Genomic DNA, 72,089 nt, shown 5'->3' on the forward strand with positions numbered 1-72,089 from the left:
TGTAGTGCCCGGTCGTAGCGTTCGGATTGCGATGGTGATGATGACGATATGAGCTTCAAAATCTAATTAAACCTTATCCGCAAAGTCCAGCTCCAGCAGGGCCCCCGGGTTCAAGGGAACAACAACCCAAAGAATAACAACCGCCCTCCCCCCCCCAGAGCTCCGACCTTTCTCTCCACCGTTTGGAGAAGAGAACGTACTGGAGATTCTTAATTGTGTCTGCCACTTTGCCCCTTAATGCAGACCGTTGCAGACGCATCAGCCGGGTAGCCCGGAGGTGGCAGTTGGTACCTATCAAGGTACATGATTAAGATGCCCCGAGATTGTTGGGCGAAGAAAGCAGGAACTCGAAAGGCACATCGGTAGCACCGGAGCGTCTTACTGGCTTGATACCTCAAAAATACGTGATATGATGTAATTAATTTTCACATCAAAGTTTGCCCCTTTACCATTCGGCCCAATGCCGCCGTCAGCACGCTTCTGCAAAAGGTGCAAAGTTGCTTCGTTATCGTCCCGTCCCGAGCTGTCTTCGGCGATGGGAGCTACGGAGCAGTATCCAGTACCCGGCTGTAGGATAACTGCTTGCTCAGCGTTAACGGTGTCACCGGTAATGGAATTCACGCTTCCAAAGGGAGTTGTGTACGAGTGCTTGGGAAATGGTACACGGCGCAAATGACCAACCACAACACTGAGCTTTTTTATGCTCCCTCTTTCTATTTTACCATCAGTAGAACATTTTTCTAGAACCAAATGAGCCTCCATGTCGGAACACATTGTTGTAAATACATAAATCATGGAGGTTCCACATTCACTCTTAACGGTTGTACATTGTGCACGTGCATAAAACAAGGTTAATCATTCCAAAAGACACGATCTTCTAGTAATGAATTTAAAACCCCACCAATAATACCAATTGACTTACTGCTGTGACAAACTGTAAACCTTGCAATTATATAAAGAATACACTTAGGGCGAAATCGATTCAAAATATCAACATGAAAGGCTTATGCAGTGCTTCCTGAACTCTTCAAATCGCAAAAAAAACGTTTAAAAGTGCTTTAAAAGTGCTCAGCTCTATGAAGTGTATTTTTTATGAAGCATCGCACTACATCATCTGGCTATTTTTTTTTTTGCATTTTCATGCTCAATTGCTTCGACTACCGAACCGCACCGGATGTCATCCCGCAATCAACAGTTTCCAGCAAACAAATGACAATCAACCGAACAAACCGACCAAACAACGTCCAAAATCGGCGCCCCGTCACGCTCGCAGGTCTGGGCGGTGTGTATCGGTTGTAATGAATTATTTTAATCTATGACACTATTAAATTAAACACCAATCCACCTATCCGTTGCTGTTTGCTGTATTTCGTTTCGCTGAACATTTGCACGCATGATGGTTGTGGCGTGGTCGTGTCTCTCCAGCCCTTCCACGCCTTGGTTGCCTAATTTCATTTTAAAGCATGTTTTCCCGGCAAACTAGCTGCAATCAAGAGCATCACTGAAATTGTACTAACTTTGATAACAGCAGTGCCGGTGCCGTTAGCTTTCCGCGTCCGTGCGCCGTAAATCAATAAAACTTAATTAGAAACTTCATTACAATCATCGATATAATAAAATGTCACACACATGCCCCATCAAAATCGGATGTCAAACCGCAGGATGTGGGGCCACACACGCCATCACGCGGGGGTGTGAAAGAAAGCAAGGCAGCAAAGGGTGTGCGGCGGGGGCGAACAGGGTATGCGAGCACAATTAAATGAAATATTACGCCAGCAAAGGATGGCGTAAGCGCCCCAACGAAAGCACCCTACAAAACTCTTCACAATAGACACTTTGCGCAAGTTGCAAACAGTTCGAAGGTTCGTGCACAAAACACCTCCCCTCCTTGTGCTGCTGTTGCGGCAGAATGCGCAGGGCGGTTTGAGTGCCTTTTGTAAACAGTTTTGAATAATTTAATTAAATTTACGCTAAATCACACCGTCGAATAGGAATCGAGCTTTCCAAAGGGACTTGCGAGCAGCAGGTTGTTTGGGGACCCACTCACCACCGGCCCTGGTATGCCTATTTGCGATCTGCGAGTCTGCCTCCTAATAGAGCGCACACAAGCCACCCAAAAGTGCACAGTCGCCGTGCCGATAAAACCGCAATGAACTTGTGCGCGGGACATGGACGAGTTGATAAAAGTACATCGGTCGAGCGTACTTGCGGCTCGTAAACATGACGCACATAGCGCAGATTGATGGGGCCACGGGTTCGGGACCCGGTGGACCGAGCACTGGAGATGACGAGCTGGATCAAAGTTCCGGGCCCGGTTTGTGCTGTACTGATTACGATCAATTAAATTATTCCAAAACCGTAACCAGACCGTAGTTCGTTGCAAAACCTGTCAGTCACTGTGGTTTGGCAGGAATTGGAAATACTTGCGATTGGTAGACATTCAGCTAGGACTGCACGCCATAGTATCATATGATTGATGAACGTTTATGCATCATTAGTAGACGCATATGCCGCGGTTAAAAGGGCACAATGTGGAATATAATGTGACGTTTATGCTTTCAAAAAAAACACAATAAACTGTAGTGCGATAGACTTAAAACTGTTTAATGGGGATTGAAACTAAAATTAATCTCTAAAATCATGCATCCGTCAGAAAGACCCAACCATATAAACATGTAGATTCAGTAGTTTGAATGGTTTCGTTATAGATTCAACTAAGCATAAGCGATTTTGACAGGTGAGTGCAGCCAACTTGGATCGGAAAATTAAATTCGGTAAGTTTGACCTGTATTCGATGGCATCAGGACCTTCAAGTGGCTCGCATCAAGTTCCTAGTAATTCCTTGTAGACAAATAATAACTTTATTATAAATGATTATATTTAGGTTTAAACAATTTGACCAATTTTTTTTTTTCATTCGGAAAAGACGGTCAGGCCGTCATGTTATTGCGCTTACTCATACAATGTACTTCTAATATCGTGTGTATGCAACAGAAGCGCTTAAGAATTCTAAATTCATGACAGAGAACTCATTATCTACAACTTATTGAGCTCGCTTAGATACGGAGGCTACAAAATCCTTCTGCTCCACAGATTTTCCCTCGAACGCTATGAAGAGGGTTTCGTTCTGGTCAAAGTCCACGTCTCAAACAATTATTTGCTTGACGTGCTATTAAAATATTTAAAGATCATCAACTATTTTAAATCCATCAATCATCAACCTAATGCGTATCTCAAGTGTAAATATCTAAGATGTGTAAACGACGACTTTATAGCAACTTATAGATGCGATTATAGACTTATAGGTGCGATGCGTTTAGCGACTTTATAGATACGATTCTCAATCTATACTGCCAGCAAAAAATCTGCACTCCTAATAAGCAAAAACGGCCTTCCTATTACAAAATTTGAGTTATGCAGCAAAATATCTGGAGTCGCGTGTGTGGAAGACCGACGTGAGCGTTTGGAAATTTCCACGGAAATTTACCGCGATCTAATGATGGCTGACACAATCCCGTCACGAGTTGCATTAATTTATGAGAGTAGCCACCCCATCAGTCCAATGGCCAACACCCTCCCCAAAACCATGCCACACCACAATCAGTTTCAGCAAATCGATCCCTTCTGTCGCGGAACGCTTTCATTTCCGACTGATCGTGTGCGTTTGCACCACTGTTTTGTGTGGGCCTGTGGGAGCGTCACATTGTTTGTCTTTCCAATGTAGCGCATAAACCGAAACAGCTGAATCAGTCTTTTGGCCGGTTCGGTACGCAACGAAAGAAAAACGGAGCATTCGCATCAAAATACAAACTGCCGGCCGGAAGCGGTGTCGAAATTTCCTAACACACGAAGGGAACCATTCGTTCCGAAGCATTGTGTTTCCGCATTTTCTGAAAATTCTGGCAGCAAAACGATAGCAATCGTTATTGAGTGGTCGATTTGCTTCATGCAAAGCGGGATCAAGCTGCACGACGTGCGGGGTAGAAGGTGGACAAAAGTTTAATTTAATGAACAGCATAAATTATCTATTTTAAATACACCGTGGGTAAACATTCAGTGGATTCGTGGGGCAACAGCTGCGCTCCAGCGCTACCATACGCTGCATCAAATCATGTGGGACCATGCGATGCATCTAATCAATGAGTGCGATCGATGAATAGAGTTCGCTAATAAGTGGATGCATTTACATACGTAAAACTGTGCCAACTGTTCGACAAAACAACAGGCCGGCTGGATACGGTTCAAACGAGTCATTCCAACAGAAGCGACTGTGTACCGATAGCAAAGCGTATGCTCATGTTGTTTTACCGACTGCTCACGCACAGTCGATCCCGAGTGCAATATGAACCCTGAGGGCTGTTTGCAAATCGGACTGTATCGAAAATAAACACAAATCGATGCTAATGAAGGCATCTGACCGCCCGTTCAATGCCTCCATCCATTTCCCACTTCGATGCAACCATGCTAATTGCTTCTACAGCACGCACAATGTAAAGAACGCCGCGTTAGACGAGCGCTACTCATATTAATTGGTAGCCAGCCCACTAAAGCAACTCAACACTCGACCCACGAGCAGGTGAAGACGAGAATGACGCAAGTTTTTAAAACTGTTTGACAACACTAAGTACCCTGTTTTCGGTTGCTTGTTGCTAGTCACTAGCTTCTCACGGGGGTTCAGAGTTTTTCGCGCGACCGTTCGTGGAGAAGACACCCGCAAGTATGACACGGTGTGGCACTTTATAGTGGTACTAGTGCCCGTGGTCCTTACACCTCGTCGCCAGTCTTGCACGATCAACTTTTACCGATGAAGTGACGATGGAGGACTAGAGGACGCTTCAGGTGCAGCTGTATTTATCTTAATTACTTTTCACAAGTAATTAAAGCACATCATGCTCGTACGCGCTTCGGTCCGTGGCACTGTTCTCGCGTTAAGTTTTTCGCAAATGTCAAACCGAACCGAAAGGTAAGTAAGGGTGAATAACTTTCACTACAGCACCCCGTTTTGCTAGTAGTGTGCTTACACTGTCAAACCGTTGAGTGCTTGAAAATCATGTTTAGTGTGGTGGTAACAAACAACATCTTCAAGTGGGATGAAGTGCATCGGTCAATAATTGTTGTGGTCAGATTGAAATCCATCTATTGATTCATTTTGTGTTTTGGCTTACCTTTCGTGAACATTCAATTCAATCACAATACAAGCTATTTTGTCATACTAAAGTTTTATTTGGGCACGCAGTTTGGTTTTCAATTTTCAACAAGTTGGAATGGTTAACTGTAAAACGCTAGACTTTAGGACACTTTTTAATATTCAATTATATTTTTTTTATCTAATTTTATAACTCGAACTCCGTGATACAAGTCATCTAAGATTTAGGATACACATAAAATTCCGAATATTTTCGATACAAGATTGAGTCCAAAAAATAGTACGATAAAATCACGTTAAGAACCCGATAATAGTTTGATAAGCAAAAGCATCTCGATTATAACTCAAAAAGAGCAAGATGTGATAGAATAAGGCTACACTTGCAGCTCGGAAATAACTCAAGCCTATTCTGTAAAGAGTTTCATAAGTGCAATTTAAATAGATTTTTTTTATAAAAAGAGAATTTATTGTAAACTAGAACTTAAAAAAATATTCTATGAAACACCGATGACGTACTAACATTCACAAACAAACAGTTAGCAGCTTTTCTTATTTGCATACTGGAAATCAGGCTGAAATATGCTCAGTACAGTTCGGAACAATCGTATACCACATTAATTATGCTAAAGGCTACGCTACCAGGGAAATCCACACTTTTGTTTTTATTCAACCTTCAGCAGGAAAATGACTCCAGCTTGCAGCCCAATCGTGCTTAAATCTCAGTAGTCTAGAGACATCAAAAAATAGTTGGAAAATACCCGCACGGTTGGATGCCGGTTGGATGCGATCGAAAGACGAACGGTTCCGAAAACATCAAAGGGATTGGCAGTGGTTCGATTGTTGGTGTCGAAATAAATCTTCCCGATTTTCGATTAAATTGAAATTCACACATTGCACATCTACAGAATTCGTAACGAGCAGTTAGCACACAATGGAGAGCAAAAAAATAAAGGAATATGCGACTTGTCTAGTTGAGCAACATTTCCCGGTGCGAATGTTGCAAAACTTGGCAAGAGCGCTAAACGAACGAATCGAGGGAGAAAAAAACACATTATCTTCTGACCGTAAATCAGCCCCAAGCGATGCCTGCCGGGTTTTGGTGGTGTGTGAAGTGATCGTTAGCAGAAAAATCCACCACCAGTGCCAAGCGGAAGACGAGACCCGCCAAAATGGATGGAGATTACGCTAAGATCCTGCTCATTCGTTCCGATTCGTAGCGATTTCCTTTCGGTCGCAATCGAACCCGGAACCCAGAACCAGAAACCGTCTGTGCTATTCATCCATCAAACGCCCGAATGTCAATAATACTCGTAAAAGCCAGTAATAATGCATCGGTTAGTGGTGCATCCTGCATCCACCTGCCCTCCCGGATCCGTCAGTCCGTGGACGAGATCCCATGGCAACGAGTTCGATTTCTTCAGAACCAATATCCTTCTCCATTTGCCGGCATCCGAATGCTAATGTGTGTCTTTACCGATCACACCACTAGCATGCTCCGTGCACAAGTGGAAAAATGGGAAAACTTTCCTACCCCAGAGTTCCGTGCAACTTGAGCCACTCGCCAGTGTCGTAAATCAGGCGAAAAATTTAAATTTAAATCCCAACCCATCGTATTTCTCGCGCCCGCACTCGAAGTAGCCACTCGACTTTCCCATCCACCCATTGCGGGGCTCTGTCGTCGGGATGTGTCCCATCCCGGTACAACGATTCTACGGCGTGTACGTGTGCGGGATTTGATCCTTCAGCACCATTTCACCCGAAGTGGATTTAAAGTCGGTAAGGTGAAAAATTGCGCTGGTTGCTTCTTCCCGTCCAACGTGGAATACATCCGGCTACAGCCGGGTCCGAAAAGGGCGACGTATATCAAAGGTGCGTAATATCTTCTAAACGGTTCGCCTGTACCAAGACGTAGGATGAATACCTGCGGCGGGAATTGCTCCATTTCGATCCAGCCAGCTATTTGACCGACCGAGTCGAGACGACGCACGTCCTTGCCATGCAGATCCTTACACCATCAAAAGTCTTCAACTAATCTCGTGCTATTTACATAAATTATGCTCGGTTTGAACTTCGCTCTCCCATTTCCCACCTTCCCGCCGCGTGACGATGGAGTGGGCGTTTTCAATGCATTTGAATTTCGCTCTCCTTACAAACACATCCCTCACACATCGAGCCCGTTGAGTGGTTCGGGGTCACTCCGTGCCCGAATCTTACAAATACACCCATTTCAACCACACGCTCACACGCCCCGGCACAGGAAAGGTAACACTAGCGCGGGCAGGGCCGTTTTTAGGGCACCGTTCGAGCTTAATGACATGGAGATTCAGTTACGTGGTGTTGCTTCACAGTCGTAGCGGCTTGATCTTGCCGTGTTGGTTTGGGCTTTATGTTGACGAGGATTATGCCGAAATCTCGTCGGTATGCTGATTAATACTGGGTCATGTTTGGACAGATCGGGGGCGTGCCATCGGGGATTAGCTAAAGGTGAAATGACTTGTAACGCTAGGTATGCAAACAAGATTTCTATTCCGCCGGAAAGCACGGGCCATAGATACGTTTGAGGTTTTGTGCCATGTTTTCTTTTCCTTTTTTTGCAATAGCATGAGCAGGATGATGTTTTGTTTAAACAAGGTGTCACACACAGACAAATTGGCAGTCGGTGCTTATTTTCTTTAATTGCATTGCAAAAGTTCATCTTTCATTTTTATTCCTTTTTCTCATAAATCCCATTTTAAATACGAAACCATTTGGTACAGCATTTAGCTTCGTTTCGTCGTAGCAGCAACATGCAAATGATTTGTGCTGTACTGTTCAAGTGGCAGCCTAACAAAACAATAACAGTAACGAGGCCCGAACTACACACTTCTTCATTTGTTCCGAACGGGTTTTTGGAATGTTTCAACAACTTTCAGCACCAGCGTACAGTGAGTGGTTGTTATATGCACTTCATTCCTTCCAGTGTTGCTGAAACAACCCCGTGGAAAGAAACAAAGCAAAAAGTTCGAAAGCATACGTACACCAACTTTCCCGTGGAGGTCCATGCGTTCGGCAATAACTTCATCGGGGTAGGAAGAAAATTAGGTGCAAGCAGAAGGTGGTGGGATCGAAGCTGCGGTCGTACGAAGCTTGGCTTCAACTTCAATTTTTTCGAGGCTTTTGAGGTGACTTTCTACAGGGCACGACTCTGCCAAACGACTTTTGGCGTTCGGAGGCTGAGTTGTAAGAAAATAACTGAAGAAAAAAACATCCTCGCCTTTCTGTCGTTCGTTCGTTCGCGCTCTCTTTCACTGTGCTTTTCAACTCGGTGCGGTGAGTTCGCGCAGGGCCGGGAATGAAACTTTATTTCATTTTAAATTACATACTTATAATGCCATTTATTTTCCGCAGAAACGAGACCAAACTGACGACGACTCCATCATGCCGGGTCAAACCAGGGGAGCGCGGGACGCACAGAACGACACCGGGAAGACGTGTGCGAAGGATGTAAGCGAATAATGGCGGGTAATAAGGGAAAACGAATGAGCTTTGCTTTCTGAACCATGCGAAAAGCGCGTACGCGCGTATATGTAGCGGCGAACGCATGCTTTCTTGCGTGTGTTTCATGCGGTGCTTTTCAGGTGGGCTGATCGAAGCGGCCCGTACGCCGAGCGCAAAGTAGGCGACGCCTCAGATGGAAACCACATGCCCAATAATGAACTGGCGAACCGGTTCTAGCTTTTCATCACCTTTTTTTTCTGTGGTCCGATTTGCCACTAGTACGACCAGTGCAAAGACATATGCTAGCGAGGAGACATGTTGGCCAAAAAGGAAACTCGCTAACAGAATGTGCCGACCGAAAGGGATGCTGATGCGACATACGGTCCAGACCACACGTGTGCATTTTGGTGCTGGTATCATGGCTGGTGCCCGTGTTCCATCTCCGAGACTGATGAGCGAGTGCTGATGGTATTCTGATGCGTTAAAACATAAACGAATGAAATGGTTCCTATAACGTGGTCATTTTGTGTCATCTACGCCGCAATCTGTACGACTAACTAGGGCGTTGTGATTGGCATGTAATTTACGTGTGATTTATGGTACTCGATTAACATATTATATTTCATTTTAGCAAAATGCCTTATAATTTTTCGTGATTTATTATCTGACACGATGAAACTGTCACTACTTTTTTTAAACTCTTGCCGTCGCTAATTCAATTTAATTCACATTTTGACTATATTTATTATCAATTTGCAGTACTTTTCAACGCTTTAAAAAATTGTGAACCAAAACATCACAACATTCCACAAAACATTGTTCTCGGATTTTGACGACATTATAATTTGACCGGTTGGTCATTTGCATGAACAATGAAAACCGTGCAAAATCCATTTCATCATCAAAAGCCTCTACACAGAATGCTTGCCTGCGCGAAAAACACCACCCGAACATATCCTTGCTCCATTAGAACTCAATCAAAATGCCATTGTTTTCATTTTTACTAAATTAAATTGATGCCAAAGAGCGTTAGAAAATTCACAATCCCCAATCACACCGCCTCCGCTTCGTTCTTCAACAAACCTTCAGCTTTGGTCGTTGCTTTGCTTCCCTTTGGCTTTCCTTCTATTCATGCCTGCTTTCATCGAAAGACATTAACATTGCAGAATGACCCGAGCACAAACTCATCCAACCCCGGGACCCGAGATTTTGGCTTTTCGCTGGATACGAAATTCTAGCAAACATAACACCAAATTAAAGCACTTCCAGCCGGGATTGGAATTTGCCGTAGCATTTTAGCTGATTGTGTTTTTTTCCGCCTCCCATTTCGGCCAGCTTTGGGCCAGTTTTGTTTTATGTGTTTCTTTCGCTTATGCCCCTTTAACTTTTTTTCGCATTCTTTTCCCCGCCTTGGCAATGAGTGTTCCGCTGGACTTCCTGCTCCAACTCGCCCTGACGTTCGCCTGTTCCGGTGTGTTGCTAACGTACTCCTCACGCACCGCATCGTGTACGGGATTTGGTTTTTACCGAACCGCTCGAAGGCTTTTGGGCGAAAAACTGCGAAAACTGATCCCATCCTTAGCCTGCTTCCCGTTTTCGGACAGCGAAAATTGACGCGCAACCGGAAACTCGCTCCTTCTGCACCCTGTGTAGAGGGTTGCAACTTCAAGGGCCGAAAGTATGTGTGCAAAAAACAAAAAGGTTAAAACAATCGTAGCAGCTTAGACCGACCCATTCCTTTCGGGCGAACCACTTAATTGAATCCAACAAGATGATGCCTTTTTATCCTTCCCATATCCTTGTGAATTTCTTGAGTTTCATCCATTATTTTTAGAGCATTTTTTTGAACCTTTTGTTTTTCCTCTATAAGCAAAAATCTGTGTAAAATCAAGCTCAAGTGACTATCGCTTATCATTTGCGGATAAAATGCCAAGCAATGGCTGGTGAAGAGCCTGTCAATCTGTTATGTTTCGTCAGAACATGTCTCAAACAATACCTCTTGGAAGGGACGAGTGGTGTTGCAAAGCATGTGGTTTGAAGTTTACTCATGTAATTAAATTTTGACCCTTCGTGCCACGTGCCAAGCCAACTAGAGTAAACATCTTGCCCAAGGGTTTCTATTCTAATTACCCTTACATGAATCAAGAACCAAGAAAACGAATAACATCTATGACTTTTAATAGCGATGAAGTTTTCACTCCGCCTCTTATTACTTTAAGACAAATCAAATGTATCTTCAACTGAAGGGCTAAACTAACATTACTTAAATATACAATCCCGTGTTCCTTAGAAAATTACTACCCCCTAATAAAAATTAAAGGTGATGTAGAACGTGAATTACTGAAGAAATTTCAAGAAAATATCAAATTTTAGTACCATGAATAACGTTACGTTACGAATGTTACCTATATTAATCAGACGTGATTTCTGTCAATTCATACTTCACATTGGATGGTAATGAATTTCACTTCTAAAACATTGGTAGATTTGATCGGCAATTTCTTAATTCCTCGGAAATTGCTTCAAGAGAAAGTGTACAAGATATACGAGCGAAAAAATGCATGAAAATGTTTAGAAAAATGATCAAACTTTGTTCACAATAAATCTCATTTTGCTTAGCGTAACAGAAATTGAGTTTCATCTTCATAATTATGTACTTGTACCGGAAAACCCCCGTAATTTCTAGATAATTATGGATAATCTACCACAGCTTGCGGCAATGTAATGCGGCCATTTTGATTGATTAAAACTGATTTTATTTCCATACAAAGCATCGGCCATCCAATCTGCGCCTTCAGTTGCTTTTCAGAATACAAACCAACATGTCGAGCAGTTTCCCCATTTATAGATTGATTATATCCATTGTTCTCTTGAACAAAGTTGTTGCCGACCGACAAGAAGATGTAGTTCGGTACGTGAATCGTCTTGCGCAAGACGATCAGAAAAAGCTTCACGTTAGTGTCTATATCTGCTGGTTGCTCCAACTATCTGATCACCCAAAGTTTACAACAATACAAAGTGCATTGGCTTTCAACATCAATGCAAACTACACTAGCCTGGTGCAAATGGATCATCGAGTCAAATATGTGCCCAGCTTGCACGATCCCAGCATGGTTGTTATTCTGCTAGGAAATAATACCTTTGTCTACAACGAATACAACTTACACCAATGGCTGGCACACATTCCCTTCGAATGTAAGACGATTGTGCTTTTCGAGCGAGACAGCGATGCAAAGCAACCTATGGAAATGGGACACTATCTCGCGTCGGTGGTTTTGTGGAATGTGATACTGATCGCCACCAACATAGATGCGGTATATGCCTTTCACTATGGACCTTTGCGTATTTTAAACTACACGGGATATCCGGATTCTGATGTGCTGTACTTCGATCGGTTGAAAACGTTGCAGACCCAACAATTATATGCAGCGTACAGGAAGGACGCCTATACTGAAACAGGGTGCGAAAATATACCTGGAGAAGATTTAACACTGTTCCAAACATTTGCAGACACCCTCAACCTGAAGCTTCATGTAGAAGCAGTTCAATGTATCAAAAACGAAGCGCCGATCGTGTGTTTCTCAAGGTACAAAGATAAGGATTTTTTAATCAACCGTTTCTTTTTCAATGACTATCTTAAATTCACCGTTGCCTGTATGCAGATGGAGCAAATTGCTATTGCTACTCCCAAAGGGCGGCTACTAACGATATGGGAGATTCTGTTGCAGCCTTTACAACAGCCCGTCTGGTGGCTGCTGATAGCAATCTGCATAGGTTTCAACCTTCTGGAGATCGTTATGCCAGGATGGTTCAGCAACAGCCTTGTCAGTCTGGCGCTGTTTGGGTTTGAAAAACGACAGTTGCGATTCACAGGAAGTACCGAAAAAATGATAGCCACTGCATTGATCGTGTTGTTTTTCCTATTGAAATGTGCATATGAAGCGAAGCTCATTTCATACATCACCGAAACTCCTCGAGATTCGGGAGCACAATCTATTGAAGCGTTGCATAATCGCAACATTACCGTGTATCAAAAACATTTCAATACTACGCACTTTAACAAACTGGAGGGATTGCTAGCGACCTACGATGGTGATATTATATCGTTTGATGGAACAACTATTTCTGACAATAGAATGACCTTAAGCATAGAAATGATTGTAAACGAAATTGGAAATATTCCTTATAGCATACTGGAAGAAAACGTGTATGAAATGTTACCTTTTTATTTGTTTCACCCAAAACTATTCGTCCGACAGTCATTTCTAAAATATCAGCACGCGGTGTTTGAGGCTGGATTGCCCCTGCATTGGCGAAATCAAATTGTTAGCTGTTATGTTTCTCGTGTAAAGGTATTAAAATTAAAAACTCATGCTTCACAAACAGGAAATGTTGTACAAGGAACCAATTTGAAGCCCATGGTATTTTTTTTCGCCGTGCAATGGACAATCGCGATAGTAGTTTTTGCGGTTGAGGTGATCGTGGGAAGACGGCTCAAAGGAAAACGTTAATGCCATCGGATTAAAATCTATTCAAATTACACATTAAGATAAATTGGGAAGGAGAAGTAATTTATTTTGCACACATATTTATCAAATGATATATTCATACATTTACATTCATAACAATTGGATCGATTTATTTATTTTCCTTACCAGCTTTTGCTAATTAACGTTGAATGAAAATATTATGGTAACATAAGAAACAAAGTAAAACACTTTATTTACCAAGGAGTCCTAGCTAAATCATCGCTTCTGACACAATTTGCAATTTGCACAAAAAATTTGCTAAATGTTGTTAATTAACCTTGGATAAACGTAGATCTATGTGTTCTCACAATCGAATTCATATTGTTGCAAACAACAGTAACAATATATATTACCTGCTTCAATAAAATCTTCAATTGCATCTGTTGCGACAAGCAACAGCATTCTTTCAATAACGTAAAACACTAATGCACAAACATAATAAAAACGCACAAACAGGACTTCTTTTAGCACACTTTATTTGTGGAGCTAAAAAATCCTTGTTCTCGTTCGTCGAGTTAGCTTTATAGATTCCTCTACTTCTGGTCGTTGATCTTTTTACTTCGGGCGTGCTCGGCTCGATCGGTTGCTTCGCTCGAAGTGGCGCCCTCTACAACCAAACGGTCGATACCAGTTGTCACATTTCAATCGACCGTTAAATAATATTCAACAGCATCAATGTTTACGCTTTTGTGCAGCTCTCCAACATGGAACCATTAATTATTGTTAACCACAATGTTTTTTCCGTTTTTTTATAAGTTTTGTATCGTATGTAAATGAGGTTCCAGGATTTGAGGAACCAATGTGCATGTGAATGAATGATCCGTAATAGTTTTGTGTGCTTCGTCTACAGTGTACAATAATGTCATATTAAAAGCAATGGTACGTGTGTTCTCACTTTGATAATTGCCACAGAATGTGACTAAATATAAGCAGTCATTTATTTGCTGGGAACAGGACTATCGCGCGAGTATTGAACGAATTTGCCTTAAGAAGCCAGAATAAAAAATTAAAAACAGAGCAAAATGCAAGCGACAGGATGAAGAGTTAGGAAATTTCATTACTGTTCTATGTACTTATCACAATGTAAAAATAAATTAAATGTATTGCATAATTTGATGAGTGGCCTCAACAATTGTCAGGTGTTACGTTCATAGTTGTTTTAAACACTAGTCACCTGTACTATAATGTGTACTAATAGCTTTTCATTAAAACTAAAATACGAGAAAGTTTACAAGATATACGAGCGAAAAAAAATGTGCGAGAATTTTTAAAATAATGATTACTCTTTGTTCACAATAAATCTCATTTTGCTTAGCGTTACAGAAATTGAGAAGGATTCCACGTTCGTTTCCATCTTCACAATGATTTACTTGTACCGGAAAACCCCCATAATTTATAGATAATTACTGATAATCTACCATAGCTTACGGCAATGTGATGCGGCCATTTTGATTGATTAAAACTGATTTTATTTCCATACAAAGCATCGGTCATCGAATCTGCGCCTTCAGTCGCTTTTCAGAATACAAACCAACATGTCGAGCAGTTTCCCCATTTATAGATTGATTATATCCATTGTTCTCTTGAACAAAGTTGTTGCCGACCGACAAGAAGATGTAGTTCGGTACGTGAATCGTCTTGCGCAAGACGATCAGAAAAAGCTTCACGTTAGTGTCTATATCTGCTGGTTGCTCCAACTATCTGATCACCCAAAGTTTACAACAATACAAAGTGCATTGGCTTTCAACATCAATGCAAACTACACTAGCCTGGTGCAAATGGATCATCGAGTCAAATATGTGCCCAGCTTGCACGATCCCAGCATGGTTGTTATTCTGCTAGGAAATAATACCTTTGTCTACAACGAATACAACTTACACCAATGGCTGGCACACATTCCCTTCGAATGTAAGACGATTGTGCTTTTCGAGCGAGACAGCGATGCAAAGCAACCTATGGAAATGGGACACTATCTCGCGTCGGTGGTTTTGTGGAATGTGATACTGATCGCCACCAACATAGATGCGGTATATGCCTTTCACTATGGACCTTTGCGCATTTTAAACTACACGGGATATCCGGATTCTGATGTGCTGTTCTTCGATCGGTTGAAAACGTTGCAGACCCGACAATTAAAATCAGCGTACATAAAGGACGTCCGTACGGAAACAGGGTGTGAAGATATACCTGGAGAAGATTTAACACTGTTCCAAACGTTTGCAGATACCCTCAACCTAAAGCTTCATGCAGAAAACATCCAATGTACGAAAAATGAAACTCGGAGCATGTGTATTTCGAGATTTAGCGATAGGGATCTTTTAATCAACCGATTCTTTTTTGAGGACTACAACAAATACACCGTTGCCTGTATGCAGATGGAGCAAATTGCTATAGCCACTCCCAAAGGGCGGCTACTAACGATATGGGAGATTCTGTTGCAGCCTTTACAACAGCCCGTCTGGTGGCTGCTGATAGCAATCTGCATAGGTTTCAACCTTCTGGAGATCGTTATGCCAGGATGGTTCAGCAACAGCCTTGTCAGTCTGGCGCTGTTTGGGTTTGAAAAACGACAGTTGCGATTCACAGGAAGTACCGAAAAAATGATAGCCACTGCATTGATCGTGTTGTTTTTCCTATTGAAATGTGCATATGAAGCGAAGCTCATTTCATACATCACCGAAACTCCTCGAGATTCGGGAGCACAATCTATTGAAGCGTTGCATAATCGCAACATTACCGTGTATCAAAAACATTTCAATACTACGCACTTTAACAAACTGGAGGGATTGCTAGCGACCTACGATGGTGATTTTATAGCGTTTGATGGATCAACTATTGCTGACAATAGAATTGTTCTAAACTTTGAAATGATGATAAAAGATATGGAAGGCATTCCATACAACATACTGGAAGAAAACGTGTTTGAAATGTTACCATTTTACACATTTCAGCCAAAGTTACCCGTTCGACAGTCATTTTTAAAATATCAGCACGCGGTGTTTGAGGCTGGATTGTCACTGCACTGGCGACAAGACATGTTTAGCTGTTACGTTTCCCGTGCAAACGTTTTAAAATTACAAACGCAGGCAAAGCAATCCAAAAACGTTATAGATGCGGACAACCTAAAACCCTTGGTAATGTTTTTCTCTGTACAATGGATTCTCGCGATAGTAGTGTTTGTAGCAGAGGTGATCGTGTGGAGACGGCTTAGAGGACATCACTAAAACACCGAAATTAAGCTCAATCCAAAAGACACCTTGATGTAGATATAAGTAAGAACGGTAGCAAATGTTGCTAGTTTTGCACTAATCCTTTCTATGTTTATGTAATGTATGCGTGAAAATAAGGAACCTCCGTATTATCAAACACACGACCAATAAAAAATTCAATCCGGAAAGTTCCTGAGTAGTACGGGACTGACTGACTAACCGGCTATGTGGTAAAATAAGTCGATACAACCTGGACGTTGAAACGATATTTTATTTTATTTTAAACTTCATATTTGAATATTTAACAAATAATAAAGAATTATATAATACTTAAAGATTTTAAGAAATTCTTAGTCATGATGTTAGATTATGGAACGGTCATAGAGTTTGTACTAAAAGCAAATCCATTATTTCTGAGATATATTTGACTAGGTTTCAGATACAAGCAGTTTGTAAATCAAATCAGTTTTTGGATAAACATTTCGCGTCTAATTTCCTTACAATTTTCGATACAGTTTTGTTACCCAAAAAAAAACCTTGATCATTATTCTATTTGAGAAATGTTTTTTTCCTTCTTGCTTTTTATACATTTATGTGTCAGATTTGCATTTTTATTTTTTCATGTATATTATTTCATGAATTATATATTTACTTACTAACTTATTCGTATATGCACGGTGATTTTCAGGGATCATTTAAAAATTAAATTTATAAGGATAAAAATATTATATATAATATATTTATAACATAATTATATATATATTTTACATTTTATTATATTATTTTTTATGAACGCATATAAGCGTTCTTATAAATTAATTTCTGAAAATACAAACCTATATTTACAAACTATTAACATTTCAAAATATCCTTGAATTTCGAATAATTAACAAAAAGTTGTGTAATAAAAGCATGAATATTATTCTCATCACTAGAGTGGTTTTCTAACATGTTTAAGATTTGTTTTTTCTTTCTAGTAAGTATGTTGCAAAGGTTATCGTAGTAATTTTGGTACTACAAAGCAAACATTACTCAACTGTTTTTTTACCATCTTTCGATTCGGAACAATCTTTACTCGATTGACAAAAATACCGAAAACCAATGCTGCCCATTACAAACTGCCCCCATTGAATCGGTAGGTTTGTTTTTCCTCTTATTTCTGTTCGATGGAAATATGCCACGGCAATCAGGGAGCAATTTGCAACAGATATGAGTCGACCTGGCAGATGCCTCCCCAATGAGTGTATCATCAATGTCATGTGGCACTGATGTTAATGAAAAGATAGTTCCCATCGCGAAGCCGTCATTCGGCACACATTTTGCCCATCAAACTACACGCAACATGAGCAAAAGACGCCGGCAAACCCGGTTTCGCTCCCACATCCACACACTCCCGTGCACTCCCATTTAACATATGATGGCTCAATTTTCTTCCTTTCAGGCAAAAAATTTGCCTCCAACCGTGAGTAAACAGGAGCATAGGAGAGGGAGATGAAAAAAGACGCAAACACTGTGTGCCGCTTTCCTTTTTTTTTAGCATGATGATACGTTTCATTTTGTGTGTCCTCCGGTTTGTGTTGACGACAGACGCTTTCGCCAGTATCGCTTACGGAACGTATGCGATCGTGATATTGTCACCGGCGGAAAGAACAAAACAAAAAATCATACACACACACACAACCCCGCCACTGTTCGGTGCGGGCTCATAAGAGCCATATCAGATCGCATCCCATTACGACGAATTTGTAGTCATTTTTCATGTTTTCCCTCGGACATGCTAGTACGACCCGGCCGGGAAAGAACAAAAACACCCGAAATCATTTGCTACTTCCGACGGGCGGTCGGGAAATGGTCCCTCTTCTCACTTACGGTCTGATGTTTGGTACCTTTGTTATTCAAATTACCATACTTTGGTTCAATATTTGTTTTTTTTGGCCATGTTTCCTAAGCCGTGGACCGAACGATGATGCTGGGTGCAGTTTGTTGGTTTGTTCTATTGAATGAAATTGTTTCGATGTTTTGTAACCCATCGGGGTTACTGTTTTGCTCTGTTATGTTGATTCAATTTACTGTTGCTGTTTGAATTGGATAACGCACCGATCGACCTGCTTATGTTCTAGTAAGTGTACAATTTTCAACAATTGAATTATTTTTATTATGAAGAATGGTAAAAAGTATGTAAATACCAAGTCATAAACTTAATTGTGTTATCGTAGGTGCAACTTTAAAATCTAGCTTTAAAATATACTTGAAATTAAAAATAATACACTTGCAGTGTTTCTTCTAGCAGCAAAACCCAATATTGTAAATACTATTCAATAGTTCGTTAATAACTTTTCCCACTTAACACAATGTACACATCGTGCTTTACCGAATCCCAAAACTGCCGACAAATGGTTACCTAACCTGCGGCGAGTCAGTAACAGCAAAACCGTGAAGCATTTGCACAATGACAAGCATGGGTCTGCCGGCACGAATGCCAGTTGCACCGCTAGCGAAACCCAGCATGCCGATCCGAAAACAATGGAAAGGACCACTGGGACACATTGCAGCGACCGGATGCACAAAGCAAAACCACATCAAAGCCCGCATTTCACCAGCTTCATCGACGTCACGTAGGTACGCCGTTTGGAAATTGGGAAGATCAATTGAATCATACACGGCCGTTGAAATATACCACTGTTAGCGGAGAGCATGAGGCCGCTTCCGGGTTTTTGATACGATAAGCGAGGTTTATCGTTTATGGATGAAAAAGGGACGCGATACTTTAAGCAAACCGTATAATGTTAGTTTACAAGAAATAGAACATAATGATTTCTGTGTAAAATCTAAAAGGGAACAAATTTTGTTTAAGAAACAGTGAAAACGATTAAGTAGAATTGTTACAATTGTAATTATAGATCTTTTATTTATTGATGACAAAATTGAGGAAAAAATGATAATTAAATACAAATGAAAATAGAAAAGCTTATTCCACAGTGTCTTAACAATTTGTTTGGATGTTCAGAATTGAGAGAATTGAGTCAAATGAAGCCATGTTTGAAGTATAAGGCGAGCAAGCTCAAATTTCATATCTAATGTATTCGAAATAGTTGTTGGTCGGAGCAGCAACGTGTGACCGAGAAATAAATTCCCGAGGAAAATTGCTGAATTTTCTGAAACTCCAGAAACTGTTCCAGGAAACTCAGTCGAACTGTTTTGCAAATTTAACAACAGAAGTAGCGCTTTCCTCAAACGAACTATTATTTAGAGGAAACTGAAAAGGTCTACCGATAAAAAGGTCTGCTTTAAATTGTTAAAATATGTCAGATCTCTAACCAATACATATCATATGGTCATGAGGTCTGTTATTCCTTCCCGCAATGTAACGAAAGCTTCCAGTTTTAAAGAGGCCGTAAGTTTTCTTTTCAAACCCACACCGATTATAAACTGCACAATACATTAACTTTAAAGCACTAGAAAGCTAAAAGAAAACAAAGCTGGTTAAAAAATTCAAAGTGATAAATCCAGTTCCATGAGATCACTTAACGTGTAAGACCTTATAGAACTTATCTCGTTGATTATAGCTCCTTCAAACTGCCACCCGTACCGAATCGTAAACCTTTCCCGCACTGACAGTGAGAAAAAAAATGTTTAGAATGAAAAATGTGTCATCAACATTTCTCAACCAAAGAAAGGGGGGGCGAACAAAAAAAAACACAACGCCCATAAAATAACATGCGAAAAATGAAACCCCACCGAACGGCAAACTAGTGTCACGTGCAGTGCTTTACAGCGGCCAGAAGGATAAAGCGAGGAAGTACAACAAAAGGGAAGGATAATATATTTTATGTAAATGTTGCGCTCATTTTCTTTGCTCAATCTCGCTTTTTTTTGCTGCCACTGCTTCTACGCCTCCTCGAGTATGCGTTTACCGGCCGTGGGTGAAATTCGGTGACACTCGGTGAGTGATTTAAAATTCAGATTCACAGGGCAAAGCACCGGTGCGGTAACTCCCTTCCCTTGGCATTCCCTTTCCATACGATGTGACCATGGAGCTGTGGTGTTCTGTTTTCTTGGTTCATACATTTCCATTCGGCAGGCTCACCCAATGAGTTTTGTTCGTGCTCTGATCTCCAACGGAGCAGGCTCCTCGGTTTTTGGCTCCCACGATGCCGTCAGTCATTCAACGTTTCAAATAATACGTTGAAGAAGCTGACACCGAGCATGACTGAATGGTCGTCCAGTAAAGTGGTTTCGAATTGTAGCCGAATGGATCAAAAGCCTAAAATGGGCTACAGGATGGGCCTTTGCCTTAAGCTTTAAACGAATATAAATAAACAGCAAAGTATTTTTGTTTTGTATATTTATGTGATTTTTTAAGTATTATTAATAACATTGTTCCCACTAAATATGTGTTTATTTGGTAAGAGCGTCAAATCCTTCTCCATAAGGACAATTAATTTGGATCAGCACTGTTTATGCGCTCATCCAAACATCCCATCCGTGATCCACATGGCAGGTTTCATCGTTTCAATATCAGACGACCACTTGAAGGCCACGCTAAGCTTGTCGGTTCGCTCCCTGTTCCGCCCTCAGCTGCACACTATCTAAAAGCCACAACCAACCTCTCGAAGATCACTGGCAAACAACGTTTCGTGTCACTCAATATGTTGACGTCCGACGTAGATTTCGGACGAACAGACGAACATAACACAATGTTTGTGCGTTGACAAGCGACAGAAAGAGGACACGGCTCTACTCCTCCCCGTCCGTTATTTCCGCCATTTTCTCCACAACACAGCCTCCTTTCGGGCATAATAAGCGTGGTGAAATAATAAATGACAAAAGAGGGATCTCATATTGGAATATACGAGTTTTTTTTGTGTGTGTGAATGCTACGTTGCTCCTTATTAACATTCCTGCTTCACAATGGCTACAGAGTTACCGAGTAGCTCGTGTGCCTCCCTTAACGAAACCAAATGTCACATAAAAATTCAGTTCACTCCTTATGCTCCATGACTAATCCATCCCACAAATCATCCAACTAGCTACCACTACCATCCCAAAACTTTCCAACCTTCGCTTGCATTGTACATCGTAACGGTGCGAACGCCATTTCAAAGTAAAATCAATTTCGAAAAAGATAAATGGATTTTTAAACGATATTTTGTACCGATTTTCAGCTTCTTCACATCGGTCGGCTGCAAAACCGTACAAACAGTATTAGCATCACCGAAAGGGGGAAAAAACCGGTGCGTGGAATAAAGAATTTCTCACCACACGCATGTGAACGCTTCACGAACAGTGTGCGAACGTACATGCACAAGCACATGCGAAAGCTTCAAATATGTAACAGTCCAAGGCAAGGTATGTGTGTTCCGAAGGATAAACATCTATAATCGCACACGAAAAGGGTTTTCGGAGGCCTCATTGCGCTTTCCACGCCATGGCAAAGGTCGGAGAAGCCTATCATTTGGCGTGATGGATGCAAGATTTATGAAGATTTTCTCATCTTCGTTCACTTCGGCACCACGATGCGATGGGAGAGAACAAACACAAATCTAAAAGCTGGTAGGTGGGATAAAGAAAAAGTGCAATGTTGGAGCGTTTATTTCCGATCGAAGGTTCGTCCTTGCTTTCATCCCACAACCGAACCGCCATTTAGTGGTACGATAGAACGGACAAAGCCACACAACGTAAGCATCATTAATCTCTTATGTGTTTCGTTGAATACGAAGGAAAAAAAAGGCGTGTAAAGGCAAACAAACCACCGAGCCATTACAAGCGTCAAATAAACGTAATATAAAGGAAGTTACAACTTCTCTTCTCCCCATCAAACCGACATTTTAAGCCACAAAAAAAGGGTTTAAATCTAGGCGCAAGCTGTAAATCTAAGCTAAGATACTGGAGATATTTCAACCGACATAGGCTTTCTTGCCAAAGCTAACCAAAAAAAAAAATGAACTGCCTTTCACCTCCTCCGTTAGCCGAAGGAAGTATATTGCAATTTTACTTCGATTGACCGGACGCCAGGTGGAAAAGAATCGAATTCACAACCATATTCGCCCAGCTTTCTACTCGGACTCCTAAGCAATCGAGGCGGATTATTAAAAGGGTTTCCGATGGAGAATTCAATCGGAGTTTCGTAACGATGTATTTTTTTTTCTTCACTATATCCACCACTTTCAAACATCTTGGAAAGCTTTCATAAATACTAACGCATAAATCCGAAGTCCAATTGTTGCAAAATCTCACAGGAATATGGTCTGCAGCGTGCCTGAACAATAACGTGTGCGGTTCTGCGGGTCGTACGATTGCGAAAACAATGATCGAGCTGAGATGAAGTAAAGCCATGCTTCGAGGAAATCGAAAAGATTATTAACCGAAGAAATAAATCACCGCTGCTACGATTGTATCGTGTAGCTGTCGTTCAGAAAACTCTCCAAATGACAACACATCGTAGCAATCGTCATGTGAAACTCAGAGCATTTGAGCCACCGAGCTACCGGATTGCGCAAGAAAACATAAAAACATGTAAGCAATAACATTCTTTCTGCACGCTGGTTGAGAAATTTGATCTCATTTCCTTTATAAAACTTCTAAATAGCATTAAACGTGATATAATTACGCGAACCATATATATACGCTACATAGGCTCGGTACGGTTGTACTGTTGTTCATCAAAACATAAATATTATCGTCCGGTTCTGGGCAGTTTCGTTGCCGTTGCTTCCTTTACTAGCGATCTTGTACTTTTATTTATTTACTTCACCAAATTCAATCTTCCGTGACACGTGGCACTTGAAGGCACTTTAAGCTGAAAGGATGCTACATGTTTATCGCTTCCACAGCATCAATAATTCCTCCTTCACCACGGCACAACATTTCCACGCCAGTCGCCTACCGGCACGAACGGATGGCTGTTTCTTTGCGTGAATCGCGTGCAAAGTTAATTTGAACATCATTATGTGATTTTCTTATTTGCTCCCGGAATGGTTTTTATGAACTCTCATGCATTGATGAGATTCGTTACGTCAACGACCGACCTCATGTAGCTTTCGTTTCCGCTCTGCCTGGACGAAATAGCGTTTCCCCATCCCGAGCCGGCCACGCGCCCCAAACGCATTCCGCTTTGCCCTAAATTATTCCTTTTGATGTGCGCGTCATCATTGACTTTAACGATGGTAAGAAAGTGTACCGGCAACACCACCACCGCCACCACCACGATGGTGAACCGTTCCGCACACTTTTCATTCTTCCGGCGAAATGGAGACACGATGCTGCGGGCGAACGTTCATAACCTTTGCCCGGAAACGGTATCGCAGGCTATCGCATTCGTTCCGTACGACCTAATGTAGGTTTTGCGCTCATTTGAGGATTGCCTGTGATCAAGTGCTGCGCTGGCTGTGGGTGGGAGTCTATCAGCCAATGCGCTTCTCTGATAATTTGCATCCTTCACAACGTTTCCTTCGCCGTATAGAAATCACATTCAAGTGGCTTGACTCTCTTTAATCACAATCATTACGAAGGAGATGGAATCATAGCTATGGAAATGTTATTCCACTCGGATACGCTCCTTCAACGTGTCTAAGAAGTATGCTAAATTCCTAAAGATATGTTATAAAACGTTATCCTGTAAATTAAAATTATGCTTATTGAAAAGAAAAAGATTATCTTGATCACGGATAACACGATAACTGTACGCAGTACTTCTTCTATACTACATTAAATTTAAACAAGATTTAGTGAATAAAAATAACGATTCTCTTTGATTAATTAAAGCATAACTAACATTCTTAACATAATTTCCGTTAATTAAACACCATTGAGATTAGCTGTAAATTCGCTTTGAATATTAGACCGATTATGCACAACGCGATAAACGACGGCTCGGGTGCATCAATTTTGGTCCGATATCTTCAACGTATATCCGAGTGGTCTTTGTTTCCATATCAATTCCTTAGGAGGCCTTATGTGGGCCCTCTGATAGAGGCTTATGCTTTGTTGCTAAAAGGACGTTCGGTATATGGAACCTGCTTTACAATGCGTAGCTAATTGTTGTGAAAGATTATCCCTATCCTACAAACTGATGATCTATTCATGTTCTAATAACTACTACACATGTTTTATGTACAAGATTAAAGAATTTTGTATTTCCGAATTTTAGGAATTTTAAGAAGCCAATTCAAATAATGCTGATTTTGGGTAAAATATATCTGGTAGCATCAGCGCCTTTTTTGTATTTTGTTTAACATTTTAACATCATTAATCTCCATAACTGTGCTACAAAATAGTCAATCCGCACTAACGTAACTCATTCGTATTTCTGCTGTCCATCATACCGGTGTAAGCCACCTTGTGCAGATTAAGTCTGGCGATAGCATACGTAAACGTTTCCATTCTAATTGCTCGTATGCTTTGCATTGGCTGCCAACTCACAGAAACAAACAGTTACCCTGGTAACGATTGATCCTATCGATCACAATGGCCATGGTTTGGTGTTATCGATGGCCAGCAGCAACCTTCCGCCCGCAAAAGTCATGAGGCGCTTGGCTGTAAGAAGATTATGTCGAAACCCCAACACCGTGCCAGTTCCTTGCTTCAGCAGAGCCGGTGTTTATCGAGCAGATCCACACAACAACGCATGCTTGTTTACGCCGAAGTCATTAGGACGACTTACATCTAATTCCCGCATGCTGCTCGTGCCGCATTAAAGCACCTATAAACGAGCTTTGGCGAGACTTGTCGGGATTCCAATAATTGATCCATGACGGTTTGGTGCAAGGTCGCAGAATTTGACTAATGTATACTAAAAGGCTGTAGGTGACTGTAATCACAAATTTACCCCACCACTTTGCGTACGCCACAGTTCAACAATGCGTTGAAGGTGGATGCTACAGTTCAGTTGCATTTTGGTACGGTTCTAAGAAAAAGGCACCGGATACACGCTGGAAGCGATGACGATAAAGCAAAAGAACGGTTCTTGAACGAAGTGGAAAAGTTTTCCATCCCCTTTCCATTCCGTCGACACTCGCCGTACTTCCTGCCACCATAACCCGGTAGCGTACGTGCCCTGGAAAAACCGCAAGAATCATCACCATCCGAAAGCAATTAAAATTAAAACTGTTATGACATTTAATGTTTTCTCTGCAAACAAGCGACCTAAGTGCAACCTCGAAAAGTGGAAAGCGTTGCTTCCCGGCCCCTCACGGTGTATTCTACGCAACTCCCGGACGAGCCAGCCGCTCGATAGCTTCACTTTATAGCTCACCTTCAGCATTCGTGCGCTTTGTCGCTAAGTACGCTTTCAAATTGGTAACATAAATCAGCAAAAAATTAAGCTACTTCATGGCAATAATGATCGCATTCCATTGTGTGTCAAAGTGTGCTAGTCGAGGATGTTTGCTTAAGTAAAAGTGACTCTATTAGGGGATGGATTCCATATCCAAGTACTATGTGCGTTGGTCACATTGGTCTATGTGATCAGTTTGCGCGTACATAGTGCAATTATTAATAAGCGACCGCTACCTAATCAGTGTCACGTCATGCACCATCAACACACATCGTTGTCCGCAGTATGTCACAAGAAAGTGTTCACACTTACGTTCAAGTTCTTATGATTATTTTTCATTGCAGAACATCCGTACGATGGGGTGAATACGATAGGAACACGACGACGGATTGTGAAGAGTTGGATGGACACATTATATGTGCCCCTCCAGTTCAAATATTACGAGTTGAGTCGGTGATCGAACATCCAGACTTCCAGCGCGGATTTATTGTGCACGATATTGCACTTATTCGACTAAAAGACCGAGCAGACACTAGTCAGAGCAATGTGAAGCCAATCTGTCTTCCGGTCACGAGTGAGCTGCGCAGGCAAAAGTCAAACCACTACATATTGACTTCATGGCATGCGAATGGGAAAGATCTTGGGCAGCTTCTTCAAAGATCACTACGTATGTCGGAAGCATGCTGCGGATATATTGCCAACTCAAATATGTGTAAAACAAAGTGAGCTATCATCATGCCCTTTGCCATTTGGGTCGGCTCCACTACAGCTTGTGCAGCAAGTACATGGAAAAAGTCGTTATGTTCTGTATGGCGTGTCATCAATTGGGCCGAGAAATTGCACTTCGATTTTACCGGATGTGTTCACCAAAATCGCCAGTTACATGGATTGGATTTTAGAAAACATAAGAGAGTAGAATCCGTTTCCTCAATAGTGCAATGGATGGCCCTGAAATTATTTGTGGTTATACTACTAGTTGATTAACTAGTTGATTAACCTTTTATTTGATTTTTATTGAAAAAGTGCAACTACTTTGATTTCATTGTACTGTTAGGAATTCCTTTACAATAATTTAAAAAAATTCATACATTAAACATGAGACATAACATAACATTTTTACAAGTGTGTTTATATACCCCTTATCTCTCCGAACGGCATATACCCGGGATACTCGGAAAACATTTTGTATGAGGGATATAACATTTTTATTTGAAAATTTTGTTATTGTCGATTGTATTCGAAAATAAAATTTCAATATGGAACACAATTACAGTGTAGCATACCTGCTATGCAGCTTAATTTAATCTTCTTTAATTTAGCAACCTGACATTTCTGGCTTTAGTTGACTGTATGTACCCATAACTCCGTCCTGCGTACGCAGCATTGATCCAGATGAGATTTTGAAACAGTCCTGCCGTGTGAATCCGGCACCAATACTAACTACATCACCGGACTACAACACTAATAATTTTAATCAATATAATCATACGATCGTCATAGCGCAATTTTTAATCCCAAAATAACAAAACAGCTTATTGGAAACATACTTAAATATTACATTAATATTACCTGGTTACTTTGATTTGTTCATTTTTAATAACGAGCTTAGGCTGATCGATCAATTAGTAATGTAAGCTCGAATCATTAGTAAATCAAAATAATGCTATAATAAGTAATGTCAAATGATCAACCAGGAAATTGGTCTCATCAAGTATATGAAAAGGGTTTTGTTACGTATGGTTTTCGCTTCGAGCCCTGAGTGGTGGATTTCATTATTCAGAGGAATAAAGCTAATCAAAAGAATAAAGTTAAAAAGAATGTAATTGATATTCATCATCGTCGCATCACCCGAATACAGGTGATGTTCCATGGAAATCTGTTTGTACAATTTTCACACGGTGCTTAATTTGTAAAAATTAATTGATAAAACAGTAATTAACAGAAACAGAATTCATGCAATCATCCATGACCAAACCTGTGTTATCCATTTTGCTGTGGTTTGTACAATTAAAGTATTCATACTACCAGCATCATTAACCGTCCTTTGCTCTATTACAGCTAATCGTCGGCTAACCACAGTCTGAGTAATCATTCAGGCCTCAAATGAACCGACTACGAACCTTACTCCCTATCCTGTCCATATCGATGTGTGATTGCTTTCAGCAGCAATATGGTTATGCTAACACCGGAACCGATTGGAAGCTTATTTTACTAACTCATTTCAATTCTCTCGCAGCTGTCAGCTATATTTGATCGCATACCTTGTGTGGTTGCGCATGAAACCACCTATCATAACCGAATAACATTCAGTGTCGAAAGCTTATCACCATAATCCGGTGCTCCAGTAGCATGGCAACCATCACTTATTATGGTTTACAGATACACCTGTCAGCGCATGTTCTGGTTGGTTGACAATGGGCAAATCTACCGAAGCGAAATTTCAGGAAAATGAGCGAACAGAATTTGCTAGAAAATAGTCACCTTCCACAACTAACAATACATTTTATGGTTTATCATATTTTATTTATTACATCAAAAATAACGATATTTAAACATCTGCTTTCTGTTCGGAAATTTTGCTAAACCACATCAGTTCAGTCCAACACTGATTTGAGTCGCATCAGTTTGACATCTTTGGCTTGGTTGCAAAAACAGGCCCATCAAAGCGGAATAAAATAAGAAGTTAATTATGGGGAACCGTCAACAATAATGATAACAATCGACTGACATAGAAAAATACGACGATCGCACAAATCTTTTCCGCGCCAAGGTGGAAGCTTTTCAAGGGTGGGTAAATTTCCCTTGGAAAAACGAAAAAAAACAGTCTTTCCGCTTCATACCTTCCGGCAATTGAAAGACGTTATCACACGATTACCATGCAATAAAACAATTCATTAAACATTCATTAATCTTATTCCTTGCGGTTGGCATCCTACACTCCGAGTGCTTTGGCTGGGACACGGTCCAGACTGTGGCCAGTCGTCGTCGTCGTCGTCGTCGCTGCTGTGCTGCGGTTTGTACCCAGGTCAACATTCTTGTTCCCGGAAGTTGGTTTTCCTTGCTGCGGGTACTGCGGGCTGTGCACAAGTGAGCATAAAATTGGCTGCTATAAGGCATACCAACAGTCAAACACATACAGTGAAGCCAAAAAAATAGTAGAGCAGAGACGGGAGAGCAATGCAAACAGAGCCGAGAAATGCTACAAAAAACCGATCACAGCCTTGTACGGTATGCTTGGGAAATGGAGCACGGGACCAGCGGAGCACGGACCGACATTCCACCGAAAGCCAATGCTTCTTCCACGCAGCCACCTCGCGACGTTGGCTCGTTGATAAACGAGGTATCATTTATCTTTCTCGATTTTATTTGAAACTGTTTCCGCTTTACCACAGTACCCAGCCCAGGTCGTCCGCTCTACGTCGATAAGACTAACCGAGCATTATCCTTTTGCAATCCGAGATCCGCTTAACCCCACCACACGGACCAACCGCTCGCACTACTCGTCGCGAGTAGTGACCATCTGATACGGTCGCCGGATTCCCGTCGCATTGCACCTTCTGTGGCGAAGGCAGCAGTGCATCAATCAGTACCTCCACCAACGCAGCAGCGCATGCCAAACCATCACCATCATGATGCGCCCAGTACGATAAGTTAATCTATCGGATTCACCTAATGAAAGGCATCTCGCCACACGCTGAAGACGTCTACGTCGTTACCGTATCGCAAAACTGCACCAGCTGGAAATAGCTTTCCATTATAGCGGGATTCAATAGGCTAGAGCACCTAGTGCCACAATACCGTACCACGCCTGTGGTGATAAACATTGTGGCAAACAATTATAGCCTTCAATTATCACCATGTTCCTGAGGTTTCCCGCACGGAAAAGGTGCTTTTACCACCAGCGATACGGTGCGATTATGCTCGCGGACAAGGCATAAAAATGTTCGGCGAAACCATACTCCACAGCAGCAACACAGCAGGAAACGACAAGTGCTACAATCGATGGCCCGGCATCGTGCATACCGCAGCCATTTTACGTACAGCATCTTTGTCAACTTCTTCCTTCACGAAGACATCGTCCGCGTCACCGGGAGCCGATGGGAGCGTTTGCGTTTTGCGTTGTCGTTCCCAATTTTGGAACCGATGCCGTTTCGCGATGCTTGAATCGTTAAATTAGATTTCGTTTAATTAAAGAAGATTACGGGTTCCGCCATCTTTCTTCGGGCCTCCGCTCATTCACAGCTTCTCGTCGGGCAAATGGGCAGAGGCGCGCAACGAAAGCGAACGGTTCGAACACAATTTTTTGCAACAATAAAATAATGCGATTTAATTAAAAATGTGAATCGTTCCATTTAAATCCTTCCGGGCTTCGAGGATATGTTTGTTTTTTTTGTTGTTTGTCTATAGAAGCCACCATCTAAAGGAGCCAATTCATCTCGAACCAGTGCCGTTGGGACGCTCTGCACACTGCCTTGGGAATTTATATTTATTTTTTCATATGTAAAATTGTTCGGCTGTTGGAGTTAAACGGAAACCATATCAAGCTAGTTTTTAAGCACAAGACTATTCCCATTGCAGCGGATAGGTTTTACATTAACATAGGTTTTACAAGAAAACGACCAAATGCGGTTGTCTTTAACATCACGAATTATAAATACTTCTCAACGGATATTTATACACTTATTTTAACGGTTCAACACACAACACACTTAACCGTATTTATACTAAGTATTTATAACCAACCTTACTTAGAACATCACGTCGATTTAAAATATCTTGACCGTAGCAGAGCTGCTGCTAATAAGCCAAATAAGTTCTATTTTTATTGAACTAAAACATATAGATTATCAGAGGTGTTAAGATTACCATCGACGCCGTGGTTTTATATAGTCAAAACATGGAGTGTTTTTGGTAAACAAAATGTCTAACGAAATCGCTACCTTCAACAGAACTGACGTGGCGTGAATACGACCGAGATAACAGTTTTGAGAAAATCTGAAACTTTAAAAATTTCGAGCCGGACCCCAAGGGGCAACTTAATCTTCTTCCTATCGACAAGTACACAATTGAGCATGTCGTGCTGTCAGGGACAGCTCACCCATCCATTTCCAGGAAACATTATCCCTCGCTGCTCATCTCGAGCATTTTGACATTTCGACAGATTTTAATGCTTTTGATACAGTCAACGTGCCCTACCGGGATCGGTTGCAGTAGCGCTGCACGTACGCACTACCGCTTTCATAGCGCAGAAATAGTGCTGCAATAGACCTGCAAGTCACTAAAGTTCAGGACACTTGGTTTGTGCGAGTCAAATATAATATAAAAAGTATAAAAAAAATATTATGACCATGTACCGATAGGCTATAAAAATATATTTGCTTATTTTTTACTGTGTACATTATTTCATAATATTTCACGAGCTCTAAAATGGTCTATGTGAAAACACTATACTTATCTATGTTAGCTGTACACACGCACCCTTACGTTTCCACGTTTCCGTGTGATGTTTATAATAGTTTTAAAATTCAATTTAAAATACACGTAGTTTGCTAGCACGTGTTATACTACAAGTCAATTTTTTAACAATTCTACTAAATATCTAGCAAATTCTATAAGGCTAAAATCAGGGTTCTCGATTTGTTTATTTGTCGAAATGTTTTATTTGGTTTTTAGTCTTGGATATGAATATGTTATGTTTACGAACTGGATATGTTTTTAACCTTTCATAATATGTTCCGATGTTAGTGACATAATACCCAAAGATGTCTTCATTTTCTTCACGCACTACATCATTCTTATGCATGGAGTTCTTCGCTATATTCTTTCTTACTGCATATAGCTACAGTCCAAGTCTGTGCCGTACAAAAAATCAATTAAGACACTGAACATGATTAAAATAAAAAAATTGTAATCAGTTCAAGTGAAATCTGTATTCCAGTCAGTTTTAAGAATAAATTAAACATGCTGCTACCTATTGTTCCTATCCACACCATCACATATTATTACACATTTAATTTTGCATACCTCTAATACTGTACGAATCCTTACGCTACCCCACCGAATTCTTTCTGGCCAATTTTCACAAACTTTTTCCATTGCATCGAAGGTGCATTCCATGCATTCCCCACAATTGCACCGGCTCCAAACGGCCGGCCTTAACCATACCGTGTGCAATCCTATCGCGTTGCATTGAAATGGAATTAATTCAATTTCATCGCCGCACACGTGTCCAACCGCGGAGCACCGGGCAGGCATTGCGAGCAAAACTTTTCCAACTCATTGGCATCTTCCCACTCGAATGTCTTTCTACCACCCTCAAAAGAATAGTTTTTCGCGCGTCCGTTACACCTTTCGCCAAACCTAACGCTAGCTTCACCGTTATCTATTGCCCATTGAAATGGTCACGAGTGCATTCTGAGATTTTTCCACGAATGGAAACCAATTTTCTTTTCCGCACTTGCATTCGTCTACACCTTAAGGGATTTTTTTGTCGCTTCACGCTTTTGTTTCCTAGAGCTTGTTTTATGACCCGATCAGTATTTTTCTGCACACAAGAAAACATTTTTATCGCGAACTCACTTTATCTTGTGGAAGTTTCCCGATTCTTCCCCCTCTTTCATGTTTGCGCCAATGACCGGTTGGGCTCACGGGACGGAAAACTTGTGCGAACTCTCGCACAATATTAAAGCCAAAATGCAGCGTGTTCCGGGTGTATCAGAAAATTCGACCAAAAGTAGCATTCCTCGCTGCACGATATGCCCACAACCGGTGCAGATGGCCTCCCCCACGCCCGGTGTGCATCACCTCCACGGAAAGCACACGGTAGGCGGCTGGTGGAAATTGCGCCAAACACCCAGAACTCCGAACTGTTGACGCCATCGCCAGGGCTGCCAGAACTTTGCCAAAAAGTTGAACCCGATGATCTCTTCTTTCATTAGTTCCGCACGTGACCAGCCGTCGTTGGATTAATGTCTTGATGCAAGGGCAAAGTTGGGCACAACTTCGGTTACCAGGAACCTCCACGCCCTTACCCTTTGCGCACGGTGCAAGCCCGACAGGCACACATCCTCGCTTAACCTATTTTTATCCGCACTTCAAAGCACCGTAAAGCCCCAACATGCCCTATGCATGCGAGCGGAGATATTACTCACTGACAGAAAATATATATTTATATAAATTAAATGCTTCACCACACTGCAGACGAAGGCACAGTCGGGCCGACAGCAGCCTCCTGTGCCGTGCATGCCCCACTCCTGCTTGGATTCCGTTCCTCTTGCGAGAACGCGCGCCACGGGTAATCATGTCGTCCGGCCGGCACGGAGGCACAGAGTTTTCCGGCACACCCCAAGCATGCCACATGAGATATCTTACCGAAACATTCCGAAGCTTTTCGTGATTAAATAATAACGCTTGAGGATATTATTTTTCCACTCTTCATAACGGGACCATGCCACCGTTCGCCCGCGTGCGCCACTCGCTGGACTCGTTTGTCTTCCCCGCCTGTTACGAGTGTGAAATCGTTGCCTGGAAAAGTAGCAAAATGTAGCAGAAATGCTGCACGTCGGAGGCGTCGGTGAGTGGGAGGACGCCGGGCTTGGTTTTTTTTGCGGGAAAAGGGTAAATGCGCGGGAGACCAGAGGGAAGACAGAAGCGAAGCATGGATCAACCCATCCACAAGCATCAGCACTGGGAGTGTGAGATACCAAGAATGGAATTTATTCTAATCCCGGATCTGGATCCTTTTCTATCTATTTTTCTTCTACTCTTTTTATTTCGGTGCGTTGATAGTCGTATTGCTCCACATAATACTTCATTTCTACGACCAGCTATTCCAGCACACATACGAATAGATCTGTTTTATTTGTTTCTTTCCCTTTTGGTTCATGCATTGTTGAGGTAGCCTGGCCCTGATAAGAAGGCTTCCGGTAGGTAAGGATGGACCGAGTGCGTCTCTAACCATCGCTGGTCATCAGCGCTTTATATGGCGCTATTTCTGTACCAGCTCATTCCACATACCGAGTGATTTAGCGTTGTTGGATGTGTGATGTGGTTCATCTGGGAAATTCCGTCCTAGACGAAGCAGAGAATAAAACCCATTCCTTCTTAACCACGCCACTTCAAAACCCGGTACGGCCGGTACGGGCCGAATATTTGCACAAGTGGATTAAGCATAATTTACCCCGGCTTCGGTTTGCTCTTGACACTCATAACTCACGATCACTAATCGTCCGTACACTGCCGCCGTACGTCCACCCATTCACGCACCGGTGCAGCCGTTCAATTATGAACCATTCGCACGAAAACTGCCCAAGCACTGCCCTTTGAAGTGACCCTGCGTACGGGCTGAATTTAATTATCTTCCATCGCTTGGAGCGAATTTGAAGTGGCTCAAGCTGACAACGTAGGTTAGCACTAGCGATACGCAGTGAGATGATAATGATTTCTGTTTTATCTGGTTGAACGAACCGTAGCACGGCAATCCAATCAACTCACAGCGCTAGTAGTGGCAGCGAGCCTGGCCCATATAGGGGAAAGGGCAATTCTTTAGTGTGCAGCTGCATCAAGAGTCTGTGAGTAGTATCCGTGTTTTAGGGAGCAGATTGCCGGACCAGATTTCAACAGTGTGTCCATGGTTTTATTGTGCTCGTAAATCAATTCCATGTTTCATAAAATGTGGATTCACGTTTTATTGGTTCGGTCTCCGCTTGGAAATCGTAATGGGAATCTGTCCATAACGCTCATGACAGCTGGATAACCCCCCGGAACGGCACGCCACTATTCATATCGATCAACCGGCCAAAAACGAATCCCAATTTCGGGGAAATCGCTGGAAAGAGAAAGAAAAACTTTTTAAAAGATTATAACCGGGATATAACTTCTATTGTTAGTTTACAGTTAATATTGTCGATCGATTTACAGAATTTTCATTTATTCTCGCAACATCAAACACCAGTTTTTTAACCATTTTATTTCATAAAAAGACAAAACCTTTTCATCCAGTCCAGTTTTCAACGCAATTTGTAGGAGTTAATGCATTATATATCGCAATGAAAATCTGATAAATTGTTTACTTTAGTATGTTTTATAGTTTCAATAGTTGTGAAGGGCAATATTTATAAATAAACCATAAAAACCAGACTTTGCATGTTCTAATAGAGATAAATTCTTCTTCAGCTTCTTTGTATAATGACCTACAAGATCTTCCCTTTCCTTTTCTGGCTTACAATACTTATCTTACCACGTAGCCGATTAATCAACTCTTGCTACCGAGGATTGAACCAGATGGGAATTATGGCCGATCCTGTCGTGTGAAAACCGTCGCCGCTACCAAACACACCATCGAGCCGTCGCAGGTGAGCTACGACTAAGCATCACTTTGAGAATGCGAGTTTCCATCTTTTAATTGTTCTAACATCTCAAACACTCCAGAACTATTGTACTTCCAAAGTTACTTAAGATGATGTTTAAGTTTTGTACCAAATTAAATCGTTCCCAAATGAACCGGATCGAAGAATATTCAATTTACACAGTCACAACAGTCACCTTGCCGATCGTCTACACCTTGACACATCGCATACAACTCGCCAAAAGTTTGCCAACTTCAGGCTATGTCGCTACTCCATCGACACCTTCATGTCCTAATAGTTTGTGCTGTAGATCCGCTCGATTGGTGAAGAAAACCAGTGCCCTTGTTTCGAACACCTCGCACCGATAGCACACCGTGACCGTGCGTTTACTGGTTGTGATTTCCGTTGGTGTATTTCAACAGACGCCAGCTCCATATTTGTTCGATTAATTGAGTTTGAGCTTAAATGCGATTCCAGGGAAGCACGAATGAGGTTGAAACTGGCGTAACTTTTCTCCGTGCTGCTAAAGTTAAACCGTGGCACAGTGCGTTACGGTTTTGTGGTGCCAGCAGGACTCTACAGGCCAACAGGACTGGTAGTTGACAGTGTGACACTGTTGAAGCATCACGAAAAGTTGTGTAACTATCTGCGTTATCTTTCGCTTTCAATTCAAACTAAGTTGAACTGGATGAAAACTGATGCCAGCACCAGCACCAAGTTTAATGTCAGCTGGGAATGCTTCGCATGGCAGTTGTGATAATGGTTACAAATGCAACCTTCCCATAACCCTAATACAACTGTAGGTATAGCTAACCCAAGCAAACAAAAAAACACTTGCCTACAATTCCATTTAATGTCCCAGAAAGAGGCGTTCGTTGGATTCCCTTGCCGTTAATTAGTCTGACCGGACTACACCACAGGAGCTCATTATTATCGAATGCCTCACCAAACGGGCAGCGTGCTCTTCTCCAGTTTCACGCATACACATCGGCTATTTTGTCATACCATTTCAAAGCGCTATCAATTATTCATTTTATTACACCACTGGCACTAGCCGAACCCAATCGGCCAAAACGCAAAACGCTACCATAAAATCCTCCCCGGGCGTAAGCCGGCATCATGTTCGCGGTATCGTTTTCTACCGTGAACCCAACAAAATGCGCTGTATTTCAATTTCTAATGCTTTTTCGAAAAACGGTCGTTCGCGTTCGCGTGTTCATTAACTGAATTGATTTTACTCTCGCTTGCCAATTGTGTGTTTATTGCAGCTACGCCGTTTCATTACAGTAGTTGGCCGAGTGTAAATATGCATGCTGCATCGCCACGTGAAATGCATTTGCACACTCGCGTGTGTGTGTGTGTGAAGCGGATGGAAAATTCGTATCAATTACTGCTCCCCAGCCAGTACGAGCTTAAGTATCCAGCGCGTAGTACGAACTTTGTCCCGCCGTAACGCAGCAAACGCATAACGCTTGCTCGATAAAACAAAGCTACAAAGTTTGCCAATTAAATCCATTCATTATGTTTGCTGCTGCTTTAGCAGAACCCTGTGAACACCCTGCGGAACGGAACACTTGCTCAAGACAGTCGACGCGTTCGTGCGCGATATAAAGCTCGATTCAATCTTCCTACCCGAGTGGCCCAGCTGGCATGCTGTAATGGAAATAATTCGATAACAAAATCGTGTCAAAGTGATTGCTCTTGGTTAATCGCGTTCCGCGAAGATTTAGGTCAGCAAGCACCGTTTCATTTAGCCCGGCTTTCGAGCTCGAGTGTCTGCACGAGCATCTGTAATTAAATCCTAAACGTTCACACCCACTCAGCTGGCAACCGTTCTAATGGTGGTGCCCGGCTGAAACCCCATCGAACCGAAGACACGGCAGATTGCACTGGAAACGTGCCGATGGTCTTACCGTATCGTTTTACAAACACTTAGATTTTGGATGAGCAACCATCGGTCCATTAACCTCGCCGGTACACGACCGGTCTAATGATTTCTGCCCGAAGTTCAATACTTTACGGCGAAACGATATCGGACTGGTATGATTTAGGCGGCGAATCAGGTTTTCGACATTCATTAAATTCTACCTATGGTAACTCATTGAATATGAAATGTAATTTAATAGCTTTAATAAATTTATAACTTTAATATTTTTTTTAATCATTTGAACTACTTGTTCTATGGGGTGAACTACTTTTTCCCCATTTTCAGCATTTTCCCATTGTTTTTCACAAAAAGCATTGTTTTTTTCAGCGTTTCACAAAAAAACGTTTTTTGCCGACCATTTTGATACTTCATCAAGCAATTCACACCATTGTTCAATCGGTGAGGAAACATCGGCTGGCAGAAAGAGCCTTCCGAAAAGAAAGTGCCTCATCATAAACACCGTCATCAATTTTGTGCTTGTTTTATCACAATTTTCTTCACCAACATCGCTACTCGCTTAAGCATGGACACAGAACGAAGTTGGTAAAACGGAGTTGGAGGAAAATAAAAAAAAATCCCCAACGCCTCTCGCAATCATCCGCACTCTCTACACCTCCATCAAAGCAGGCCACTCGTAAAGTTAAAGAAATATGAATAAATTATGAATTTCTCATGCCACCGGAGCAGTGTGTCTGCAATCGTCTGTGGTGGATGCGGTGCGGTTCTAGAGATATGTTTTTTTTCTTTCACCGTCCAATTGGCCTTTCTAAACTTTGGACTCTACCACGCAACCTTCCCAGTTCGCGCCGAAAAGGCTTTATGAGTTTTCCGTCGATTCGATTACAGCAAAGTTTACCGGTTACGGAACCCCGAATCCCAGAAGCGCGCCGCTTTGATTGGCCCGAATCATCTGTTTTAATACGCAGCATATTGTATTGTTCTTTTTTTTTTTTTTGAGAATGATTTTAATGGCTATGAGTTTTCCATGAGTGAAAAGGAGTAAAAGGAGATCACGCCAGAACTCTTTACAGCATAGGAGTAGCTAACAGCAGTGTGCCTTTCGATGAGGTGTCTGTGGATTCGTGCTTGAGATTAAGATAAAAACTAGATACGGGATATAAATTGAATTCCCTCCATGCTCGTTTTCGTCCTTCTCAAATGAAAGTTCGATGGAGCAGCAGCAGGCACTAAAAAAGAAAGCACTAAAATACCGTGATCCGTTCCATACCGTACCGATTCGATTCGTGCAGAGTGCTAGTGACAGGTTTCTTATTTGGCACCGTTGTGTTCTTCACGACCGCCATGACCATGCTCTTTCGTAACATTGCAAAATGGATTGAAATGTCCATAAATATATCATAGATTTATGTCGCTTACCGTGAGCGTTGTGGAACGTTGAGTATCGTTTAACATTCCGAGCGCAATCTTCTCCGTGGCTTGCAGTTTGAACACAGCACCGCAGCATTTTTTTTCCACCTCGCTTTACCTACTATCAAGTGCATTATTTTGCTGCAACTAAATAGAGTGATGACAGGCGATGCAGACGATTATAAATTACAGTTCGTGGCGGGTTATTCAATCGTACGGATATTCACCAGAGTCGCGTAAAGTATTGCGGTTACTTTGGTTTTTGTTACATTTACTCCGAGATTTGAGTGAGAATACGTAATATCCCGCTCAATATGTTTGAATTTAATATAAAACAACACAATTTCATAGGGCAAAGATTATACATTCAATTCTATTTAGTTTAAGTAATAAGAGATCATTGTAATGACAAAATTAGTCACTGAAAATTCATATTAATGATTAAATATTAAATAGTTATTTATCAAGCATTGGTAACGATTCTATTGCATCGATTCTGTGACTCCGTTTCCACTAAATAAATTTCACAGAAGCCACTTATTGGCGAATTGTTTAAACTGTATACGCTTCTCTGCTCGTGTAGTGTTTAATTGGCCATAAATTATGACATTCTTTTCCAACTAACTCCTACTCAACGGTTAATAAGAACAGGTCAGCCAGCCGGGAAATTCAATCATTTCCACGCTTCCATAATAAAACGTTCACATGCATTTGTTCCTCGGTACTTCCCGAACCCATCCAACCGATCATTAATGCAACAATTCGCGGAAAAATCAAATGCCCATATGCGAAACGCATCAATGCAACTCCATCAGTGCTTCAGGAAACAAAAAAAAGATGTACCACAGATGAGATTCTACAGAACACTATTCAATTCCGACACTCATCGGTAACCATTTGTTGGAACTGACCCGTGAGAAAAATTATTATTCATAGCGATATCAAGGGCATTTCAACACCGCACTGGTGACAATGAGGGGACGCAATAATTGTTCTAGCATCTGCCACCGTCCACCATCCTCTCCCATGTTCCATCAATGTTCCGCCTTGCGGCATCACAATGCCCTTTTCGCCGTGATTAACACATAACAGGTGAAAATCAGTTCGAATACGAGCACGAGTAGGGTGCAGCCATGCTTTAGGCCTAAATGCTGCTACGAAGTTGACTCCATTTTCCGCACCGGCTGCGAAATGAAATTGACCCGGAAGCGTCCCGGCAAGAACAACCCGTCGTGACAACGCGCCCGGAAGTCACACGGCGAACGCATTACGGTTCAAATGGTGACGGAAGCAATTGCCTGCCTTACCAATCCGTTGCCCTGCGGATAGGGTAAGGAAGCGCACACACACATCCACGACGGTACCGGATCATCACTCGGCTCGAAATCGCACTCAATTTTCCACCTATAAACCCTCATAATTGTATGCCATTTTATTCGTGTAATCAAACTGACGCGCCGAGTGCCTCCGGATGATCGGGCAGGATGGGTAACGCTGCACGGACATTGGCAAATTATACGACAATTAAACCATTCTCGAATGCCACACCGACAGCAAGATGCTTCTGCTGGATGCCAAGACAGAGAGCAATCAGACCTTCGTCCCATGTGTACCTAGGGAACTCCAGGAATTTGACCTTACTCCAAAAGATCCTTTCTGTTTGCCAGCAGCTAGTACAATAGTAACAAAATACTCAGGCAAACAGCTAGAATCACTGAACCGTGTGACTCGATCCCGATTAACACATCCCAGATCGTCCAACAATTGTCCTTTTTGTACTGATTCTGCCATCCTGTCACATGCTACTGTTACGGCTGATGATTATGATGTTGCGTCAAACCATCAACAGGGAGCTCTTTATACTCCCACCGAAGCATTACCTGCATTTGCGAGCAGACAACCGTGTTATGTCGCTGGTGTACGAATGAAGGCAATGTTCTTCGCCGGCAATCTCTTCTGGCATAATCTGCCATACAAGTCGATTACTACTTCTAGGGTTTACAAATAGTATGATGCTCCATACACGTAGACACACACACGAGAGCGAAGTCCGGAGATCACTACCGAGCGTCAATTAAGGAGAGGCCATTAAACGGGCGTTGGCATCAATTGGCCCTTGTTTACTGATTTCGTCTAATTGCTGATGGAACATCTAGCAGCAACCTAAATACTTTAAGCTCTATTTAACGAGGAACAGCTTTGGTTTGGCCTTTAGACGACTTTTATTGGGTTATCGGCAGCAAACAATGTGTACCTTTTTTGTTTAATTAACAAATCCTTTCCAAACAATTCCAAACAATTTTTTTATGTCCGAATGTGTAATAAAACATTATTATAGTTAAAAGCCACTTCATCGATTGAAAAATCATCGTGGAAATATTTAAAAACCACAAAAATGTTTCAAATGCCATAAATAAAATTCTATTTCACCTTTTTCTTCTCTATCCCATCGTGTGAAGAAAAACGTGCCATCACACGACATTGGCAGCACAAAATATGCCTGTAAATATGCTACATGATCGTACATTGACGGGGAAAATCGAGTAAAGATGAATTGAAAGTATTTTGATTAATGGCATAGGCTGATAGCGTGGACATTGATCGATTCTGTCCCAGGGAAAAGGGACCCCCAGCCGTGGGTTGTAAATGTTTCGTTTTATATTACCACATTTTGCGTACGAAACATTTATCACACATGCCGGTAAAGTTTGAATCATCCTCAACGCCACGAAAGTCACAGTTGTGAACTGGGCAGTAATGTTTGCACAACCACTACTCATAAATCCAATTACATTGTTGTATGAGCTTCCGTTCTAAAAAAGGGCTATTTTGAGGGCCCTTGCAATTAATTTTTGTGTTAGTTTTTATGATATAATGTAAGATGAAGTTGAACTATTGCTTGCAGGAAGACAATTTAATGTAAACATAACATAACAGTGGTTTATTAACTTTTAACAACTTTATACGTTCACTGACACCATGAATTATATCAATCCTTGTTCAACATTTCTGACCTTAAGCGTAAGAGCACCGATCGATACACCTCAAAACATTCGTTATGAATCGATGATGTGAGGTTTGGTTTAAGTCGAGAGTAGAACACAATTTCGGAATGGATTACCTACCCTATGCGATGCTATTGTTCAGTATTCAGTAGTTCCAGTTAGCAACGGTGAGTAGGATGCACAGCAACGGATTAAAATTACACCGAAAACCAACGCGAACCATTTGCACACGATCATGTACGGCGCTAGCAAAGATTGGTACCAGCATGGCCGGTGTGCGATACCGAGAACAAATGAATACTTCTAAAAGACAGCAAAACAACAACAACAAAAATAACAATATCCCGAACGCGTTGCACAAACGCTCGACGATGATAAATGGTCACTTCATTCTGGCCGAAAGCCGAAAATTGGCCCCAGGCCTGGTCCGACGGCCATCGACGGAAACGGTTAGCGCTATCGGAAAAGCTAGCCATCATCGCCATCATCATCAACGCGGACTCGCTTTTCATTTTTTTAAAAGCGTTTTTCTGTGGCCGTTCGCAGGTTCGCCATTCCCATTCTCTGCAGCAGGGAAATTTGCTTTCACTTAAAAACAAACAATTCCCCCCCCCCCCCCCCCCCCCACGGTGGAAAACCACCGGATTGGATCGGGTGTGGCACACTCGCACGCAATTCTGTGCCGATGCGGTAACACGGTGGCCTTCCGGGACTTCCGGGACCGGGCTGGAATGCAACGCAACGAACCATTCGATCGATCACGGCAAGGGAAATTTCCATAATCCAATTAATTTTTTACCACTATCGACTAAATAACAGCGTTATGAATAATATTGAGCACCGGTCGCACTGGCTGGTGAAGATGGTTTGGTGGAGTTCCCAGCACGCTTCGCACCGTCATTGATGCTTGCCAGCATACTCGGATGGGAGAATATTGTAATTCGATTGGGTCTGGAATAGGATAAGTGGCTCAATCGAGCACTTACTAATTTGCAAGCGATCGCAGTACGGACAAGAGCTTAATGCCCAAGCACTTCGTCTGATAAATCTGCTGCATTCACAACCATTTTTAATGAATCAAAACGGAAGTTATGTATGGGATTGGTAACAATCTATTCCTTATCTTATCAAAGACAAATGCTTGACAAATTGTTAATAAAAAACCAACTTAAATTATGAAAACAAGTCAACAAAAGGTATCTAGAGACAAAGCAATGAAGCAATGAATGAAGAAAACTAGTGCAATTTTGTTAAAGTCTTCACAATCACTATGATATTACACTTTTCTTGTCATGAGCCTTGAAAAACCTTACCTTTTTTGTTATTTTAAAATTAAAATACACCCCTAATAAAACAAGTAATAATAAAATAAAATGGACGCGATACGGAGGTGTATTGGTAGAGGCGCCGGTCTTCTCACGACAGAACCGAGAAAAAATCACACCAAAATCGTGGTAAAAGTAAGTCAATACAGCCTGACCGTTCTAACGAAACAAAACATAAATAATTACGAATTTATTCGTAAAATGTCTCAACATAAATAAACGAATCGAAAGATATCACAAAAGCACAAACTAGTTTAATTTTTTTTTGTTAAAAGCCTTAGTCTTGAAAGTTCAATCATGTTTGGATTCAAAACATTAAACGACTTTACCTTTTGTAAAACTTACAAGACGGTTTGTTTTATTTTTTGTGTGTGTGTTTTTATAGATAAGCACATAAATAAATTTTACACAGAAGTAGAAAAAAACTTCAACGGTAGAGGCGGTATTTTTATGCCCAACCGTTCCTCCAACGCAACTAGGCCAGGTACCAACACGGGACTAATTTCTCCTACCGAAACCATGATATGTGTTTCTTTTAACCCTGCACCAGATTCATACTCCCCAAAACACACCGCCTGGAAAACTTAAATGGAGTCATATGTTCCACCGGGAGTGTGGAAGCACATCGGTGCCCGATACCGGATCTTTACAGCGCTATAAACTGTAAACCTTGCATTCCGCCAGCTTCTACCGTGGCATGCCGTTTTTTTTCGGCAGCACACCGGATCGTATTTCCGCCAGCGCCAGCGGTACAGTGCGCGAAAAGCGTTGCATCGCTTACCGGTGCAATATTCGCCATGTCGAGAAAGCACCGTATCCATGCTATCTAGAGACTTATTCCAGCACGCCATCCATGCACATCTCAAGCTGAATTCCCACCAAATACATGCCTCCACTAAAATATCTCCCCCCTTTATCCTCCCTTTATCCGCCGAGCCTTGCCAATTGAGCTGAAACGGAGCATAAAATAACTGGCGTACAAATAAAATAAAATCTGTGTAAAAATGTAGCTCAAACATAAATACACTCAACCTGCGCTGGGATGGTAACAGCAAGCAGAAAAGATGAGAACGGGCTGATTCAACCTCTGACGACGGGACAACCGAGGTAAGCAGCGGCACCATCAAACGATAGTGACTTCCGGTTTCCTGATTTGGCACACCATCTATCGGGCCGATAGACGATAGACAGCAGTGTTTTCTCGCAAAACACTACCTGGGATCCATGTAAGAAGTAGAACTTTGTGAGTGTGTGTGAGTGTGTGTGTGTGATCGTTTTCACATACATGTCTGTACCCTTAAAATGGCAAACCAAATCGAGAATAGAACGAGCTCGATCGAAAATGAAGTAAACGCAGCAAATCGGTTGCTATTTGCTTTCGAAACTCAACCCACCGGATTCAATGCACTCGGAGGCAGAACGTTTTTGGGGATGCCGTAGAATGTGGGAAGCATTCTACAGCCTCCTGCCTATCGCCCAACACCCTCCCACCACACTCACCACCACGACAACCGATTCAACCGACATTCCAGCGACGCTGTGCCGTGCTGTGTCAAGCGCAGCGTTAACATTTTCCCATCATTTCCTTTTTCCGCTGCGCCTTTGTATCTTGCCATTTGCTTGGAACGATTTTTCCCGAAATACAATCAATATGTTGTTGCTGTTGTTGTGTTTTTATTGAAAATTTATATTTATTTGTGCCTTCCCGTTTTGGGCACACCGCCCCGGATATCCAACGGCTAAAGCTTGTTGAATTGCAATGGCTTACATATGGAACCGAGATTCATGAACTTTTAAGATCCGATTGCATGGAGTGGGATCGGTACGGTTGACTGTTTGCTAAAAGGCGTGAGCGAGACGGGGGGAATGATATGGTACGGGGTACGGGGTGGTCCTATAAACGTTTTGAATTTGAGTAATGTTAAACAGCTCATGCATATTTCATATTGCTTTCCACTTGTGAGACGGATCGATTCGATGCATTCGCCATAACTGATACAAGCAATTTGGAATCTTTCACGTGGCTTCGCTGCTACGAAGACTACGATCCAAAAGTGTTTTATGATATGTAGCAAATCGACCATTATTGTTCATTGTTATCTAAACATTTTTCAACCGTGATAATGACTACTTTTTTTACCAAGAAATTATAAAAGCATCCCAAGAAACTTGTATCTACGAATGTACGATTCCACATTTTCTTTCAAACATTTCTAGAGCTGCAACCCTCACGTCTCGTTTGAAATTGCGTTTCCGGAATGACAATTTATTATTCACCATTGCAAACTCCGCCGCGTACCTAGCAGAACATTCTTTCTCAATCTAATTAAAATACTTCAAACAAAACATAACCATCGGTTGACAACTTTGCATATTCCATTTTGCCATTCCATCGGCATTGATTTCTCCTGGGTGGAATAAAATATGCATTCATAACGATTCGAATTGACGACAGATTTATGTTAAAGCAGGCTATGAATGGAATCAATTGTATGGCTCCGAAGCTTACATTGCAATGCTCAGAAAATTATCTATCTTTCCTTTCGCACGATTGTTTGTCCTTAAAACAAAGCCATTACTTAAGCTCTTGAATGAAATCAGTTTTTAATTCCAATCAACAGATGTTTTAAATTCCCCAATTGTGGAATAGGAAGTATGGTTATGAAAAAGTACCATAAGTTACCTCATGCAAAAGTATGCAAATAAGTTAAGTAAAAACACAAAAACTGAAGTAAATGCAGTGCTTTCCTCGTAGTTCTATATAACAATGCCATTTTGCCATACTTTCGACAGCAAGACAGCAATTCAAAAGAAGATGAAAAGAAGATACAAACTTTTCAGTCCAAATAGAGCAATATCTTCTAGGAAACGATATAACAAAATATTCGACGTTTTTCGTACGTCCTGTTTGCATATTTCCCTATAGTATATTTAATGCGTAATTTCGCCTGGAATAGAAACAGGAAGGAGAACTTGTATCTAAAGTGATTTTATTATGCGCAAGGGGGAGAAATTACAAGAGCCGAAAGCCAGGTGGAAGCCAGGCGAAAATCTCGCGCAGATTCGATACCAAATTCGATATGGACGGAATCGACCATTTCAATACGTCGAAAAATTAAATCTAGTAATCCTGTTTTGGTGAAGTTGATCCTTGAACTGTACGTAACTTTGAGCCATTTCGGGGTTGTTATGTTTTACTAGACACAACTGTTGGCCAGATATGGTTTGTTCCAATATCTCCACACAGATCTGAAGCCCATCAGGGATCCTCAGAGCCTTGATGCTTGAATACCTTGACGACGAGAGGTACCGAATAAAGTACTCAATAGTAAACTGTACCGACCAGCGAACTCCTCTAAAGTACCACTGTTGGCCATAACGACATGAATGTAGCTGAAGTCTCAAATTGAGATTGATGTTGATCTTAAACTACCAAACTAATTGTCCTAATCAGGTTACCATAGACTCTTATAGACTCTTAATAGCGCTGAACGTTATCAGTATTGGAAGTACTCCTAGACGTACGACACAAAAACGTGGCAGCGACCTTGAAAATTGCTATAGCAAAAAGAATAAAAATGAAATATTATATCATTCTCTAATAAATTCGAAAAAAAGATAGTTAGGTAGGTGTCCTATTTCTTTAAAGGTTTTTCTACCCAAACACAATGCATGTGATAAATGTATTATCCTGCGCAAATAATAAAATTCCTCGTACCTTAACACCTTCAATTTACACAATGGCTTGTGTCAATCCAGGGATAATTTCCTGCAAGCCGGTACCCGGTAACACCTGACGATGGAAGCGTTCCGGCTAAACGAGCGTTCGCCTCCAAACGGTCGGTAAACAAATCATGTTAATTCATTCCACTTGTAATGCCATCTGTCGGTTTAGAAAAGTTAACTGACCGATATCAGCGGGAAATTATTATGCTGTACGCCTGAAGCGAAATTTACACGGGAAAACATTTTCAACAATTTACATAAGTGGCAGCATTATTTCCAACTAAAAACATACTCCCGTTCGACCAATCTGACCATCCGATTTTTCACAAATCCACTAATAATCCAATTAATAGCATACCAGCACTTATCGTCTCATTTTCGGTGCGTTTTCATTTAAGTGCCATATTTTACTGTTGTGGATCGTAACCGAATAATACCACCGCGTACACCATTCGCTCGGTTTCAGCAATATAGTTTTAGAAGGATTTTTCACTTTATGCAAGCCGTTCCTCACTCGCCACTCGGTGCCGCTTGTTTCGTTTGGCACCCGCGTTAAGCAAACAGACAACAAAACAATCGTTGGAATGCGTTTAATGTCGTCCACAGCAAAAAAAAACAACTTCTTCCACCTTCCTTACAATGTCTCCGGCTGTAAGTGGCTTCCACCGAATGGATATTTGATGGTGTATTGCTTCGGAAGATGGATAGATATTTATTTTACCGCGGGCTCACGCCGTCCCCTCGCCCCGTCCCTTGCAAAACGATTCCGCTACGATGTTACGAAGTTTTAGAATGATTTTGAAATTTTCATTTCCATCCACAGCACCGAAAACGATTACTACTTTGTCGTGCGACAGGATTGGCGGTAATATCGGGACGCTTCAAAGCACGCTGTCGTCTGAAACATAAAACGGACAATACGCTTCCTTCAGCGCTTCGGCGAGCTGCACATGCACGGCCGCACCCGTGCACCGCAAAAACACGGACCCGGGTTGTGCCTTTTGGCCCTAAGGGTCGCAGCGAATCCGTACGAAATGCAAAAAATAAACCCCACTCGGGCACTGTTATTGCCGTTATTTTATTATCATTTTTATGATTTTTGCTATGTTTTCTGATGTTGCTGCTGCCAAACACTGCCAGCAGCCGTGTCGTCGCGCGGACCGGATCATTTCGTCGTCTATCGGAATGGACGAATGGTTGGGGCAGTTTTAAAAACTGTCGCCACCCACAAACCCGAACGGTGGTTCGAAATTTTGTCCAAGTTTTGTGACCGAACACGATGCTACGCGGTACGCTTTTATACAAAGAAGAATCGAAGTGATAAAATTTAAAGAGCTTTGCGTTTTCGAGCGATTTGCGTTTTACGCGCTATGTTTCACATTAGCAATCAAGATACAGTTTCCTTTTCTTACTTTTCTGCTTTGTTGTACAACCACCGACATGGTATCAGTAGTAGTAGCAGCTAGTAACGTACCGCAAGTTGGAACAAATCAGCACAGTTTTTGTTTTAATATAAACGTTTTATAGTGATCGTTCTTGACACGGGCAACTGATCGTAACGATAAAAATTATAAAGTACCATATAGTCCATTATATCATACGGTCATTAATTTATAAATTGATAAATATCTCTGAAGAAGATCTCAAAAACATTCAACTGTTAATCTCCTAATAAGGAGTACAACTTTAATTCTGTTTGATAAGACATAAAGAGCAAATTGAAATGCTATGATTGAAACGCTATGCTATCATATCAATAATATCAGGAATTCAATAGTACAAATACTTCTTGCCACGTACTTAATCACTTGTCACTACGATCATAATATAGTTATCGAATTTCATTAACTTTCATAATTGCAAAGGGTTGGGCTAAAATTACATTAATGGGCAAATTACGGGCACTAATGTTTGCATTAAAGGGTTTTCGAATATAAACGTTGAAGAGGGAGCCATCGTGGGATTCTGCTCAAATTAAAACTAGCCTGTATTAAAGTATTTTTGTAGGCTGAAAGAGGTCCTAGTCAAAGCTTTCTCAATTTGCAACATTTGCAAAGCTTGCAGTGTACCAGTCTATGATTTCGAAGGTAAAAGTGGACATAGACTAGATTATTATTTGAATCGGTGCATCCTTGCAATAGGTTCAGAAGGAAACAAAGGGATTCCAGAGCTACCATCAAGCACTCAAATTTGAATTCAACAGAACAGACTAGGAACTTTCAAAGCTTCCTATATTGAAAGACATTATATTGTTAATTATTACTGTTGTGTGCACCTTGGTTACGTACGCAGCCAGTCTATTACTCGTTGCTATCTGGGAACCGACAGCAACCGATGTGCCGTAGACTGTTCGCGCGTACCGATCGCTCTCGCGATCCTTGGGGCTCTTCTCGTTTGTGCGTCCACTGGAGACGGTCGTTTTTCATGTTACCGTGCGTGTCTTAATTTTATAATAAACGAGTTTTAATGTGTAATTGTCTCAGCATATATTTTTAACGAGTGACGACACAACAATTACAATGATCAGCACTGCAGTGTATTAATATCAGGGTTTCCAGTTTCGAAGCCATTTTCGAATTCTGTTCAAGTTAAACTAGAATGTAGTGAGATGGATCTGGAATCCCTCGCATCTAATGGATCTTATTCTTAAGTAAGCTACTGCTCTTTTCACACTATTGCTGTACTTTTTTTTTTTTTTAAAGAACAATTATTGTTGAATTTATTCATGATAAACCATATTTACATAAAAGGGGTGTACTGTCCCAGGTGCTTTGTACTGAATAGGTTTTCTATTACTAAATATTTACGCTATGGGAAGAAATTCATTCTGTGGAGATTGGAAAATATAGGTTAGAATATACTAACGATTCGGGAATTGGAAGGACAATTATAGAGTGGAAAGTGAAAAGGATCAACTTTCATATTGGACCTATGTCATGAAACTAAACCTTAAACATTAGTACTAGAGCTAGCTTACATCTACTTAATAATATATCATTAACCTAACTAACCTACCCTATTACCGAAGCACTATTGCTGTACACAAATGTTGCTTCCTTCTAAAGAGATTACGAAAGTACGAATAATTTCCTATCTGCCATAGTACACTATTGCTCAATTTAACCAGATTCAAAAAGTTGTTCCCTCTGTACCAGCTAATCCCGATAAGCCTGAGACCGCTTTTAATTTCCGACTATTTTTAATACATTTTTCAGTCAGTAAAATTGGTTTCAGAAAATATATACACACGTTATTATTGTGTTGCCGTGCAATGAATGGTTTTATTTGTTGTATAAAATGTTTGAACGGAAAAAACCTTACTCTCGGTCAGTTTAACGTACATCGGAGAAATCATTGATGTACACGAACCGAAATACACATGATGCAAAAGGGTGGATAGTAATTTATACTTGTTTGAAAGTTCTAGAATTTGATACAAAGTTTATACAATAATGTAATGTAATGCCTGTAATGTAAAAAAATATTTCTTTATCTTAAAACTTCCAAAAAAGATGAAATGTTGTCTATACGATCATGCTCAACCTAATAAGGTGTACTGCATGACAGTTTTTTCCCTTATTTACATCCATTCATTACTTCCTCAGTTACTGCAAAACAGACAATTTCATCTCAGGTAAGGTGATAAGAGACACGGAAGTGTAAAGTAAAAAAAAAAAAACAAACTCAAGAGCAATGGCATTTAATTAAAAACTCATTTTACCAGATGTTTCCGTCCTTTCCCGTCAGGCGATATGGTGCGGGAGAGTGATGCGGTGTAAATGAGTTTCATTGCTACCCGTACCTCGCGTACGTAGAATCCCTGTTCCGGTGGCACATGGTACAGGTTTCTTAGCTACGCTCCGGATGTTCTTAAGTCCACCCGAATTTTGTACCAAAACATTAGATAACGATCAGTTACTGCCGCACAAACGTCTGGATGTGCTGGACAAAACTTCATACTTTCATCATGCCTTGCCGAGTGCCCCCAATGCCTTCGCCACACCTTCACCATCACACACACACAGCACGGTTCTCGCGGTTACGGAAATGTTATTTTCAACCCCTTTACCGTCAACAGTTCTACCCAGCAATACAGTCATCAAGGCGCTATCGCGTCAACGGTATCGCGATCGGTGGGCAGGAAATTTCTGGCACGATTTGCACGAAAACCAAAAGTGTAAATCAGATGCCAGATTAAGTGTGCTCCGTACCCGTGTGGCCGTAACCTAACCGAAAGCAAAGCCACAGCAGCAGTGGAAAGTTCGTGAGCGTCCCGTTGGGGGAAATGCGGTGGGTGAAACTGGTAATTAATAAATTCATTTCATAACTCGCAACTAAACAAATTTCCAAACCATTTTCCATCCAACCGTACGCCCGTTCGCCCAGCTGTTCCGCACTTGTCAATGCTTTCTTCCGCATTCGCATCCTTCCCAGCCAAAGCCCCGCCACCAGCGACGGGGAAACCGGACGCAAACGGACAAACTTTCCAACGCTCGGCCGAAAAGTTGTCCGCTTTCGGTGCGTTTTCCGGTGCGCGCGATGCAAGTTTATTTCGCCCGCTACGCTAAACCATTTTCACCAACGCGACCAGCTGCTGGCAGCTGACAGTTTAGCATTTTCCGAGCCGATTTTCAAAGTGTAGTGCAAAAGCGGACCACCCCGGGTTTCACCCCGTCCCGCAAACGCACGTCCCGAACTAAAACGCATTTGCCGACCGGTTCGCGTAAATAAGCGCAACGATCGTCTCCGGTCCGGGCCCCGGTCTGAGTTAGATTAAAGTGTTGAAGAAATATTAATTGCTTCCAGCTCCGGCATTCCATTCACTTTACGCGATGCGCGAACTTCAGCCGCACCGCCGGGCTCACCATAGGCTAGCATCATTTGGCAGCGAAGGGAAATAAGCAAAAAATGGCATCATAAAAACGAAACATTACCATTCACCACCACAACGCACACACCGATAGCCCCTCGGGTGGACGAGAAACAAATGAAGTGACACTGAGACGGTACATTTTTTTACTGATGTCCAACTTGGTCAAGTTTATCATTTGACTCGGCGGGGATAAGCTATTTAGCAGCAACAACATTTATGCACGATTTTACCGTATTAATTGCTTCCATTCGTGGACGCTAAGCGTTTCCAACGGTTGTGTTGTGTCGTTTTTTGAAATTAAAAAAATAGCACAACATTATAGCTTCATACAGCCTTGCCCGGTACCCAAGGGCAATTAATTCTTTACGGTTGACAAATTTCCATGACACGCTTCTAGATGTTGACTCTTTTTTTTGCTATGGAGAATAAGCAACTCAGAAATACCAACTGGACACAAGCATTTGTCCGTAACCTTCAAAATGTTCCCGTACGTTTCTTTATTTTATCAAAAAAAATAATACAAAATTCAAACACCAAGCCCACCAAGACTAGATACGATCTTCACAGCTTCGATTTGGTATTCTTCACCAGGTCCCTTAGCTCCCGGCGCAGTATTTTACCGCTCGCCGTCTTTGGAATCTCTTCGATAAATCGAACTCCACCGTACAGGCGCTTCTGCTCGGACACCTTGCCGGCAACGAAGTCCTTCACCTCCTGCTCCGACAACTGTTCACCGTGCTCTTTCACCACGAACGCGAGCGGCAACTCACCGGCACGCTCGTCCGGCACGCCGATAACAGCGGCATCGGCAATCTTTGGATGTTCCAGCAGTATCGCTTCCAGCTCGGCCGGCGGCACCTGGAAACCTTTGTACTTTATCAGCTCCTTAATGCGATCCACTATGAAAAACTCGTGATCGTCATCGTAGTACGCGATGTCACCGGTGTGCAGCCAACCGTCCGCATCGATGGCCTGCTCCTTGCCCACGTACCCTTTCATTATTAGCGAACCCTTCAAGCAGAGCTCACCGCGTTGGTTTGGTCCCAGGGCGCGCCCCGTCTCCGTATCGATCACCTTCACCCATTGACCCATGCGCACTTTGCCTACGCTGCCGGCCTTGTTCTCATAACCGTCCTGCATCAGCACGCCTAGCGTGGTTTCGCTCATGCCGTATCCCTGCCGTATGAATGCAACACCAAGCCGTTCCCGTACCTGATCCTCGATCTCCTTGCTCAGCGGGGCCGCTCCACAGAACAGCGTCATGAGTGTCGAAAGGTTGTAGTTGTCCACCATCGGGTGTTTGGCCAGAAACACCATCAGCGGAGGCACGAGTGTCATGAGGTTTACCTGATACTTCTCGATGCAGCTGAGAAACAGGTGCGGGTCGAAACGGGGCATCACCACACAGCGGCAGTTGTTCGTGACCATGTTGAGCAAACCGACACCGGCCACCACATGGAACAACGGTGTCACTGCCAGCGCCACCAGCTGGTCGGGCAGTTCCACAATCTTGGCCGATTCTTTCGAGTGGGAAATCGTAGCAATGATGCTCTGATGCGTTAACTCCACTCCCTTGGGCAGTCCAGTCGTGCCAGATGATAAGACGATCAGCGCTACATGTCCAACCTTATTCACCGATTCCGGTCGATAGGTTTCCAACTCGATTGGTCCATTGTGGAGCAGACTGGTGAAGGGTATCAGTTCGGGGTATTGGCTAGCTGCAGGATGCTCTCCGTACAGTACGACGCGTGGTTTTGGTCCAACCATCCCACGAAGCGTCTGCATCAGTTTCTCCAGTACATCGGGTGATATAAAAATTAGCTTCGGACTGGCCAGCTCAATCGCGTGCTTTAGCTCCCCTACGAGAAAGTACGATTATTTTCTTATCAATCACCTGGTAACATACGATAAGCGAGTGCAACCAGCTGATTACAACTTCTGCCTACCTTCTACGTAGGCCGGATTCAGCAGGGCCAATGGAGCACCGACGAAAATACTGCCAAACATCGTGATGCAGTACTCCAGGCTGTTTTGGCTAAATATTGCTACATTGTCCGTGCGCTTGATGCCGATCTTTGACAGACCCAAGGCGAGGCGTGCCGATCGTTCCAATATCTGACTGTAGGTGAGCTCTTCCAGCGAAACCGGATCGATCTACAAACAAATTGAAATAATTCATATGTTTTATAGTAACACATACAACATGGATGAATCGCTTGCGTGATGTTGACAGTACCAAACCGATGTTTGACGGGCGCAGTTTCAGCTCCTCTACAATAACCTCCCCCAGCGAACCGTACTGGTCCAGGTCAGTTGGGTCGGGTCCACCGTACAGAACGTACTGGTCATCCTCCTTCGTATGCATTGCCGTTTCCCCGGAACACTTTAGTGCACTCAGCTGCGTACAGCCAAAACCGCGTGGACACGTAAACAACACCGAAAACCCTGACAACGATCGACTGTCTGCCCTTTGGACCGGCGGAGGGCAAGCAAAGGTTTCACCAGCGGGCCGGGTTGAGATAGCCAAAGCAAAACAAAAAAACACTCGAACTGTCAGCGGAACCACCGCTCGGAAACCGGTTTCGAACGCGCGAACGTTGCGTGACGAATGGCGCGGAAAACACCTGCGTGAGCCGCATTAAAGGCAAGATAGAGAACCGACCGGCGAATCGCGTTATGGTGTTGGTGCGAACTGAAACTTGGTTGCACTATGGGATTCATGTAGTACAGAAAAAGTTTAAATTACTCTAAAATAATGAGGAACATCGAAGTAAGAACTAAATTTCATGTAAATAACATTTACCCTTAGCGTACACGCAGTCTATGCCTTTTATAATTTAAACGTGCACAGCACAAATTTATGATTTACGTTGACCATTGCTATTCCAATTCCAAACAAATTATAAATAAATTGTTTTCATTTGCTTACCAACAGTTACAACTTCTTTGCAACCCAACGGTCAGGCCGTTTTTCATCAAATCACAAACTATAGCTTCAATGTTCCTAGTATTCCCTTGAGCAATGCTGCAAACAATTTTGTGAAATCATACTGATCAAACATAAAATGCAGAACATGAAAAATCCTACAAAATCTACTACTTCCGCATGAACCATTCTAGACGATCCGCATCAATCTCAAGCGCGTTTCACCATGAAACTTTTGTGGTGTTTAAGTTTTTGTTTCTACCATCTCGCCGAGGCAGCTCGTAGAGAAAAGAAAGTTATTCACTACGTAACGAATGTGACTCACGCTCTTGCCGCACGCCGTACAGGGACATTCATCTGTTGGTTGCTTCAGTTCAGCCGTACACAATCTGCAGAACAGCTGTATAACTCTTTGATCAGAGGACTTTCCGTAGATGAACGAGTAACGATTCTGCAAGCTGATCACACCACCATCCACAACTCTACGTACCGTGTACCAAACATGGTCGCCATTACGCTCGATGTACTGGACGAGGACCTTGATGTGGATAATATCAACACCTGGCTTCAAGGGATTCCCGTCGTTTGCTTCGTGATACTATTGTTCATGCACACATTCGGCGAGTTAGTAGTGCCAATTGCAAACACCTTCGAAACGCATGCCATACTCAACTTCATCATGATCGCCGTAAATGAGGATTTAATGTACACGTTTCATAGCACGCCACCGCAAGCGATTGTACACACGGGATATCCATCCCCCGAAACCATTCTATACGATCGGTTAGGTGCATTAAAGGTGGGCGAAATATCTGCGGCATACATTAAAGACATATACACTTACCCATTCGAAGATGCCATTCCCGGAGAAGATATCCAGCTGTTTAAACTATTCTTCCAAACGCTTGGTGTGCAGCTAAATATGAACGAAATGGACTGTAAACTGTGGGACTCTTATGTGCAATGCTTGAACAACCAACAGGACATTGTTATATTTGTGAATCGCTTTATGCCGTTCTGGTACTCGGGTTTGCTGATCGATGCGATCGAAATGAACAAGTACGGTTTATTTGTTCCAAGCGGTCGACTTCTTACCATCATGGAAATCTTTGCATTGCCTTTCGACATGGGCGTGTGGATATTCGTGGCCATTTTGTGCATATTGTTTTACCTCGCACACCATTTCATTCCCACACTGTTCCAGAACAATCTGATCCTGGTCGCGCTATTCGGCTGGGAAAAACGTAAGTTGCGCTTGAGTGGTCTGTGCGAAAAATTGTTCGCGATCGCTTTGATCGTACTGTTTTTCCAGCTGATGTGCGTCTACGAAACAATCATTATCGCGAGCATGATAAACCGACCGGTCCAGCAAAGCCCAGAAAGTGTTGCGGATTTCCTTACTACCGATGTAGAAGTATTGTATGACTCGAGAAAGATAGACATTGAAAATTTCAAAATGAACGTTAATGGTATGGCTTTTAGATCAGCTAGCAAGTATGCAGCGCTGGAAAACAAGGCATATTTGAGTAACCTCAATTCGTTGGAGCTCCTGTCAAAGGATGTTACGAACAACGATCATTTTACCAATCGACCTCGACACGTCCTGTTGAAGCAAACCGTTTGGGAAAGTATGGCTTTCTACTTGTTTCGAGAGAAATCTATATTTGCTCACCGGTTCGCCAGATTTCGACGGCTGGCGTTTGAAGCAGGCCTCCAGCGTCATTGGAGACAGGAGTTATTGTTGTATTTCACGCGCAAACAAAATTTAGCCTACCACAGCATGATTGATCGCGAAAGTAACATCTTAAAGTGGGATAAAATTTCACCCATATTTACATTGCTGTTGATCGTTTGGAGTGCATCGATGCTAGTGTTTGTTATTGAAAATTGTGTTTTCATACTTCAAATTAAATATTGCGCTAGACAGCGCTAGTATTTGTCCTGCAGGCTGCCCTGGTTCTATTTCATATACCATAATAAATGTTGTTGTAAGATTTAAAGAAGCGTGTTCAGGATTAATATGCCTAAATTTTCTTTTACTTTTAGCGTGCTTTCAGATAATAAATGCTACCCAATGCTCGCTGAATACGATGAAAACCGTAATGAATGAACTGGATAAGAAATTGAATCAGACGAAATGAATAAATAGGCATATCTGGAGGCTGGAAAAAATACAAAAATTGTCGTTCGGGAACTTTTATGACTACACTAGTAAAACATGTTATCTTATCCAGCAACCCGGACCTTAATCCAATGAACCAATTTAACTCCCAGTAACATCAAAGCCTAGTCATTTGAAAAAAATAAGTCAGTTTTTGCGACCCTTTGCAAGAAACCGTTGTACCAGATTGTTCTAGGTTCCTCAAGCAGGATTGAAATTTACCACATATACATTGTAATAAAAATAAATGAGCATTCGTTAAAAACTGTTCCATATGTATCAAAACAGTATTTGTATTGCTAGTCTACAAGTAATTATAAATTAAAGCAAATCCAGACATGTCAGCTCTTCAAGATTATAGTAATACCAGTACTAGTAGTACCTGATACTTGATAGCTCGTCAGCAAGTGCTTAGTCAAGCTTTAGATTCTTGCCCGAATTTCTACGGAGCTATTTTTAATTTGCTCACAATATTCTCCTTCTGAAGGAAGTTCATCACTTGACCTTTTTAAACGTTGGTGGTTACGCTCTACGGTTACGTTTTACAGCATAATACCATTAGTATTATCTAGCCACCAATAAGCATGCAGTCATTAAAGTGTTTTTAATTATTTGACTTTCACATCGATTGCTAATCAAAAACAATTAAAAGTACATTCTGTATTGTAGCACAATAAAACTGCCTAACATGGCATGCGTTACCAGTACAACATGAACCTTTCGATCAGAACGTTCTTGGTTATCACTGCTATTTCCTCGGTACAGGCTGTCAACGTTAATCGTTCGATCGACGTTGTGCAATATGTGACAAACGTGACTCACTTCATCAAGGATCAATACGCTGGAACGTTCGTCTGCTGGTTACTTCAATACAGCTTAGAATTCTTGCCCGTATTTCTACAAAACACACTGGCCCAAATGCTGTTTGCTCACGATGATCTCCTTCTGATGCAGGTGGATCTATTCACACCTTACAACGCGTCGTACCTTACGCCCAACATGGTTACCATCTTTGTCGAAACATTGAACGACGACGTGAATTTGCCTCATTTAGACAACTGGCTTGATGCAATACCAGACCAGGTAGTTGTGATCGTACTGTTCAAACTAACGAATCCAGTGCTGGTGCCTGTTGTTGCTGAACATTTTCTGGTGCACGGAGTTGCTAATTTGGTGATGATTCCTACCAACCAAAATCACATTTTCACATTCAACTACGCTCCGCTAAGGATCTTACCACATGCTGCGTTTCCTCATCCGCAAACATTGCTGTACAATCGCCTAAAGGAATTGAAAGTGAACTCTACGATCGTTAGCTTCGTAAAGGACGTGTTTAGCAATCCTGTTGAAGGAGATGCCGAAGGAGAAGACGCTAAGCTGTTCAAACTGTTCTTCGAAAGGTTCAGCATTACACCAATATTTCAAGAACTGGAGTGTGACGAAAATCAATGGTTTATGCAATGTCTATCACAATCGAATGCTCTCTTCTTCGCGAATCGGATCAATTTTCGAGCGATTACTCCCCAATTGGTGGACACAATTGAAATAGACAAGCTTGTTATTTTCGCTCCTAAGGGAAAACCATTGACTTTCGCTAAAATCCTGCTGAAACCCTTCCAGACCTTCGCATGGATATCCTTACTAATTATATGCTTCGTCGTTTATTTGATTTGTTACCTTATGCCGAACGTTATTCACAATGATTTACTTTTTCTTGCCCTCATGGGTATAGAGAAGAAGAATCTACGATTTACTAGTCGCTTTGAAAAACTGTTTGCTGCATCATTGATTATACTGTTCTTTCAACTCAAGTGTGGCTACGAAACCAAATTTATGTCGTATATGATCGATACACCTACCTTGCCAGACCCGAGAACGATTGCAGATCTGCGTCGTAGAAGTTGTCAGGTAATCGTCAACACTAACTTATACGACCCAGCCCAATTTCGTGACCAGTTGGGTGAGTTAATGTTGTTGTCAAACGATCGATCGTTGGAAGTAAAGGACAAAGGTCTGTTAGTCAATCACGTAGGACTGAAGTTGATTCTGAAGGATGTCGTTAATATTGACCCCAGCAATGGAAAACACCTTTACGTTGAGCTGCAGGAAACACTAGGCGAAATAATTCCATTTTTCTACTTTCGCAAAACAAGTCTATTTCAGCAGAAATTCACCAAATTCCGACGATATGTGCATGAGGCAGGACTGCAACAACACTGGCGAAGAATGATTAAAGCATCGTATGACAGAAAATGGAATGCCATCATCAGAAATATGTCTATCGTCAAACAAGAGATTGTTCAGGCTGATACTCTGAAACCAATTTTCATCTGCATTGTACTGCAATGGCTGCTAGCTGCACTTATTTTCGTGTGTGAATTTGTTGTGTTTTATGTACTATCTTGGAAGAAAAGGTATAGAGAAGCCGAAATGATAAGGCGAACATATAAGAACTGTACGTTTAAGAAACGTTGCAAAGTTCGTGAATAGGCTGACAACTTGACACCGATACCGCCACTTTGGATAAGCTAGTTCAACCAGAAGTAAACATAAGTCATTTCTAAATGAAAACCGAAATAACACATCTTTTAACTAATGTAAAACAGTAATGTAAATGTAATGTAAAAATTCATTCAATCTTCAAACTACAGAACTAATAATATCCAAGATTACACTCATGAGTACCTTAATTCATAAATTAAATTGGATCAAAATATTGGATAAATTCAATTTAAAATCACGTAGGGTATGGCTAAATTATATCCGTATCACCGAACCCGAACAGGAAAAACAAATATTGTTGTGAAATAATCCAAGAACGCTACTGTTTATTCACTGTGTATGTACCTAATTTACCTGTGTATTTTAATTTCCTAAAACTAATTTAACAAACTAAGGATAACTCATAAATAAATGGCAATAAATCATGTTAAATCATGTTTCAAACTTTAAAATAGTAATAAAAATTTGTTTTTCATTTCGTTACCCCTTTTATGGACGAGCTTCTGTGCAACAGCATAGACGGCCTACGAAAAAGTGCGTTAAATATGCACACCACCACATAAACGCTGTTCGTTGACTTACGTACACATCTTCAAGCTTGGCGTTTGTTATCGGCACAGCTAAACAAGTGCCACAAGCGATGCATTCATAATAGTGTTGCGTGAACCGTTCCAACGCACTGAACCGGACAGCATGAGCAACGACGAGAAGTACGTGTTCTATGGGGGACCGTTGGAAGAACCGATCGAAGCTGGCTGTCGATCGCTCGGTGAATTGATCATCAAGCGTCTAAAGGAGAACGGAGACGGAGTAACATTCGTAAGTACCGGCGGAGTAGCGAAGAAGCATTCGATGCAAATGCTCGTAACAGCTTCCTATCTGTATTGCGTAGATCGATGGCGTGACAGACGAAAAGTTTACGTTCGCCGATGTACTGGAACGGTCCGTTCGGCTGGCAAACCGGTTCCATCGGTTGGGCATCAAGAAAGATACGGTGGTGGCTGTGATGTGCGAGAACCGTATCGAGATGCCGATCGTGACGTTTGCGGCAACGTATATGCGAGCGATACCGCTTCTGCTCAACCCTGGCTACACCGCTACGGAGTTGGCGCATGTGCTGAAGCAGACTCAACCGCGTGCCATCTTCGCGTCGCCCCTGGCTATGGCCACCCTGCAACCGCTGCTCAGGAACGTGCCTTCCATAAAATTAACCGTACTGTTCGGTGACAAGAAACCGCACCCGAAGGTGACGCTGTTCCGGGAACTGTTCGATCGGAACCGGGCTCAGTACATTAGCTTCACTCCGCAACCGGTGCAGCTTCACGAACAAGTGGGCTTGATGATACTATCCTCCGGTACTACCGGTCTTCCAAAGGCAGTCCAGCTAACGCACTACAACGTCATGTGTGTGCTGGGGTACATGCGCGAAAATTCCAACGTCATCCCGTTCGAACAGATCGGACTGGGACTGCTGCCCTTCTTTCACGTGTACGGTTACATGGTCCTGTTGCACTCGCTCATCAACCGGAGACTGTTGGTATCGCTGCCCCGATTCGAACCGACGCTATTCCTGTCCACGATACAGAAGTACCGGGTGACGATCGCGTCCCTTGCCCCACCGCTGATGGTATTCCTCGCAAAGCACCCGCTGGTCGACAAGTACGATCTGAGTTCGCTCGTGTTTCTCGGCTGTGGAGCAGCCCCGCTCAGCAAAGAGCTCGAGCTGGCCGTCATGAAGCGTTTGCCGAACCTGCAGATGATACTCGTCGGGTATGGGCTGAGCGAAACATCGCTCGGTGTTACGACGCGGGCCTCGGATGTGCACGGCAGTGTCGGCCAGGTAAACAAGCTGAGCTGGCTGAAGGTGGTCGATGTGAAGACGGGTCGTACGCTCGGTCCACACGAGACGGGGGAAATCTGCGTCAAGGGACCGCTGGTGATGAAGGGTTACCTGAACAATGAACGTGAAACGCGCGCTATGATCGATCGTGACGGTTGGCTGCATACCGGTGACACTGGCTATTTCGATGAGGACGAGAACTTCTACATCGTCGATCGCATAAAGGATCTCATCAAGTACAAGGGATTCCAGGTGCCACCGGCCGAGGTGGAAGCTCTACTGCTGACGCATCCGAGCATCAAAGACTGTGCCGTGGTGGGACGGCCGGATGTGTCCGCCGGGCAGCTTCCAGCAGCGTTTGTGGTGCTGCAGCCGGGCGTTAACCTCACCGAAACGGAGGTGGTACAGTACGTCGCCGAACGATTGTCCAAGCAGAAGCAGCTGCACGGCGGTGTTCGTTTCGTGCACGAAATACCCAAAACGGCCAGTGGGAAAATTTTACGCCGCGACCTGGTTGCCCTCTTCCCGAAGGCGAAGCTCTAAATCAAGCGAAAGTGATACGTCATGCTGATAAAACTGGATCATAATCGTAAGCGTAGGTCAACAAATGGTGGGGACATGGTACGAGAAGCAAATAAACAATTGTATCGCCACGGCGATAACGAACCATCAACGTAGAGCCGCTAGTTGAATAGCGACCCCCGGGAGATAACGAATAACTGCTGGTTCATTGGACGCATTTTTGGCCAGATTATTGGAGAGATCCCAGCAGTGATTCAGTGAAAAAAACGGGCACGCTAAAAAGACTGTGGACGGCATTCAGTGTACGAACACACTATACATGTAATTAATTCGATAGAGATTGTTTAGATAGGCACAATTGGGGATTTATTAGGGGTTAATAAATTGAACCTGTTTCATAATACCACCTATGATCTACTGCAAATGCTAACGAATGCTAACAAACGATATGCTTTTGTTATCTTGAAAATAAAGCAGCCTTCTTATCTCCGGCACGCTGCACGAAACATATTTTCGTACTACTTGATAACATTCGCCACAAACTCACTAACATGAAGAAAATTGTTCGGTGTGTCTGTTTTTTTGCAAAAGTATCTTGTGGACCCATCACTATCTCCCAAACACCGGCTACTCCATGCGAAGCAGTTTTGCCGTTCAGACACAATTGATAGCCGGTATGGAGCAGCAGGCAGCATCCGAGCGTTTTGTGCTGTACGGTGGCAATCTGCGTAACAGCATCGAGGCTGATTGTAACTCTTTAGGCGAGCTGGTCGTAAAGCGGCTGCTTCGCAATGGAGACGCGGTGGCACTGGTAAATTTAACATCTCGATTGTTTTAAAATTCCAATTCAACCACAAACTCTCGACCTTCTCGATAACAGGTGGATGCTGTTTCGGGGGAAACGCTTACATACCATCAGATTCTAGCCCGCGCACTCAAGCTGGCCAATCGCTTCCATCGGCTCGGCATAAAGCGTAACAGCGTGGTTGGAATTTGCAGTGAAAACAGCATCCACTTCCCCGTCATTACGTTCGCAACGATTATGCTGGGCGGTACTGTGCTACCTATCAACTATAGCTACAGCCCATCCGAGTTGCAACACGTACTGCAGCTGACCAAACCGATCGCTCTGTTTGCGTCCGAAGTACCACTGCGAAAGATCGTCGCTCTGCGTAGTGCTCTGCCATCGGTAAAACTGCTCGTTTCGCTCGGCAAGGAACGTCCATCGCGTGGTGTAGCCCTGCTGAGTGATTTCTTCGATAACAGCCCGGTCAGCAATATGCGCAGTTTCACGCCACAACCCGTTCCGCTCAAACGTCAAGTCGCCGTGATGGTGATGTCGTCCGGGACGACAGGACTCCCGAAAGCGGTACAACTGACGCACCACAATGTGATGATCGTGATGGCGTACCAGGCGGAAGATCCACGCTACACCGAACTACCCGTACCGTTGCGTGTGCTTGGTCTGCTTCCGTTCTACCACGTGTTTGGTTTTATGCTGTCGCTTAACAGCTGCCTCAACAAAGTGCCCATGGTGGTGTTGTCCCATTTCGAGCCGAACTTGTTTCTGCGCACTATTCAAGATCATCGCATTACCATGGCAAGTCTCGTGCCACCGCTTGTCGTCTTTCTGGCCAAGAGTCCGCTAGTGGACAGTTACGATTTGAGCTCACTGTATGCTGTTCTGTGCGGTGCTGCCCCACTCAGCCGGGAGATAGAAGAACTGGTCCGGTCTCGTCTGCCAAATGTGCAGACGATCCGCACCGGATATGGTATGAGCGAAACTTCCCTTGGGGTTATATCGCGCACAGACGATAAGGTTGGTTCCGTGGGCAAGGTACATAAAACCACCTACGTGAAGGTGGTTGATCTAGAAATGGGTGGAGCGCTGGGTCCGAACCAGATCGGTGAGATCTGCATCAAGGGTCCACTGGTGATGAAAGGCTATCTCCACAACGATCAAGCAACGTCTGAAATGATCGATGCCGTTGGTTGGCTGCACACCGGAGATATTGGATATTACGACGAGGAGCAAGACTTCTACATTGTCGATCGCATTAAAGATCTGATCAAGTACAAAGGATTCCAGGTGCCACCGGCCGAACTGGAGGATGTGCTGCTTAGCCATCCAAGCATACGTGACTGTGCAGTAGTTGGGGTTCCGGACGAAACCGCCGGAGAACTTCCGGCGGCTTTCGTTGTCATCCAACCGGGCAAAGAAGTCACTGAACAGGAAGTGATCCACTGTGTCGCTTCCAAATTGTCACCCCAAAAGCATCTTCGCGGGGGTGTGTACTTTGTGGACGAGATACCCAAAACCGGCAGTGGGAAGATATTGCGCCGTCAGCTTCGCGATGCTTTGCAACAGCAAAAATCGAAACTGTAATCAGGCAAGCTGTTAGTAATATGCATATGGAGCAAATTAGTTCACGATAGGGGTTTGATATTGTTAGTGTGCAATTTAATAAAAGCCTCAATTTCAATTCAACTGAACAGTTAAATTATTGTATTTCAAAGCATTCCAACCGATCAAAATTAATCTGAAAAACTTTTGGCATTTTCTTTTTTTCATTATTACATTTTCGTCTCCGTCGAATGAATTCAATACCATCCATCTTTTGATCATCAACCACTTTCACGACGTCATTTTGGTCATTCTCAATCTCTATGAACACCTCCATGGTCGATTTGAGTTTCAGCTTTCCGCACGACCATAAACCGCACTCCGTCGAGGTTTATCAGCAAACCGGTCCCCACGAAAAGGACCGTTACTGCGGAACGGATAATAAAACGGGAGAAATTAATTCACAGCAGAACACGATGGGAAAGGTTTAAGTGTTGTTTTACACCAACCAATCGTCACGCTAGTGTCCTTTTTTTTTGCTTCTCCGCTTTCGTGGATCCATTGAGTCATTCCACGGTCCTCTCCCGTTTACTACCACAGCATCAATTCGAGACGGTTCATTGGGAGCTTTCGGATGTTCTGGAAAGGAATTTTAATTTTGAAGGATAATTAATTCACAGAATATCCAAATATTTCTTCCGTGGGTTGGTACGTAGTCACAAAAACAAAATGCAGATACTGAAACACATTCACCGCATAGTGTTTATTGAGCTTCTCTTTAGTATCAACATAATCGACCATTCCACGGATGAATCTTCAACGGCTAAAGGAAGGAAATCGCACGATGGTTTTTGTGGTTATTTCTATTGGCACATTACCGAACATCACCGAAGCATGGCATCTAGTTTTTCCCACCCACCAGCCATGACACCAATCCCATCAAAGAATCAATTTCACTAATTAACTGTAAAACATCCGGGCATCTCGGTGCCACCAAGCAAGCCGGAAACGGAGTATATAAGATATAAAATGTAAGCCCCGAAACAAACCAACAGAAAAAAACAAAACTGTTTTTAACGAAAAAAATATTCGCACGTAACTGAAGTTAAGCTCCCGCTTTTTAAGGAACGACAGATAATTTGTGACCATGTCAACTGGGTCCGGTTCTGTGCAATCCACAGCAAATAATTATCTCACCAGCAGCAAAACCGTAAGCCACTGAGGTTGCTGCCTCAGCTTTTGTGCGAACCTTTCAACGAAATTAAACTTTCCGTGCTATTTTACGTGGTACATAAGAGCGTAATTCCATTAAAAACCCAAAACTAAACACACTGGATTTTGTATTCAAGAGTGAGAATTACGGATCCCTACTTAAATAATAGTACGCGACGCGTTCGGCTGTGATGAAATTTCATAATACAAAATTTGATCCTAATTTTTGCACTGTATCACTGTTATTATTGTTCTACTTTACGGCGGTTAGTGTGCTACGGAGATAAGCACATTTTTATCAACAGTAGGAAGGAAGCTATCTTGAGACAATATTTAACCTGAATTGTCTGCGTATATCAACTCATAAACAACCCTAACATTACGGTTCCTAAATCAATGAAGAAAATTGAAAGAAACGAACTTTGGTTCATGAATGAACACCTTCGTGAACTCTCTACACGTACATCGATGTAGTTCGAAAGCTCTGCATCTTACAATGCCCTTCAGCAGTCATGTTTCTTTTCATTATAATATTATTGGACATAATATTATGCGGTAGGAAAGCATCAACTACCAGTATCTTCCAACAGCCGGCCAGCTTCTCCTGTCTGCCGTCTTTATCAACGTCTCAGAGAGATAACGACCGTGCTGCTCTTGTAATCATCGTCCGTTTACTGCGCATCCAGTGTCAATCTAACCATCCACCGCTATGGACCAACCCGACACATTCGACGACACTTTGATCGTACGTGGTGCACCAGCACCAGCTGATCTCACGTTGGGATCACGATCTCTCGGTGAACTGTTCCTGAAAGTGCTCCGCAAGACTCCGGCCGGTGTGGCCCTGATAGATGGTGTAACCGGAAAAGAATATTCGTACGCCGAGGTGCTGGAACGGTCCTGTCAGTTGGCCGCCTATCTGCAAGATCACGGCATCAAGCGCGGTGACGTAGTGGCAATAGTGGCCGAAAACCGTCAAGAGTATCCGATCACGATCATTGCCCTGTTTGTGGTTGGTGCCACTGTCGCACTGTTTAATCCAAGTTACACCGCACGTAAGTTGTTGCTGCGGTCGATAGTTGCGAAAACAATAATTACGAACTTCATTAACGCTTCATCCATCACACAGGCGAGCTCGTGCATGCGTTAAACGTTGCTAGACCGAAGATTGTGTTCGTTTCATCGTTGGCTAGCGGTGCGCTGCTCAAAGCTAGCCGATCTGTCAAGCAGGGCTTCAACGTTATCTCTTACGATGCACTGGAACGGGGGACAACCTTTGGCCAGTGTTTACAGCGCTCCAGAAAACGCTGTACGCTAGATTCACTGCAACCCGAACCGGTAGATATTGCCGACGAAGTGGCTATCATAGTGATGTCCTCTGGTACGACTGGTCTACCGAAGGGCGTTCTTATCACACACCGTAATGTGATGGCGACGATGGCTAATGTGCGAGAGGTGTTGGAGAAAGGTTTCCCGTTGCATTGCAGCGTCGATGTGCTGCCCTGGTTCCATGTAGCTGGCGGTATTGCTATGATCAGCCGGCTCGGTGCCAACCTCACCATTGTTTATCTGCCACGATTCGAGCCACGCACTTACCTGCGCTGCATCGAACGGTATCGGCCGAGCTTCCTCAACACGGTACCGCCGATTGTGGTCTTCCTGGCGAAACATCCGGCCGTCCCCGAGTACGATCTGTCCTCGGTGCAAACGATCGCCTGTGGGGCTGCTCCGCTCAGCCGGGAAGTTGAAGAGTTGATCGTCGCACGGCTGCCGGGCATAAGCATCCGTCAGGGTTACGGGATGAGCGAGACTACGCAGGCCATCACATTCAACGATGGCCAGACGCCCAAACCGGGTAGCATTGGGAAAGTGCGTTCGGGTCAACTGGGTAAAGTGGTCGACCCTGATACGGGCCGCGTCCTTGGTCCCGAGCAGCACGGTGAGCTTTGCTTTAAGGGCACCTTGATCATGAAGGGTTACATCGGTGTCGAGCGTGTGATCGATACCGACGGTTGGCTACACACCGGCGACATAGGATATTACGATGCAGACGGGGATTTCTTCATCGTGGATCGGCTGAAGGAGTTGATCAAGTATAAAGCATTCCAGGTGGCACCGGCTGAGCTGGAGGCACTGCTTTTAAGCCACCCGGGCGTTAATGATTGTGCCGTTGTTGGTAAAACGGACGAGCGCGTTGGTGAGCTACCGGTAGCATTTGTAGTAAGGGCCGAGGGTATTCCAGTTACAGAGGAACAGCTTATAAAGCACATCGAAGAACGAGTGTCAAACGAGAAGAGATTGCGCGGAGGAGTTAAGTTCGTGGAAGAGATTCCAAAGACGGCTAGCGGCAAAATATTACGACGCACGTTACGAGAGTTGGTGAACCAGAAGGCAAAATTGTAATTTTTTTATTACTGTTTTATCAGCTCTATCTGCTTTATTTGCAATACTTTCAATTTATTTTATAATTAATGTATTAAGAATATTGCAAATACTGTAAAAGCAGTAATCGAAACAAAAGGAAGCGGGGTATTGTTATTCGTTTAAAAAATCTGTTGAAATAACATTGATAAAGACTTCTAGATTCGTTGTATTTTGTAGTGTTATTATTGGTGAGGGTGAGATAAAACATCATCGATGATATGATTTAATTGTATCGCAAATCTGCAATACAGTTTCATTTTAACACAGATTTTAAATCAAATTTTACCACATCATCAAGCATCAAGCTAAGCAATATAATTTTTATATACAGTTAACCTCAAATGTGCCGTCCCCTGAATTACGTTCAACAATAAAAATATTCAATTCTTGTAGCAATGAGAACAATAAAGAAAGTTGATGCGATCATTTCAGCAAACCATTCTAAATGTTTAGCACTTTCCCCCATCAAAATTCTAAAAAAACGTGATTCAATTATTCAAAATATATTAAAATAATGATTATTCGACTTATACGTTCCAATAATGAAATCGACTATCTAGGCTGGATATTAATTCATTAATCATATGGACGTTTCGAATCTTATGAACGATCAAAGCTATTTGAAGGAAGACAGAAATGAGAGATTATTTTAATTTGTTTAACAAATAATCCACATCGCTAAATGTATTTTAATTAAATATAAACGAAAAAACTTATCAATAAAATTCTTCTTTTTATGTCCTTGCCATAGCAATATCTGACAAGTGCGATATAAACAAGAAAGTCCGATGAGTACTAAATTTTAAGATGAAAAGTGTGATACTAACCCTACCCAAATCCAATTGCAAAGCACACAGAACACCTTCTGTCGATCGAAAAGGTGCATTACACTAATGCACACAGGCAGTTTCGGTCATCGATCGATGAGAACGCACCCCAAAACCATCCCTAGACAAATTCAGTACCAATGACCATCCAGAACGTTTCAAGCACACGTGTGTCGAAAAACGAAATACCATGCACGGAATACGATGCCATACCTAAGCTGCATCCACATTTTTCATCACGAAGTACACTCTGCACGATGGAAATATATCTCAACCACTCGGCAACCAACACAAGCCTCAAGCACCGAGCAAGATGTGTGCCGAATCGGTACGAGGCAGCCTGGGTGTATACAAATAATCATTCAATTAGTCTGATTAGGTTTCGTTCGATCAATCGATCGATCAGTTTTAGTTGTACACCCGTGTTAGTCTCTCAAATACGGCTCCCGGCTACGGTTGGAAAGTGGGAAAGTTAGGAAGTATTGCATTCTTTTTTGCTGTTGTGCTGTGTGTATTCAAATTCTGTGTGCCACTTTTTTCATCGTATCGCTTCACACCACAATGAAGATTGAAAATTGTGAAAGCAAGCAGGGCAGCAGTGCAGTGCATACATGCCACTATCAGCCTTTTCTATTCCTTCCTTTTATCTACCATCCAACGTGCCCTTCGGATGGACCTGCGAGCGATGGAAAACTTCTTCCTACGCTTCGTATCGCAAGCAAATCCGATTCACCGTAAAGTGAGGCGAAAAATTACCTTATCCTATAAATGCATCACCTTCAACCGGACCGACACGCGATGAAGATGGACACTATGCTCCATCTGCTGGATGTGTATGCTCTGTGTGTGGATGTGTATCCGATAAAGGTCAAAGTGAGCGAGCCCAAGCCCAACCTTCGATGAGAAGCAAACAGTGTGGCGTAAACTTCCACACGCAGTGTCGATGCGAAACGGTGATAAAGTTTGGCCCCCGTCCACCACTCCCGCTCAGAAGCCATAAAGCCGGCATAGACACACCGACATTGTTGGGGCCCGACCCGGTTTCGTTTGATATCGACAGTCCCATGTCCCAGGGATCGGAAGAAGTGAAATAACTATTGTGTACCGCTCACCCAAAAAGGTAAGATGTGATGGAAGTGAAAACCCCACGGGAACCGTTTGTGAGTGCCGAGCACGGGAAGACGGACTGTGGCCGAAGCACAGCGTGCTTATTTCCTGCTCCCGAATACTACCGGGTCGGTTTGATGGGTAAAATCGGAAAGAACCAATATCGAACGCGTTCCACCGGTATCGGAAGCGAACTGAACGTGGCACTCCGGGAGACCGGGTAAAACATCTATAATCCTGCTCATAAATATTCAAAACTCTCGCAGCCAAAACCACCGATGAGCGAAGGTGTGGAATGCGTAGTAGTGGTGGTTGTAGTACTACTAGCATCTTACTGGCAGTCCATACCACTATCGCCACTAGTGGCAGCGAATTGCACCTTCACCAACAGACACGGACGTGTTTGGATGTGAGCTACCTGGTGGAAAGTACAACACACCAGCCAGTTGAAGCCCGAGAATGAAAAGCCCCAACCGTGCGCTGGTTCCGGAAAGCTTCACGGTGCGGAAAACTCTGAGCGAGCGAGATGCGTAACGTTCGTTGTAGTGCTGTCTCACATTCCCGAAGGTGAAAGCTTTCGCAACGTGAAACCCGAATGTGTTGCACATCGGCAACATCACACGAACGCCATCAGCTGGCTTTTCCGGCCGAAGCTTTTCTTCAAGCGCAAACACACATACACGTCCACAGTATGCGCATGAGCTGAAGGAGATGGCTAGATTTTAGAACACACGCTACCGTCTACGGTGTGTACATGTTCCGATGTAATACTACGTCACACCGTACGCCGTAGTGCCGGCCACGTGCGAGTGACGTTAGACGTACTGACGTGTACCACACATTCGTTCCTGACCTAGCTGAAGTTTTTCTCCCGTACCGATCCGCCTTTCCAAGGTACCGGAGAGCTCTAACACGTATAGTGTGTCCTTACCAGTGAACCAAGCGAAAAACCGGCTGGGTACCGCAACGTATGCAACGTCTGCATTACCTCCCGGTCAGTAACGGGAGATGTCCTGGCCAGCCGGGCCAGCTTCTTTTGATCTTTCAACCGGAAGGTATACATGTTTACCATGCTGCTCTTTTAGTCATCTTTTTTTAAACACAACAACTTTTCCCAGCGTACAAACGCTTCTGGCTGGATGGAAGGTATTTCAGGCACCGATCGGAAATATGCCCTTTGGTTGTGGCTGTATGCGGGAGCGTCGAGGAACCTGCCGACACACAGGTATGAAAGCGTTGTCATTTTTCACACCCAGCTTGGCCCCCGGTTGACGTGTGCCAACAGCAATTTTAGCCGAGGCAGCATCCGGAAGGCAAAGAAATAGAAACTGCGAGCGAACGGACAAAAAAAACCAGCTGTACATCCACACACGACAGCGGAAAAGCCCGGAGTTGTTCCTATTTACTTTCGGTCGAAAGCAATCCCCGAGTTGCCAAAGCAAATGAGGAAAGAAATTACCTTATCTTGCAGGACGGTGGTTGGACACCGTGCGCTTTCCAACTGACCAAAAAACTCCGCCCCTCCCCGATGCGTACAAAATTGTTTTGTCATTTCATTCTACCGCCAGTGTGGACGATGACGACGGACAGCAGCACCATTTTAAAACCCGTACTCGTCACACCGGCTGCATGGTTGGTCCGGGTTTGGCATGCTGGATGTGGTTTTTGCCTGTGGGGTCAGTACGAAACAAACCGGGCTGTGGCGGATCCGGGTATAAGCAACCGGCTTCCTTGCTCGTCTCGTAACCAACGACAATAATTGTGTTGCCGAAAACTCGACTCGGCAAACAAAGTTTTGTTCCGATTTGCGTTTGAATTGTTAGCTTACGGCTAAGGACATGTGGTAACCGTGTGCTGTGAATGGGTTTTTGGGGAGGTTTTTGCTTTAAACCCAGTCGCTCGGCAGTGCATCGAAGATGGGAAAATGAACTGACAGCGTTGGGCAGTTACGTTCGGTACGGTATGGTAACGGTTGCACTCGTGAATCTTTATACCAAGCAAGCACCGGAGAAATATTACCTTTCCAACTAATCACGATGTTTCTCCGTGGAAATTGATGATAATTGATTTTGAAATTGTTGCAAATGCAGTAGTGCAAACTTAGCGCAAAAACCGAGTAGCGATTTCAAATATTAATAATGTATAAACTGTAAACAAAATGATTGGTTCCAATAAATAACTCGCTATGTTTGTAAATTTAAAGCACATCCAGAGAACAAGAAAAAAATCTTACGTGGAAATTATATCAAAAGACCTTCTGTTCTAGACACATACAAAACGGTTTGTCTCGCACAAAAAAACTACAATATTCGGACTATACCCGTGGATGGGATTGGACTTTCCTTTTCTAAATTTCACAGCCTACCTTTTTGACAGAGCCTAAACCTTATCTTGTCGCAAAACAACCTGTCGACAACATGGCAGCTCATAATAATTCTCGCCATAAATATTAGGCTTGGATTAGCGACGCCGGTCTTTACACGACAGGAATGGCCCAAAATCCCATTCAGAAACATTCACCATTCGCAGGACTGACTATTCGGCTTTGGGTAAATAAAGTCAAAGAGAGCCAGAAATGGCAGACCTAGACCTCGTATGATTGTTGAGCTGATAAAGGAAAGGAAGTCGATGACGAGCTTATACTATAGCCTTTCTTTTCTCGACATTTTCGATGAAAGTACAACATTCCTTTCAAGTAAAAAATGATTTCTTTGTTATCTTGTAAAGGTTATCTAGTTTACCCACTTCTACAAACGTCCGTTCCTAAAAAGTTGTGTTGTGCGAACGGGATAATTGTAACCATTTTATCAAACCACGAGTATTGTTAATTAATTCTAACATGACAACCACTCCTAGGCGTTTATTAATTTCAAAGTGATGTTGACAGCTGTGTGGTGGCCGTTTGACTCATGAACACTAATACCATTTTGATAAATTCCACCAAATGCACAGTATCCATTCAAACAATAAATCGTTTTGCGGTGGTCTTCGTTCTTTCGTAACAAGGGAATCTTTAAA

General features: G+C 42.7%; 7 protein-coding genes across 7 annotated transcripts; 6 read left to right on the forward strand and 1 right to left on the reverse strand.

The window, feature by feature from the left end:
* The first annotated feature begins 11,733 nt into the window (after nt 1-11,733).
* On the forward strand, nt 11,734-13,134 carry LOC128310022 (uncharacterized). The gene has a single exon (XM_053046557.1). It carries the CDS (start codon nt 11,734-11,736, stop codon nt 13,132-13,134), a length of 1,401 nt encoding a protein of 466 aa, XP_052902517.1.
* Nucleotides 13,135-14,975: 1,841 nt separating this feature from the next.
* LOC128310031 (uncharacterized) lies at nt 14,976-16,376 on the forward strand. Its single transcript, XM_053046568.1, has one exon. It carries the CDS (start codon nt 14,976-14,978, stop codon nt 16,374-16,376), a length of 1,401 nt encoding a protein of 466 aa, XP_052902528.1.
* Nucleotides 16,377-51,707: 35,331 nt separating this feature from the next.
* LOC128296700 (luciferin 4-monooxygenase-like) lies at nt 51,708-53,780 on the reverse strand. The gene is made up of 3 exons (XM_053032167.1): nt 53,443-53,780; nt 53,153-53,360; nt 51,708-53,065 (listed from the first exon to the last, which is right to left on the reverse strand). The coding sequence occupies exons 1-3, from the start codon at nt 53,569-53,571 to the stop codon at nt 51,768-51,770; spliced, it is 1,635 nt and encodes a 544-aa protein (XP_052888127.1). The 5' UTR covers nt 53,572-53,780; the 3' UTR covers nt 51,708-51,767.
* Nucleotides 53,781-54,358: 578 nt separating this feature from the next.
* LOC128310042 (uncharacterized) lies at nt 54,359-56,065 on the forward strand. Its single transcript, XM_053046580.1, has one exon. It carries the CDS (start codon nt 54,359-54,361, stop codon nt 56,063-56,065), a length of 1,707 nt encoding a protein of 568 aa, XP_052902540.1.
* Nucleotides 56,066-59,488: 3,423 nt separating this feature from the next.
* On the forward strand, nt 59,489-61,507 carry LOC128309878 (uncharacterized). The gene is made up of 2 exons (XM_053046367.1): nt 59,489-59,614; nt 59,688-61,507. Exons 1-2 carry the CDS (start codon nt 59,489-59,491, stop codon nt 61,176-61,178), a joined length of 1,617 nt encoding a protein of 538 aa, XP_052902327.1. The 3' UTR covers nt 61,179-61,507.
* Nucleotides 61,508-61,833: 326 nt separating this feature from the next.
* Nucleotides 61,834-63,543, forward strand: LOC128310053 (uncharacterized). Its single transcript, XM_053046591.1, has 2 exons — nt 61,834-61,968; nt 62,038-63,543. The coding sequence occupies exons 1-2, from the start codon at nt 61,834-61,836 to the stop codon at nt 63,541-63,543; spliced, it is 1,641 nt and encodes a 546-aa protein (XP_052902551.1).
* A 1,879-nt stretch (nt 63,544-65,422) lies between these two features.
* On the forward strand, nt 65,423-67,284 carry LOC128297165 (uncharacterized). The gene is made up of 2 exons (XM_053032754.1): nt 65,423-65,768; nt 65,843-67,284. Exons 1-2 carry the CDS (start codon nt 65,423-65,425, stop codon nt 67,114-67,116), a joined length of 1,620 nt encoding a protein of 539 aa, XP_052888714.1. The 3' UTR covers nt 67,117-67,284.
* Nucleotides 67,285-72,089: the final 4,805 nt, after the last annotated feature.

The sequence above is a fragment of the Anopheles moucheti genome, chromosome 2 (assembly GCF_943734755.1).
Source record: "Anopheles moucheti chromosome 2, idAnoMoucSN_F20_07, whole genome shotgun sequence".
Classification (NCBI taxonomy): Eukaryota; Metazoa; Arthropoda; class Insecta; order Diptera; family Culicidae; genus Anopheles; species Anopheles moucheti.

Coding starts and splice junctions, on each gene's coding strand:
- LOC128310022 (XM_053046557.1), top strand. CDS start 11,734: ATGGTTGTTATTCTGCTAGGAAATAATACCTTTGTCTACAACGAATAC.
- LOC128310031 (XM_053046568.1), top strand. CDS start 14,976: ATGGTTGTTATTCTGCTAGGAAATAATACCTTTGTCTACAACGAATAC.
- LOC128296700 (XM_053032167.1), bottom strand. CDS start 53,571: ATGCATACGAAGGAGGATGACCAGTACGTTCTGTACGGTGGACCCGAC. Junction 53,361..53,442: donor GCCCGTCAAACATCGGTTTG/GTACTGTCAACA, acceptor ATTTGTTTGTAG/ATCGATCCGGTTTCGCTGGA. Junction 53,066..53,152: donor GAATCCGGCCTACGTAGAAG/GTAGGCAGAAGT, acceptor ACTTTCTCGTAG/GGGAGCTAAAGCACGCGATT.
- LOC128310042 (XM_053046580.1), top strand. CDS start 54,359: ATGAAACTTTTGTGGTGTTTAAGTTTTTGTTTCTACCATCTCGCCGAG.
- LOC128309878 (XM_053046367.1), top strand. CDS start 59,489: ATGAGCAACGACGAGAAGTACGTGTTCTATGGGGGACCGTTGGAAGAA. Junction 59,615..59,687: donor ACGGAGACGGAGTAACATTC/GTAAGTACCGGC, acceptor TGTATTGCGTAG/ATCGATGGCGTGACAGACGA.
- LOC128310053 (XM_053046591.1), top strand. CDS start 61,834: ATGGAGCAGCAGGCAGCATCCGAGCGTTTTGTGCTGTACGGTGGCAAT. Junction 61,969..62,037: donor ATGGAGACGCGGTGGCACTG/GTAAATTTAACA, acceptor TCTCGATAACAG/GTGGATGCTGTTTCGGGGGA.
- LOC128297165 (XM_053032754.1), top strand. CDS start 65,423: ATGGACCAACCCGACACATTCGACGACACTTTGATCGTACGTGGTGCA. Junction 65,769..65,842: donor TAATCCAAGTTACACCGCAC/GTAAGTTGTTGC, acceptor TCCATCACACAG/GCGAGCTCGTGCATGCGTTA.